Source organism: Myodes glareolus, chromosome 25 (genome assembly GCF_982192425.1).
Source record: "Myodes glareolus chromosome 25, mMyoGla1.1, whole genome shotgun sequence".
Classification (NCBI taxonomy): domain Eukaryota; kingdom Metazoa; phylum Chordata; class Mammalia; order Rodentia; family Cricetidae; genus Myodes; species Myodes glareolus.
The window spans coordinates 24,089,250-24,161,338 of record NC_142050.1 but is presented as its reverse complement, the minus strand read 5'-3'; positions in this window follow the sequence as shown (position 1 = coordinate 24,161,338).

Sequence of the window (72,089 nt, the reverse complement as noted above, 5' to 3'; positions counted from 1 at the left end):
GTAGGCTATGGAAAGAGAAAAGTGAACACCAACACAGTCACAAAACCCTCCATCTATCATTTGTCCTGCCTACAAGATGATCTGGGACAATGGTGGCACAACATAGGAGGCACAATGTTTGGTAACTTGAGGCCCACACCAAGGGAGGAAAACCATGCACTATATAACCCCTGAACAGAATGGATGGTCAGGAAATAGAGAGTGGATTTTCCAGAGACTTAGGATAGAACCAAATATGACTGGTCAAATAAAAAAGTGCGTTTCCTCAGTGCATGTAAGTGTAGGTGTTATGTTGTGGACAGAGGAATAAGCAACTTCAAAGCGGCCAGGGCCAATGGAATAAAAAAAGAACCCCTTCCGTTCTAGTGAAGGGATGACACATTTTCTACTCTGGAAGGTTAGGACTCTGAATGCTAGAGACTGAGTGACTTGGCAAAGTGGCCAGCCAGGTACCCAGACCTTCAGCCTCTGACTTAGCATTACAACCTTTTTTCTCTGTTTCTGAGTCTTTTGTCCCTGGTTTACTGCCATTGGTTCTTCTATTCTCTGGATACTCTCTAAATATTCTCTGTCTTTGGTTTTCAGCAACGTACATGTGATGTGCTTAGAAGTACTTCATCTGACCTCACCTATTAATTCACCCATGATATCCCATACTAGAGATACTCAGTCCATCAAAAGAAAATTTTCATTTAAAAATAATTCTGGCACATATTTCTGAAGCTCTAATCTGAACCTGTTCAGCAAAGAGATGAACAATAAAACAGAACACATAGATTCAGGAAAAAGGATGTAAATGTGGCAGCAGATAAGAACAAAGCTTTCCAAACAGAATTAACATAGAAGAAACAACCATCAGTCAACCTGAATAAGGATAAGCAAAAATAATTCTAACTAAAATGTCAAGAGGGATCTAAAAATAAATCAGATGATTGAAATATGTGTGTTATGACAAAAATCAAATACTCTGACTTAAACATGATAATCCTAGAGGAACAGGAAAGGAGCAGAAAATATATACATGCTTTACAAAATGTATGCATGCAAACAGTCACAATGAACTCTTGACGTGTTTACCTTTTCCGAAAACATGATGTTTATTAAGCTTGTCATGACCATGATCTTGGGTTTTCTCAGTATTCATTCCCACAGATATTTTTTTTAACTCATTTGCCTATTTTCTTTTTGTAGTTCATTTATACTTCTGACATTCTCGTTCACCGATAAAGAAATATACAACTGTAGTCAAACTTGATTTGTAAGCACCTTGTTGAAATCATTTAACATTGTTCTTAAAGTCATGCTTTATATTTTTGGCAATAGTTCTGTACATTATCCTTCCCATATCTGGCCACAATCACTGCAGACCTGACTGCTATAGAGGATGATTTTCAACAGTCCAGACTTATTATATAGGAAATGTGGGTTAAAGCAATATTTCTGGCAGTGAACTGTGATTATCTGTGGATTGTCTGTTTGAAAGCATGAGATAGATTTTTCTCAGCTTTTTCTATTACACCACATAAGACCAAGGTTTCCATCTCAGATATCTGAAGTATAGAACTGCTACTGATCACATTACTCAGAAGGAAAAAGGAAATATTTTCTCCTTTCAAGCCAAAATGTTATTAAAGCCATATACATGAGTACATAAGATTGCTTTTCTGCTTTTTTCTAAGACACTAAGCCAGAGAAGAACTTTCTTAATAACTGTATCATGCATTCAAACCCAAGGGTTTTTGTTTACGTGTTTAATTTTGTTTCAATGACATCCGCTCTGTGTACATCAGGCTAAAGATTTATAATATGTATCTTTTAGAATGAACTCAGAAATTGGTGAAGAACTAAAGTCAAATTACTATGTATATAAAGATTTGCTCAAAGAGGGTAAAAAGAACACTGCAGATAGCAAATAATTTTGTATGACCAAACTCATTGAAAATTTATTTGCATTTTGAAACTTAACGAAAAAAAAGGCCTAATTTGTAAATTTATTTTCAAGGGCTTACACAGGATTTTATACTCATAGAAGCACTAAAAAAAACATTTCTATAGGGGTATGTTCCCATAGTCACAATATTTAGAATGTAGAGCAAGAAGAACAGTTCATGGCCAGCTTCAGCTACATACTAGTTTAAGGGCATCTTGGCCTACATGAGACTCTGTATTGTTTCTATCTCAGAAACAATAAGAATAAAGTAAATAATAAAATAGTAGCATTTAACTTGGGACTATTTAATACTATGTAGAATTAGGTGTATATGTAATAAAAGTTACGCTGTCTGATCATAAATTATATACCAAGTTTTTCAGACATACAGATACTTGTAGTTACATGCCTCAACTATTTATGATACAACTCAGTCAGTTTATGGAGAAAACAATATTAAAGCATCTACCTGAATATAATATTTACAGATTTCTCTTAAATTTTCTCACAATATTAAATTAAGCATATTTTTATTTTGTAACTATGTTAAATATTTATAATGCATATACTTCCATTTATATAACTTAATTGTTCAGTAATGATTTTATGTTGTGAATGTAGGTGGACAAGAATACAAATGAGAAATGATGCCATGAGCAGGCTTAGGTTCTTCTGGATGAGATGGAATACACAATTTAAAAGTCAATAAAATCTATTCATGGGGCAGCCCCAGAGAATTTGTCGTTCTATCAAATACCCCTACTATGATTAATCACAGTAATTCTATATTTAAATTTTTGAATTTGAGGCCTAAATACTAATGAAGAGAAACTGTCCTCTAGTCAAAACAGATTAGTTTTTAGGTTATGACTTAGTCACCTGTTGCCACAATTATCATGTGTACTGAATCCTTTCAAATTTATGTAACTTTAAACATCAGACAGCTTCCAAGCTTAGGCATGGGATGGGATTAGAGATTTAGTTCAGACTACAGGTCACCTTTGCATTATGGTTTCAACACAGGCTCTAAATATAGTATTATCTAATGCAACCAACATCTAATTGAGGTTACATTCACAGAAGAAGTAGACACTGAGGAAATTCTTAAAGCCATTGCTAAATTACCAGTGCAACTTCTTCCCCTTTCCCATTGGCAAAATGGAAAAGTGCTGTTCTCCTGTCAGACAGGCAACACACAATGATTTAAGGAGACGGAAGTAAAACTATGGTTGCCAAATGCAATGCTTACCTTTAAAGTTATTGTTAAAAGCCCAGTGCATAGCTAAATGATCCTTTGGGGAAAAATGTATTTTGCTAGTTGGAAGTGTAATTTTAGAGAAAATATTATCTTGACTATTGTACTTTATAAGGACATATCTGAATGCCATCTAGAGCATTTGTTTGTTATAAGATACTCTAGAATGTAGATTGTTGGAAAATAGCAGTAAAACACCGCCCCCCCGTGTGTGTGTGTGTGTGTGTGTGTCCCTCACACACACACACACACACACACACACACACACACACAGAGACATGTGCCTTGGGGGCTTCTATAATATTTGCATCAGCAAAAAGTGAAAAATGGAAGATAAAAAAGTTAAATGATAAAATTCTGTACATAAATTCCCAGTAAGCTTCAAACATATCTCCTGTAGTCATCAGCATTATCCACAGACAACTCATTCTGTACATGTTCTCAATCTTCAAGAAATTTCTTTGAAGAAATTTGCACTTAGGTGGTATATCTAAAGCAAAGGCAAACTCATTATAACAAGAACTTTTGTGATTAAATCAATCTGAACACCAGGAAAAATACAGAAGAAAAAAGTACAACATAAAATTAAACAGTACATGTATGATACTTGTGTTTTGAACTCTCAGAGGATTTTGTACACCAAGAAACATTATGTTTTTTGAATAGAAATGTAAAGTTTTTTGAGGAAGAAATATCTCTTTTGTGGTTCCTGGTAATGAAAAACATTACAATAGAAGGACAGAGGCCATGCAGATGACTTATATTAACGCAGCAGTACAGTATTGCAGCGGGCTGAGCTAGTTCGTAGGGTATATTCAAAACATGATTGTTCTGAAAGTCTAATGTTAAAAATGACAATAAGTTAGGTGATAAATAACGCTGATGTTTATCCAATTGCATGCTTCACATGGGAGAGAGCAGTTTCAAGAAAAGGAAGAACTCTGTCTTATTGCATTAACCTTTATCTCTCCATTTCAGAACCACTTGTCAACACATGCCCCATGGTGAAATTTGACATTTGAAGACCTGACATAGTATCTCTACCTTTGTTAAAATAATTCTTACTTTAGATCATAGACAATAAGCTTACTCAAACGACTTTACACAGTCAGGTATGATTTGAATGCCCTAGAGAATGTCTATTTCAACTGAATACTAAAGATGTTCTTTTTTTCTGAAGTTAAATTAGAGATGGCAACACAAATAAAAAAATTTACAGCTTTGACCACTGAGTCAGTGTAAAATACTCACTAAAGGGAAGTGTCACTCTTTTGGAAGCTAAAAAATAATGTGCTTAAAATGAATGAATAATACAAAATTACCATACCCTCCCTGTGGGACATTTTATACATTTTGCTGAATTATGCTCAGGTGTTTAAAAAAATTGCTGCTTATATCATCTCTTGGTGTTCATTCACTTCTTGCTTTTCCAGCCTGCACATATAAATTTCATATGTGAAGAAGAAGGCTCTTTCTTTTTAATTCACTCAATAATAGTTATTTATTAAACTCTTGGATGCAATAAATAAAACACATAATCACCACCTAGGTTTATGTTGTTATAGACTTATCAGCAGTGGCATGCATGCTTTAACACATTTAATTTTATCCCTATAATAAGCCAGTGAGATGTTTTTATTATGTTGTTTACGGAAGTTATATAGAGTAAACATGACCAAAGGACAAGGATATGAAATTGCCATAACGGAATTCATAGTTTTGTATTTCAAATAATAAAATAATTAATAAAAAGATCACAGAAAGCTTGACTGAGAATGGTTCATAGAATCTGTGATATTTTTTTTTCTTCAAGCAAATTAGTTTGGTTTCATTTTTACTGGTTGGGATTTTGCTAAATCATACAGGTGCATTAAATGAGTTAAGGAATATCATATACCCACTAATATTCAAGATGAGGCATTTTTACTGAATTATTTCATTTGGTGTGTGTGTGTAGAATAAGTGAGACTTACATATATTTTATGCTAATCATTTTATGCTGACTGTGTGATTTTTGACTTCAGTCTCTTGAGTGAAACGGTTCACTCAAGCATTGATTGAAGCTGTATAAATCTGCATGATGACTTTGCACAACCAGAATTACTAGAATTGGTTTCAACCTAGTGCAAGGTTCTACAATTACCTGTACTGTTTCCAAAGAATCCCTGAGAATTTATTGCCTTTAGAACGAGCTCAAACCAGGTTTGAAAGGGAAACAAAAAAAGAAAGATGGATGAACTAGCATTCACATAGTCCACCATGCACCAATAGGGGGGAGAGTCTGGGAGGGAAGCAGAAAAAAAATATAGAGCTCAATAAAAGCCAAAACAAAATCAAGAGAGAATACAAATGCTAGAATTGGAAAGATGATTAACTCCTGTGTTTACTTTGCTAAATATCTCACCTCCTGAAAGTCCCTGTGGTGTTTGTTAATATTTTCATCATACCCCATCTTACAAGTACTGACAGTATGGACATTCTGAATCCAAGAGTATTTTTTTAATCTTTTATCCCTCAAGAAATTGTCTTCAGCTGTAGGTTTAGAAAGCATTTCCTTGAATTTTACTTACAACAGATGTGTCAAAGGTAGCTTCTTGACATACATGTGCATTTCCTTGTGATTGTTCTTAAATGAGTGAGGGCATAATTCATGCATGCTTCTACCATGTTAACAGTGAAGAGGCTACGTACTTAATATACTCCAAAGTGTTATTTTATTGTAATGCCTCCTTAGTTATTCAACTAATTTGTGAACATTTGTTGTAAGGGAAAAAAGATACATGGCTTTAGAAACTTTCTGCATTTTTAGAGTAATATATTCATTACAGTGGATATTAACAAGTATCTACATTCAATTTCATATTTACAAAGAGATTTTAGACTTGTAAACAGTCTTTGAGTGAATATATATGTTCAAATTTTCTGTATACTCTTTTCATCTTTCTTTCTAAGATTTTCTTTTCATTTCACAATATTCCTGTTTTTAAAATAAAACAACAAAGATATAAGAAAATAGCTTTAAGTTCAAAGTGACTATATCAAGTAGATTGGGAGTATATAGTATAATACATGCTCAAAAAAGTTAGTCTCTTTGATTTTAGTTTTTATTTAAAGTAATGTGGAGAGATGAGTGATTTTGTTAAAAAATTGCTTGCAGAAAAATAACAGTACAGAAAGTGTTACTCGCATATGTGTATGCAGAATTTATTATAAATATGCACACAAGAAGTCAATATACATAACAATATAGAGAAATGTGTCTGTGTGATCAAAGCTAGAATAGTGCTAATATTTTTTGTTTCAATTTAATCTTACATTATTTGGGGTTTTTTTGTATGTTTGTTTTAATTTTTTTATTTTAGAAAATTTTATTTAGCCTAGACTGTTGTGAAACTTCTTGGGCTGAAAAGGATTACCTTCAATTTTTGATTGTCTTGCCTTTACTTCCAAATGACAAGGACTGCAGGATGAAGCCCTGCACCTGATATACAGGATACTTAACATTTTTTTTTACTTCTTTTTTTTTTCAAAATTTATTAAATTATGAAAGTTTCCATTTCCGCCCCTCCTCCCAACACCCTCCCACTCCCCCCTCCCCCTCCTCCTCCCTCTCCATCCCTAAAAGCAGTCGGGGCTTCCTGCCCTGTGGGAAGTTCAAGTTTCTCCCCCCTCCCTCCAGGTTCAGGAAGGTGAGCATCCAAACAGACTGGATCCCAAAAATCCAGTATATGCAGAGGAAACAAGTCCCAGTGTCATTGTCAATGGTTTTTCACTGACTGGGAGAAGATCTTCACCAACCACTCATCAGATAAAGGCCTGCTCTCCAAAATATACAAAGAACTCAAGAAACTAGACAATAAAACTCTAATTAACCCAATTAAAAAATGGGGTGCTGATCTGAACAGAGAATTCTCAACAGAAGAACTCCGAATGGCCAAAAGATACTTAAGGTCATGCTCAACATCCTTAGCGATCAGGGAAATGCAAATCAGGATACTTAACATTTTAACACAGCACACTAAGCAACTATGCTCTGCAACTGACCTGCATTTCCTCATTAAATTTGTTTCACAATTTATTCTTAAAATATATAACTAATATTTTTAGAACTTTCCAAAAGAGAACTTGGTACTTAAACTCAGATCTGATATGTTTTTTCAAAATATTATTGTTTTATTGGTCAAAAACATGATTTATATAAATTACTCTTTATGTTTTAAATGAGCAAGTATTAAAAATTCCTATAGTTTAATTTTACATATCTATAAGATGAAGTTAAAGGTAACTGTTTTATAGAATCATGTTAAGACTAAATGTGATGTCAATACTTTAGAACAGGTTCAGCCACACTGATAACTGCTTATGAGGTATCTATTATTAAATTACTTATGTTTAAATTCTCTACATTTTAACTATTGTAGATTTTTGCTTAGTTCACAGAACTTTTTTTAATAATTAGTGTATTAAACTACTAATATCACAGTATACCCTGGTATATATTACAGACATTGGTTGACATTTCATTATCTTAGGATTTCAATAGTAAAATCCAAATCAGGATGGCCTAGAAAAGATAAATATTTCTGTTATAACTCTAAGAACTAGAAGACTGAATCAAGATGATAACAATGTTATTCAAATCATAATCATTTTCTATTGCCAGTAGCTTCACAGGGTCTTTTTGTATTTGTCTAATTATCCCCTAATCCACCAAAATCCATCTCCTGTTCCTGCTGCTTCAAGAGAAATTGAAATTGATGGATTTAAAAAACAAATAAGTTCATGGTAGGGAAATCCACAGACATGGGGACCTGATCTAGCAGGAGCTCATGAACTCTGGACTGATAACTTGTAAGTCTGCGTGGGTCCAAACTAGGTCCCCTGCATATGGGTGACAGCTGTGTGGTGTGGTGTTTGAGCGGAGCCCCTGGCAGTGGGACCAGGATTTATCCTGGCATTTTGGAGCTCATTCCCTATGGTAGGATACCATGCTCGGTCTTGATACAGAGGGGAGAGGCTTGTTCCTGCCTCAGTTTGATATGCCAAGCTTTGTTGACTCCATATGGGAGGAATTATACTCTTCATGGAGTGGATGGGGGATGTAGGGAGTTAAGGAGGAGGGGAAGGAAGGGTAAATGTGGTTGGTATAAAAATGAATTTTAAAAAATTAAAAAAAATAAGAACAAAATTTGGATGTGTAGGAAAGTTGGTTTGATGTTAGAGGAGTAGCAGATGGGGTGAATATGTTAACAATAAATTGTCCCAAACTCTCAAAGAATGAATATAATCTGAAAAATCAAAATCTCTTGTAATGTATTTATGTTAACTTAGTTTCTATTAAATAATATCACTTTGCAAATGCAGTCACATTCTGGCATACCAAGACTTAGAATTATTTTAAAAATGTAAAATATAATAACGTGGTAAATATATACAATGGAATTTTATTCAGGTCCAAAGAAAAAGTCCATTATGGAATTTTTGGAAAAATTGATGAAACTGCAAAATAGCATACTAAGGGGGGTGCCATAGGCCCAGAAAGATATTGCTGTGTGCATTTGTGAATCACAGCTTTGTATATTTAGATTTATGTGCTTAATTTTGAGTGTCTATAGAAGGTAAGAAGGAGCTGTAAAAGGAAGAAGGAAAAATATTTAAGGGGTTAAGGGTTGTAGAAGATATTTGAATGGAAAGTAGTATAGGTGCTCTAGGGTTTAAAGTCTTATTCAGGGATTGTAGGAGAAAAAACTAAAGATGTTTGTAAGAATTATTGCTTAGGGAGATGGAGATCCCTAAAAACTTCTGCAAACTTCACAGGCCCTTGGCACTGTTTTTGATTGGCATTCAGAACTAGATGGTAAAACCCTGTAGCTGAAGACACCACACTAATTTCAAGACATGTAAAAATCAACTGACAGGAACAAGTCCTCCATTCTGGCTAGTTTCCACAGTTCCAGAAGTTTCTACCACAGGTCATTGAGGGAGAAAAATTACCAAAGTTTATAATCCATTGGTCAACCCTGCATCATATACCACCAACCTGCTCAGCAAGATGTATATACTAATGCAATAATGACAAAACAATTATGTAGCTACCTCACCAATGTAGCACAATTAATAAAAACCCAGACACAGATATTAGGGTTCAATCTGAAGCTCAGAAAAGTAAAACAGCTAGGCACTGGCTCTTTCCTCTACCTCAATTGGAAATGGCAATCCTGCCTTCAGGAATCCTCAGCCTGAGACTGTGTTTGAGTGCTCACTCCTCCCATTTTATATTCCTCTCTAGTGCTAGGATTAAAGACATGCACCACTACCACACGTTTTCTATGGCAAACTAGTTTGTCTACTGGGATTAAAGATGTGGACCACCACTGCCTGGTCTGTAAGGCTGACTAGTGGGACTGTTTTATTCTCTGATCTTCAGGCAAGCCTTATTTATTAAAACACAAATGAATAATCATTGAAAAACATTTTTAATTGAACTTGAGGCCTGCTTCATAGCAGAGAATTCATTTTTTGAATCTTTATCATCTCTTTATTAAAGTGCTAAACTTAAAAATGTTAAATCATCAAGGATGCTCATTGCCCTCAATTTGATTGTCTTTATTGCTTGTAGGAGGACCTGTCTTTCAAATTAGCATTTGCAAGAAAAGCTGACCTGACAAAGCATATACTGTGTGACTTACCATGACTCCCAAATGTCACCGGGAAGAATGAAGAGGTGTTGAGAAGTGGGAAAGATGGAGGAACAAAGAAGTTTTTTTGTTTGTTTGGCTTGAGTTGGTATTGTTTGTATTTTTTTGTTTACTTACTTGCATGCTTGCTTGCTTGTTTTGGTTCGGTTTGGATATTTTCTAGCTTTTTCCTGGGGTTGCACTGCTGGATGAGGGAAGAATATGTAGGAACTTGAAAGTTAGCAGAATTAGAGTAAATGATGTGAAATCTTCATGAAGATTTAATAAAGAAATTATGTTACATAAATAAATAAATATTTAAAATCATACATATAATTTTTTAAAAAAATAGAGTGTATCCTAAAAAACAGGTTGTAAGAAATATATCGGATATTTTTTTTTCACTGTGAGGACATACTTAGATAAATATAGATGGTGTATGCCAATCATTTGATTACATCTAAGGGTAATAAATGCAAGAGCTTCGTTGCTGCCTGTGTCCCAACTAATACTGTTTAATGGTGAAGTTTTATATATATACATACATACATACACACGTGGGTGTGTGTAGCTTTTGTTGGCCTGTTGTTGTTGCCTGTGTGCAGTCCCCATTTTCCAGGGGGCAGAGGGCAGGAAAAGATACAAAGTCAATGGCACAGACTCCAGGAGATTCCAATAGAGGCGTTCTTTATTATGAACAGGTTGGGGGATTTTTATGGGGTTAGGGAAATTAAGCTACCATAGGAACCTTTCTGGTTGGTCCTTTGGACACTGGTGGTCACTGCTGATGAGTTGTGATTGGCTAGGAGCCTGCGTCATTAGTTACAGTGCTTTTGGTCTGCTGACAGGTTGTCCTGGCCAATTTTGCTTATTCGTTGTGAGTTTGTATGTGCTTGCTTGTGCTTGCACTATTGCTCTGCCTTATTCACCATTTTAATTTATTTTTGTTTTTATCCGAGTACCAAGTGGAAGTTATGGATTTTCATAACACTATCTTCGAGACTCCCTAGCATTTTGGGCTGTGTCTGCCTTAGGTTGGCCTGCTGGAGAGGCTCGTACCCATCTTTGACTCGTACTTGAAGGGTTGAGTCCCAGGAAGGTCACAAGAAGTCAGAAACAAAGAGAGAATTTTAGGAGAACTGGGGCATTAAATGTTCTCCTGTATTTGTGTTAGCCAAGCATGGACCATCTGCATTGGAGGTTTTGCTCCAGCATGCTCCATACCCATTAAAGCCTGGCAAGTTGCCTTGTTCATCTGCTGTTATCAGGATCTCGGCTGTAGGAGACTCTTAAGCAAAAATATTAGAGCTACACCACCTCTCCCATAAGACACCATGTAACAAGTTTAGAGGGGTCTAGCAGGGATTTTATGTGATCCCATACTTGGTGCTATAGTTATTCCAAAGTTTCTCTTTATTCTAGTTGGGCTCATAAGCTCTACCCTGTGATAATGGGTAACATTGGCAACAGGTACCCATAAGAATGCAGGAATATGTACCAGGACTGCATAAGAGGCTTCTTTAGGATTCAATCAGGCTCCCAGCATGCAGAGACTTGTGTAGTTTACTTCTGCTATACTAGTCTTGGTTAGTAAAAGGAAGACTGGGGGACTTGACAAAGATGGGTGTGCCTTTGAAACTAAAATTCTATTTTGGTGTTGTTTGGACAGAGTCCTCACATGATTTATTGCCCTTAAAGGTTCTATTATGCAGAAAATTTTGTTAAGACTTATCGAATTATTAGCCCAAGGTGTTCTCAGTCAAATGAATAAATTTCTTTTTCCCCTAACAACAAACAACCCACTGTTTCTAAGCAGGCTTAAGGCCCGCTTCATCAAAGACCAAGAATTTTTTTTTTTGAAGAGGAGGAGGACCTCCACCAAGACTTGGTGAGGATCCTCTTTATGTTCTGAGAAGACCTTGACCAATCTTGACCAATTCTCCTTTTAGGAAACAGTTTTTACAATAGCTTGACGTTGGGCATTATTGAGAATCCCTGTTGAGTGTTTGATTTTCCAGCTCTGTAAGAAGGACTTAAATTTTGAGAGGCATACTATAATGGTCTGACCTGTCTCTTTAAGAGACAAGCCACACCCACTCCCTCCCCTTTGTACCAGTGGATGCCTTCTAGCCTGAGTTCCTCTCTTTTCCATCTCTCTCAGAGATGCAGCTTCCATTTCTCCCTTCTCTCTGTCTCTCTCTCTGTCTCTCTCTGTCTCTCTCTCTCTCTCTCCCTCCCTCCCTCCCCCTCTGTCTCTCCTCTTCTCCCCTTCTCTCCTTCCCTTCCATAATCAACTAAATAAATATCCAACCTCACTCTGCATGGTGTGTCTGTGTCTATTCCTCTGTCTCTCGCCAACAGAGCTCCCTGTCCGGGACCAGCTGTCTTTGGAGACTTGTGGTGTGGTCTCGTGGTGTGCCCATCTGTCTGTCTGTCCTCTTGGCCTGCTGCAGTCACTTGGGGAACTGAGCCATCCCTGCCTAGGAATGGCTGCTCTTGGGACCCACTGTTGACTGCCACCACTCGGGGACCTACAGCGTTTCAGCAGCTGCAGCCACTCAGGAACCTGCAGCATTTTATTTTTACCATTACAAACAGTACAGACTCTGGAAGATTCCAATACATTAGTTTCCATGCTTTTGGTTTGCTAACAGGTTGTGTTGGGCAATTTTGCTTACTCATTGTGAGTATGCATGTGCTTGCTTGAGCTTGCTCTATTGATCTGCCATATATATAATGTGTGTGTATGTACGTATGCATGCATGCATGTATGTATGTATGTGTGTATGTATGTATGTATTATGTATGTATGTGTGGTATATGTGTACATGCATACATAGATGCAAGAGTGCACTTTAAAATAGTGGTTAAGGTTTTAATAGTAATGCATAACCTGAATATAGCCCACTTATCATCATTATTAGGGATCACATACTATTTATAATTCTATGTACTTTCTGGTATCTAGAGGTGCAGCAGCTTTGCACTGAGTTGTTGTAATGACCAGGTTACAAAAACTGTCCATATCCTTTTCAGTCTTCTGGGACAAAAGGCATATGTCTGTCTGCTATTGAAAGAAAAACAGTTATGCACCATGAGCATATTTCTCAAAAGATTGTATTTTCTTTTTCACAACATAAAAATTATAAAGAGGAATCAATGCTTTCAGTCCTGAAGTGTCTAAGAGGAGGAGAAAGTTCAGGACTAGACCAAACTGCTCATCCTGATTCCAAACAACAATGAAATAACTACCTTGGTATTGCCTAGGAATAAGACAGTAGCTCCTATAGAAAAATGATTATTTATATATATATATATATGTGTGTGTGTATATATATATATATGTTATCATATATCATGTTATTGAATTTATTTCCACTTCAACAAAAATTTACCTTTGCTTTGGGGGTTTGTTTTGTTTTTTGTTGTTGATACTGTTGATATTACTGCTGTTTAAGTCAGATCAGTCCTGAAATCGTGATGTATTTAAAATTGTCTTCTAAGACATTATTCCTTTACCTCTGCCTAAACCTTTTTTAGTCTGGAAATATCAGGTTTCTACCAACAACCCTAGCTTGCCTATCTTTTCAAACATCTTAGATATACAATATAAAAGAAAACACAAATATTTGATAACCAACTAATTACTTTTAAAAAGGAAAATAGTGTCACTTAATTTTTAGTAATCTTAGCTTTATCATCTTTTAAAATGTATTAATTAATTGAGAATTTATTGTTTTTCTAAGGCATTCTAACATTATAACCCAACAAAGACCTACCAATTTCTTCTTCTTCCTTTTTTTTTTTTTTTGGTTGTAATGAACTTAAATTTTATATTGTGAGATAGAGATATGTTTCATTTTTTGAATAAGTCAAATCAATTAAATAATGTCCTCCAAATTCAATGAATATGTGATCTCTTAGAAGTTCTATTTCTTTCGAGAGTCTTAGAGAACCTGAAGACAGGCAGAGAGCAAATGTTCTTATCTATACTTTGCAGGTAAGTCAAGGGCACTATTTAGAGTTGCATGAAAAGCCTAGAGTAACAGAAAGAACATCTCAAATCCTCTATGCCTTTAGAATTAAAATGAAGGGTTTTTTGCCCCTTTTCTTCCCTTATGGCAGTAAAAAATTCTTTTCTTTGCCAAATTGCTTCCAGGTGCAGTGCACTATGGATTGGTATCAAAGAAGCTTAATGCAACAGCCCGAGTTCCAGGAGGAATTTAAAAACTACCATGGTTTGTGTTTGAACATCACCAGCCCTAGGCTGCAGAAACTTTTACTATCTCTATGGGCACCATGCCACCAGAATTTGCTGAGGCAACTGATTTTAAAGTGGCATTTTATAATTTTTTAGGATCCTTTCAAAATTGCATAAGTATATTAGTAAAATATTTAAAATGTGCTAGTGTAAGTGTCATGCTATCATTGGAACAGATTAAGAAAGTATCAAAACCAGAGCTTCACGGAAGTCAACTTTAAATGAGTGGAATGAATTACCTGGTAGGCATTTGCTTGAAAACATTGCCCAAGAATCTAGCTAAAAACAAGAAGCAAAGTATTTAAAGAAATTTTTTATATAACCATGTCTTAAAATTCCATCCCACTTGCTCTGCACATTGATATCACACTGCCTTTCGCTTTCCCTATAGTGAATCATGATTTCTGAAGCAACATTATTGATAAATTTTTAAGATAATTGAGGTACAAGGAAGTAAAGGATAGAGATATGTTATTAATAATCAGAGTTATTCTGATAGGTCCTTCATACTGAATGTCAAACAGCTTATAAAAGTTGTGTCAAAATATGGCACATTCCATTCAGCAATTAAAATAGCAACCTTTATAAACAATAATAAAGGCACAAGAACGGTAAATCTAGTAAAAGGGAGTAGCAATACAAATATAATAAAATATTCTCATTTTTGTATGTAACCTTGTTGGTTCACATTGTCCTACAAAATTAGCTTATAATAACTTTATTGTTTATTTATTTATTTTACTTCCAATGTGGATATCTATTTGTATTATTGAACTTTGGCACTGTTCACTCTTTGATAGTGACCCTTTGCTGAAATAAGTCTTGAGCAAAATAACTTAATAATCAAATGTAGAGTCAGGAGCAATGTGAACACTGAAAATCAAATGGGCTGTACCAAAGGATCACAGATTTCTAGAAAACTAAGCTTTCATAATAACTATTGTCCATCAGTAGACCTTAGGAGAGAGTATTTAAATATCCCCAAACCAATGTTATAAAATAGCTACAGCTTTTAAGTATTAAGTTTTAGGTTAATGAGATCATAAATGTTCATCTTCTACATTACTCACTAGCATAAATTGTTAGTTTAAATGAACTGTTTAAAGTCATTGCTGGGTCTACTAAATATTTATATCTACAGCAGACTGACTTCATCAATTAGTACACATTTAAATCTAAGAACACTATTTTCGTTTTAGTCAAAACCATCTTGCATACCTCCATATTTGACGTGATAACTACAAAGTCTAAAGAAAAAATGTTGACTAAATGCAGTGAATAGTCAAATAAGCCAAAATACTAATATTTTCACATATCTGATAAATGTCATAGAACAAGGAGCTGCCTGAACTCATCAGGAAGATGGATACCATGAAGAAGATGAGACACAAATTGATCTGATGAGGCTGAGAACAAGATGGGACAAAGTTATGTTACTTGTGGCTACCATGACGACCAATGTGTCAAGTGAAGAAATTTTCATCTATCTTCAAACAGTCTTATCAGCCTGGTCTCTGCTGTGTTATGAAGACCGTTGGTATGACTATAGATCTTGGATGGACTGTTTAGTTCCTTTAATTTGCAATCTTTTAAATGTGGGGATTCTGTACAGGCCTGCATTAACTTATATGTTTTTTCTTCAGTTCTAGCAAGACTATTATCGAACTTGTCTTGATCATTCCTCATCATCTTTGTTATTTTGCTCTGGCATTTCAATCTCATGGTTTCTAATTGTGTTCATATTTTCCTGTGGTTCTTTATATGTTAATGCACCCCATCTAACTTTTCTAATCAAGTATTTTCCACATTCTTTGCATAATAAACTCTGATATTTCAATATATAGTTGAAGAGTAAAAATTATTACATTGTTTTAAATTTTTTATTTTTGATATTTTGTTATTTATTTATTTAATTTTTTAAAATTTTATTTACCTTCCCTTCTCCTTTCTCGCACCTCTTCTCATTCTGTCCTACTGTCCAATCTTCAGGGAGTCAACCCTGCAGTTTTGTTTTCTAATATCTCATATTTGTAGATCATCTAGGAAAGTAGACTGAGGTAAGAATATTCATTTAAGAGCATGGTTTGTTTCTCCTATGGTTGAGGGCTGCTGCGGATGTCTCACTGAATGCAGTTAGAAGTAAATCTCAATGTGCTTTGCTTTTGGGTTGAGCTATTCTCAGTGTGCCAGAGGCTTTACATTCCCCCAGGCAGTTAACAAATATGCTTATTTAGCTTTAAGCCTTTGCTTTGCTCTCATATCTGAAAAGAGGTCTTCTTATTTACCCTTTTCCACTTATATTAATTAGACTGACACTGTCTTACCCAGTGCTCTAAACTTTTGTGGAGCGTGCATTCTCTTCTTATAATTTATTTTCATTATTAAGACAGTTTTATATGCTTGGGTCTAAAGAATTATGCTTTCTTAATGTTTGCTCCTTTCTATATCACAGGAATTCTTACAGTATGGATCAGGATTTTAAAAAATTTATAGCGGTATAAAGAGGATCTTAATCCTTTACTGTTTCATTAAGTCACTGTAAATCCGGTATGCACCTTCAGGATAAGACACCTTTCTGCCTGCCCATATGGATAGGGAATGAATGTGAGTGAATATGGGCCTCTGCAGTGCTGGCAGCTTCCTATAACAAGAACGTATAAAAAAGAGAACCTTTGTACACTGACAGTGGGATTGTCCAAGAGTCCACTGTGAAAACCACTATGGAAGACCTTCAAAAAACTGAAAAAGTAACATCTTTCATAAGATAAATCTGTACCACTCCTGGGTTTACCTGACAAATTAAAAGCGAACATATCATCAAACTCCGTAATCAGTGTTTATTGTAGCACATTCCACAACTGGGTTATAGCAACAATCATAAGCACAGGGGCGGATAAGGAAAATACGATTTATATGCGTAGGACCCAGAAGCCAGATTTCTGGGAGCCAGCTGTGTGTTAGAATGTGATAAAGGATTACCCAAACTAACGTTCCCACAAAATGCATTTTTCATGATTTCTGACACAAAGCCACACACAAAAAATATCTGATCCCTTGTGAACTCAGTCTTGTGTAGACCCAATGCAGTCATCTGCAGCTGTGAGCTAAGGATCACAATGGCTGCATTTCGCCCAGATGAGAATATTTCAAAGCCCTTTCCTCCTGCCCCCTTACGTTCTGTTCCCCTTCTGTAATTGCCCTGGGGCCATAGAATCCTACCATCATTGTTATACCATTTGTGGTAAGTTCTGGGACTGGGGAAAATTGTGGGCTCCGGTGACTCCACCAGGCCTCGGTGGATATCTCTAGTTCAGTAGTCTCAGAAGTATCCCTTCTTCAACTGAGTCAAGAGACAGATTCAAAAGTTTTGAATCTGAGGAGGTTAACAGTAGGGTCCGGTGCAAGTGTTAGTAGGGATGGTATATAAATAGGATGCCGTAAAGAAAAGAGTATTAAGGATATATTGTTCACTTACAAACATTGTAAAAATTAATAATAATAAAAACAGAGAGTGCTGTTAAAAATTCTTTGTACAGCCTAGTGAAATAAGTGTGTAAGTTTTTAATGTTAAAATTGGAACCCAAAGATGGTTTTAGAAAGTCAATTTAATGACTCTATTAAGATATAATTAAATATTTTTTGCTAAACTATTTGTGATTATACAAAAGAGCAACTGTATAAAAATATTGGAAATGGAAATTTAAATAATTAAGTAAATCTGAAATGAAAAAAATTTAAAAAGTTCCTTTATACAAGACAATTGTTTGGTGTATATGAGTGATGTGATGGAGATATAACATATTCAGCATTAGAGTCTTCAGAAAAATAAATGGGGTTGGATTCGTTCATTCTCACTATCATCAAAAACACATCTGACGTGTCTGGGTAAATGTAGATCTACCAATAAGGAATAGGGTGATCAGTTCCATCAGGATTATAGGAGTCAATTATCTAGTCAGCTGTTGTACCTGTAATATAATTCTAAACCTTTATAATTAATTTATAGTATTTTAAATGTGACAATTAAAAATAAAATCTCAAAATATTTCTGTCATTTTTAGCCTGGCACTCTATCAATAATATTTATCTATTGATAAACATTTTAATGCATTTGGATAAATATAATTTTAGGCCTCTATAAAATTCCAAAATTTTTCAAGGCACACTTTTATATTCATGCACCATTCGTTTTTCTCTCATTAGTTTTTAACCTCGGACTTTCTATGTAATTCACAAAAATGCTACTGAACAAGCTGATCATATGCCTCATCCCCAGTGTTCTCACAAATGGCTTCCATCCTTCATCTTCCACCAGCCTCCATTGTCCTTCCCAACCTTGCCACACTGACTGACAAACACATGGCTTAACCCTTGCTGTTCTTAGAGTCCTTGTTCTAAATGTTTGTTTCAGATAGAATACAGTAAATATCTCCAGACATTTGTTCAGCTTCAACTAAGCTTTCTGTTTCTGAGTTACATTGACCCTGGCAGGCTATTTTAAATGCATTCTTAGTCCAGGAACCTCTTATGCTTAATTCTTTGTTTTACTTTACATCTTAGACTGTACTTTTCACCAACCAAATTACCACAAAACTTCGATAAAATACATAATATCTATTGTACAGTTTCTAGCCCCCATCCCAATATCATACGCCAGAATATATTATTCAAAGGCAAATATCTTTCTTCTTTTCTCTTTCTTTCTTTCTTTCTTTTTTTTTGTTATTTGAGACATGGTTTCTCTGTAGCTTTGGTGTGTGTCCTGGAACTCATTCTATAGACAAAGCTGGCCTTGAACTCACTGAGATTCACCTGCCTCTGCTTCATGAGTGCTGGGATTACCAAACTCATAATGGTCTCCGTGTACTGCCTCCCAAGTGTTGGAATTAAACATGTGAGCCACCACCACCAAGCTAGAGGGCAACTATCTTTGCCTGTTGTGGAACTCGTGCTGAGATTTTCGTCAAATCATTTTGTATGAGATTAAATCATTATGTGGGTGACGTATGAATGAATATGTGCATGACTGCGCATGCTCATATGTGCAACTCTGGAGCTCATAGGTCATACCTAACACATTCCTCTATTTTTTTTATTTGAAAAAGGGTCTCTACTGAACCTGAAGCCACTCAAATGATGAAATTGGCAGTCTACTGAACTCCAGGGCTCCTCCTGTCTCCACTTCTCAGCACCAAGGTTAGTGTTACACCTTGCCATACTTGGCTTTCATTTGAGGTTCTAAAGATTTGGATTTAGTTGCTAATGTTTAAACAACAAGCCCTTTCCCACAGATTTTTTCCCCAGCCTGAACACTTTAATAAAATAAGAATTAGCATAAAATCAAGCCTGTAGATCCTTGTCCATAAAATGACAATCATAGTTCTCACAATTCATTGACTTTAAGAATTCAGTTCTCTATAAACACTTAACTGTAAGCAGAGCCCTGACAGATATATCAGATCTTATAAAAATTATAATGAGTTAATATATTCTTTATCAAAATGAAACTGCTGATAACATTCTACTGGGTTTTCCATTCTGAATAAATGTATTTAAATTGTTATAATTTCAGCCATCTCATGATGTGACAACTTGTATTGAGTATATCTTTATTTTTTTCTTTATGTGAAGCATTTTTGCTATGATAAAATTGTAGGGATTCAGCTCCATACTTGAACATTGAGAGCAACACCAAAATAAAAACAGAATAATCTTCCTTCCTAACATTAGAGTTAAATGATATGAAAAACACTCTTCTCTAGATAGTAGACATGGTACATTGATTTATGCTAATGAAGCTACTGCAAAGTATTATATTAAAATGAAAGATAGGACTCAGCTATCTCTTCCATGAATAGACATCATCATAAATTATGAAAGATTTTCTTCATAGAAAATATGAGTCTATTTTAAACCATTTACTTTCAATTATTTTAGTAGCTTCTTTCTGTCAATAATCTCATTTTATGACATAATCTTATCAATATGACTCTATGTTTCACATTACACAAGATTCCTCTGCTTATTATGGCCTAGAGAACCCCTTATGGACAGACACAGAATCTTCTCTTACTCTGACTCAACATCACGGAATCCAGTACATTTATTGTACATTAAAACAGAAGCATTTTCAATCCTTTAATTTCTGTCATCACCTGTAGCCATTTAGCACTGAGAGTTTAGATTAGCAATTATTTTCTGAAATTTTCGGTGTACTGTTAAAGAATGACTGCTATGCAGACTAGTGCACTTCTAGTTTATAAATCAAAATATTAAACATGCAAGTATCTGCTTAATTTCACAGATGTGTAACACTGGGGTAAAACCATTTCCAAGGATTACTTTGTGATATTAGAGGGATGAATATGGAAAGGCAATACTTATCACTTGATACATAAAATTAATTGGGATGATTGCATATCAATTCTGAGACTCTCATGATTTTTTTGTGTACAGAGCACAGATTCTACAGAGAACAAATAAAAACAGCAACAAGACTTGAATAAATAGGGCTTAATCCTGAGCAGAAAGAGGAGAGGATGGTGAGTGATGGTGAACACTTTGAGTTTGGTTTCCCTTGTAAGGAATGGATAACACTAAATAAGTAGTTGAATTGACGACTGAGTACTATTTTAAGCATCTGTAAGGAATGGAGACTCTGCCTAGATGGTTAGTATCTGATCCTAGGGTGATGAGGGAAGTTAGAGAGTTGTGCATAGTGTTAAAAAGTAGTAGAGTGGAAAATAAGTTGGGAATCATTCTCTAATTATGATTCTGACATCTACATCTTGTCTTCTTAACCCGTCAAGTAAAAGGTATTAACGGCATTCTTAGACAAACTGAATTCATGTGGCTTGCCTCTCTGACAGTTATTTTCATTGTATTTCTCACCTTCAGTGATAAAACAGAAGGGTATATTTTCATTTCTATTGATATGACTTTTCCCTATTTCATAAAAGTTGAAATACATCAAAGGAAATGCTGCTCAGTCCAATGATGTCATAAAGTACTGAAGGAAAATGAAACAAAAATATCTTATAGATCTTTGCAATCCTTTTAAAATAAGAATATAAAATATATTATACACACATATGAATATGTATATATATATTTATGTATAAATAAATGTTCCATATATATAATTGTTGCTGGGACCAAACATCTCTGGGGGAGGGGGTGAGAAGGAAAGGAATCAACAGAACAGACTCCAAGAATCTGTTAAAGGTAAACAGACAAACAGCAGACTCATTTATTTAGCAATGGGAAGAGCATTATATACGCTCCTGCAAGCATCCAGGCTGCCTCCTGATCCAGGAAAATTGTGTGGTTGGTTGTTCCTCGTTGGCTGGACATGATCAGGACCTCTGACTGCATCTGCTGCTAGGCCCTCAGACAGACTCCAGGTTGGCTCATCTCTCAGCCTCTTAGGTCTTATCTTCCAACATACCTACCCTTTTTATTTATTACATGGGCACTCAGCAGGAACCAGACTTCTTTGCTCAGGTCTTGTTGACTCCGCCTCAGAAGGGCACAGTAACTGGAGTGTTTCTGTCTTAGAAAGCCTGTTGAGCAAGTTCTTGCCTGTCATTGAGGACTAATCTTCAAAGAACATTCATTCCTGGAAAGTAGTCATGGTGGGAGGAATAGATAATAATCTATTGAATTTCAGGTCCTTTGGAGGACTTGGGGAGGATACCCAAGAGCCATTACCAGGTGTAGAGTTGCCTTAGTTGATGCCTGCTGCCGTGGATTATGCTGAAGGAGACATTTAAAAAAAAATAAGGATTAACAATATCACCCCACCAATTAAGGCATGTGTGAGCATCCTGGAAGGATCAAATAGCCTTTTTAATATTATTCCAAACCTTTCAAAAAACTGAAGAGAAAAAGGTCATAACCTCTGCCCTTGCCTGATTTAATTCAACTATGAGGGTGGGCATCCAGGGCTGGTTAGTGACATTTTGTCCCAGGCTGTCAGGAAAGGCTTCTGTCAGTCTTTGACGCCTGAGATAGGCGAGCCTGCAGTGACTGGGGATTATAATGTAGTGTAAGGAAATCCTTCAGGAATAGGTGGATGCCCCGCGCTTCCGTCTCGCCTGCAAGAACCACGCGGGACACAGGATCCTTCTGCAGAAAAGCTTTATGTCTCTTGGGAGCTAGAGCATAAGCCACATGGCGGAGACCCAGATAAGATGGAACCCATCCCTTATAAAGGAAACAGACCCTGCTTCGGACGTGTCATTCTTGGATTGGTCAACTGCTCCCAGTCCCAGGTGATACCTTGGGAGTAGTGGAAAAATACCAACACGTGTGAGCTTTCTAGCTCACCTGGCGGTGCAGCGCCATCTATGGTGGAGAGTGTGGTTGCAGCCTTCTACAGGTGGACACTGAGGCACTTCACCCCAAGGGTACCTGAATGGAGGCATACCCTCCCACAGTAAGAGTGGAGCTAACTGGGAAGCAGCACGTGTAGTCTCAACTGTGGCAGCACTCTCCTCAATAGACTTTGCAGGGCCTCAGCTGTCTGCCGCCTCCTCCTCATTGGATGTCATAGAGAGATTAGACATGGAAGGGGTGGAGGTGATGGAATTACTACTCATTTTGTAAAGGGAGGTAGAAAGCAAGCAGCAGTCAGAGAGAAGATGGCAGTCAACATGAGTAGAAAATTGTGCCAGACTTTTATGTTTCATTCTTAGTGGAGGAATTCCATGGCGTTTTAGGCCAAAGTCATATGCCCACGTGGTGTCTCCAGATGAGGGATAGCATTCAAGAGCCAAGCCTTGGTTCTGCCTCCTAGAAGTTCAGCCCTTATGTGGAGGTACCTGGCCACCGAAACAGAAAAAAAAATGTACCTTCCTAATATGAAAGACTGACAAACATGGCAGACAACACAAAAGAAAGAAAAGAAAGAGAGAGAGAGAGAGAGAGAGAGAGAGAGAGAGAGAGAGAGATCCCAATGCTTATCTCTTAAAGGGTTGAAAGTACACAACATTGAGGGTCCTTCTCACCAAATACAATGTCCTGGGGGTGCTGTCAGTACCACGAGTGAGAAGAAGGAGAAGACTATAACTAACACAGGGACATCAAAAGTAACTACTCAAAACATGAACAGTGACAACAAAATCATCAAAAATTGAAACCCAAAAGTTATAGCCACAGTGAAAAAAGGACCCTGACCAGGCAAACTCAAAACTCATGCCAGAGGTCCCTGTTCAAGTACCAGATGTTGCTGGGTTCTAAGGGCTCTCTCAAGAGAAAGGGTGAGAAGGCACAGAATCAACAACATAGACGCAGGTAAAAGGAGTAAGGTAAAAGGCAAAGAGCAGACTCGTTTATTCAGCAATGAGAAGATCCTTTTCTTCTTTCCTTACAGCACCCAGTCTGTGTCCCAATCAGATGTCATTGTGTGGTTGCCCCTCATTGACTAGGCATGATCAGAAACTCTGACAGAAACTGTTGCTTGTTGCTAGGCCCTCGGGAAGACTTCAGATAAGCTCATTTCTTAGCATCATAGGCCTATCATCCTAAAAATAAATAGTGTACTGCTAGTTTTTAGGTCAACCTGACATGAAGTATAATTATCTGAGAAGTAACCCCAGTTGAAGGGGGGAACATTTTCTGAGGATCAGCTTGTAAATTGGCAGGCCTATAGGAGATTTTCTTAATTAGTGATTATTTGGGGAACCTAATTCCATCATGAGTGGTGATATTCTTGAGCTGGTGGTCCTGGCTCTATAACAAAGCAACCTGAGCAAGCCAGTAAGCAGCACTCCTCCACGCTTTCTCCAACAGTTCCTGCCTCGAGGTTCTTTCCCTGACCTTCTTTGATAATCAATTGTGTTACAGAAATATAAATAAAATATACCCTTTCCTCTCTGAGATGAATCAAATATTCATTTTTATTCTAAATTTACTTTTTAAAAGTGAATAATGATGTAAAGAATGAAGGATGTTAACATGTTGTGGACAATTTGTCAAATTTAGATATTTTGACAAGGGAATGTCTAAAAATTCATTGATTACAAACAGGGAAGAATTATTACTATTGTTTTAGATGCAAATTTGCTTTTATCTTTAATAAATATTAAAATTGTGTCTATAAAAAAGAAAATCCACTTAAAACAGCTGCAAACCTCACCCAATAGATTATTCTATGACTTTTGTCTTGACTGAATGCCATTTTTATTTATTTATTTTTCTTTTTTTATTGTTTTCATTGAGCTATATATTTTTCTTCACTCCTCTCCATTTCTTTCCCCTCTCTTTCTGCCCTCTCCCGAAATCCCCATGCTACCAATTTACTCAGGAGATCTTGTCTTTTTCTGCTTCCCATGTAGATTAGATCTAATTATGTCTCTCTTAGTGTCTTTGTTGTCTAGGTTCTCTGGGATTGTGAACTGCAGACTGGTTTTTCTTTGCTTTACATCTAAAACCCACTTATGAGTAAGTACATATGATATTTGACTTTCTGGGTCTGGGTTACCTCACTCAATGTGATGTTTTCTAGATCCATTTGCCTACAAATTTCATTATGTCATTATTTTTTTATGCTGTGTAGTACTCCATTGTGCAAATGTTCCACATTTTCCTTATCCTTTCTTAGGTCAAGGGGCATTTAGGTAGTTTCCAGGTTCCGGCTATGACAAATAATGCTCCTATGAACATAGTTGAACACATGCCTTTGTAGTATGATTGAACATCCTTTGGTTCGATAGCCTAAACTGGTATTGCTGGGTCTTGAGGAAGGTGTTTCCTAATTTTCTGAGAAATCGCCATACTGATATCTAAATGCATACTGTACAAGCTTGCATTCCCAACAGCAATGCAGAAGGGTTCCTTTTATGCCACATCCTCTCCAGCACAAACTGTCATCAGTGTTTTTGATCTTAGCCATTCTTACAGGTGTAAGATGGAATCTCAGAGTTGTTTTGTTTTGCATTTCTCTGATAGATAAGGATGTTGAGCATTTCCTTAAGTGGTTTTCGGCCATTTTACTATTGAGAGTTCTCTGTTTAGGTCTGTACCCATTTTTTTATTAAATTATTTGTTCTTTTGATTACCTACTTCTTGAGTTCTTTGTATATTTTGGAGATCTGGCCTCTGTCTTATGTGGGGTGGGTGAAGATCTTTTCCCATTCTGTATGCTGCTGTTTTGTTTTGTTGACCCTTTCTTTAGCTTTACAGAAGCTTTTCGGTTTCAATTTATTAATTGTTTCTCTGAGTGACTGTGCTACTAGGATTATATTTAGGCAATGGTCTCCTGTGCCAATACAGTAAAGTGTACTCTCTACTTTCTCTTCTATGAGGTTAAGTGTGGCTGGCTTTATGTTGAGGTCTTTGATCCATTTGGACTTGAGTTTTGTGCATGGTGATAAATGTGGATCTATTATCATTCTTCTACATGTTGATATCAAATTATGCCAGCACCATTTATTAAATATGCTTTTTTTCCATTTGATATTTTTTGCCTGTTTGTCAAAAATCATGTGTCCAAATGTTTGAGTATTAATATCCGGGTCTTCAATTCAGTTCCATTGGTCCTCTTGTCTGATTTTATGCCAATATCAGGCTGTTTTTAGTACTGTAGCTCTTTAGTAGAATTTGAAGTCAAGGATTTTGATGCCTCTAGAAGTTCTTTCATTGTACAAGATTATTTTGGTTATTAAGGGTTTTTTGCTTTTCCATGTGAAGTTGAGTACCACCCTTTCAAGGTCAGTGAAGAATTTTACTGGAATTTTGATGGGCATTGCATTGAATCTATAGATTGTTTTTGGTGAGATTACCATTTTGCAAGAATTATTTTTAAGAGATACGATGGTATAATCTTTGTGTGTGTGTGTGTGTATGTGTGTACAGTTTGTGTGTTTGTACCTGTGGTGTGTGTTTTTGTGTATGTGTGTATGTCCATATGTCTGTCTGTTTATTGAATGTACGGGTGCCTACATATGCGCATATTTTGTAGATTTCAAAATATCTCACCAGTTAATTACATTATAAAGGTATCAATAATCTGAGCCAGCTGAACTATCATAAAAGCTATTTCTAATTTTCCTATTACTTTCAAACATGCTATCTTAGGAAATATACTTGTTTTTAAATTTGTTAGTATAGCAAATTGTTTGGAATACATATCTAATATTTTCTCTATTGAATAATGTGATACCTCAATATCCAAGCAAAGGTGTAAAAAGTAAAGGGATATAAGATATGGAGGTATTAGAGATACTGAAAGATATTTGTGATTATTTTTTGAAAATTTAGTGTTGATTTTGTTCATTGAAATTAGTTGCAATAAAAAGGCATTGGACAAATAGGATATTTTCTAGAAAGGGTGACCAAATAGGTTATGAAAATTATAATTTCTGAAGAAAGTCATTATTTGATGCCATAATGACTAAGTGAGAGAACTTTTACATATCAAAACATGAAACTACAAGAAGAAAGAGTAATTGTTAAGCAAATTTTGGAATACTATAATTTTAGTTTGCGGAATAGCCCACATGTCAGTGTGCGTTTGTATGCAGTACCAAATTTAAATCACCTTTGTTCATGCAACTGCTTCAGAATCCACCCAGCCTCTCGAATAAGTTGAAATATTCAAACATGAGTACAGATACAGGTAGTACTTATTTCTTTGTATTCATGTTCATTTTTTTGAAAGTGACAAATTAATTTTCCAATTCACATTGCTTTCAGTGGAAACAAAGAAGTATGAAAGAAAATTAAGAAGCCTTTCACCATTTGTCGGTAGAAAACTTTGACTGCTCATCATTTTTCTCCTTTTTTTTTATAGAAAAGGAACGATTTGGAGGTATGCCCAGGAGTGGTATAACTGGGTCCTAAGTTAGATCTACTCTAATGCTCGAAGTATGCTCAGATTGCTCTTCATAGGGTTGTACTTCTCTTTTACTCTCATCAAATATAAATGAGAGTTTCCCCTTTCCCCATATCCATGACAATATATTATTTGCCATTTGTATTCTTGTTTATGGTCACTCTGTTGGGAATATAATAGAATATTAAAATAATTTTGAGTTCCATTCCATCTTATAGCTAGAGATGATGAACATATTTTTAAGGGTATACTATCAAGTTTGTTTCCTCTTTCGAGAATTCTCTGTGCTGTTCTATAACCCATTTAATTTCATTGTACATTATTAAAATATTTAATGTTTTGAGCTAGTTGTATATATAAACAGCAATCCACTGAAATGTGAATAGCCAGATTCTGTATCCTACTACAGTAATACCTGAATATATATATATACAACTTAGAATCTTTAGGTGTGTGATTTCAACACGAAGTGCATACAGTGGTCAAGAAACTAAAATGGGGTCATTTGTAGAACAGGTAGAAAGAAAGTCAGGTGAGAATGTTTTAAACAGGAATGGAGGGAAGCATTGGGGAAAATGAGGCACCAGGCAAGGAGAGGGTTAAACTAAACAAAGCATATATGAAAAGTTGTATGGAGATCCACTATTCCACAACCCAATTAAATAAAGAGTTAAAAATAAGGTATCTTGTATAGCTAGTTGATGCTTATTCTAGAAGTCAGGTTTAGCAATCTAAACCCAAATATTAAGTGTGGGATACCACTGTGAAGTTTAACGTTGGCTATTCCATGGTGCTACCCATTAGAACTAGATGACAAGACTACATTTCTTAAGACAATAAAAATATTGGTTAAAATATAAGCCAAGCTCAGGGAATTCTGCAGAATAAAGGGAGGAAGGATTGTAGGAGCCAGAGAGATTATGGATATTACAACAAACCCCACAGGAACAACCTACCTGACTCAGCGAAACTCAGACTCTGAACCAACAACCAGGGAGCTTGCATGAGACCCAACTTGGCCCTCCCTATATATATGACAGTTGCGTGGATTGATCCTCTTGTTGCACTCCTCACAATGGGATCAAGGATTATTCCTAATGTTTTGTTGCTTTTGGGAACCTAGTCCTCATCCTGAGTCATATTGGCCCTATATAATATTGCAAGGTACTTAATCTTACTTGAATTTTATCTGCCATGCATTGCTGATACCCATGGGAGACCTGCCCTTTCCTAAACAGAAGCAGAAGAAGAGTGGATTGGGAGTGAAAGGGGAATGAAAGGAGAGAAGAGTGGAGAAAATGTGGTCAGAATATAAAGTATAAATAAATAAATGGAAAGAGAAAACAGAAATGAGGCTAGTAATTATTTGAAATCTCTCCCTGCTGTTTAGTTTTCATAATGCTGGATCTGCCTATTCAGGCTGCTGTGGGAGAAAAGGTAGCAACAGTCTTACCTAGGTGTGAGCCCTACAAGTTTCAATACCTGTTGTTGGATATTTGCTCAAACTGTGAAATCCAATACTTTGCTAATAAAAGAAGCCTTTGGCTCAAGACATGGGACTAGCAACTAGTTTACAGTAATTAACTATAAAGAATATGGAGGACCCAAGAAGGCACTCAGAAAAATCCTCAGAAGAGAGTATGGAGGGGCTTGAAATTTTGAGGGTTTTTTTTTTTTTTTTGGTTTAGAACAGCTGAAGAGACTTTCTCTTGATGGGTCTTTGGTCAAAATGAAGGATCACCTTGTTCCTTCTTGGTTTCTCTGAGCTAGTAGGTTTTCACCTCAACATTGGACTCCCAAGTCTCTATGGGTAAAATAGAATAATAGCGACTTAGTTAAAAACTAAATTCGGTGGCAGTGGCAAAGCCAGTGCCAGTGGGACCTGAAATCTTGTTCAGGGGTTACTAACTTCAGAGTTGTGGGCCTACAAAGGAACTTAAAATATCAGGAGATTTAGGTGCAGCCACCAAGCCTACAGAAAAACATCAAGTACCAGCTTGTCAGATAAAATGCGCTCACTAATACAATCAGTGCAGTGTGTGGATTCGAGTCATCTAAACAAGCAGAAACCAGTACCTGGTGCTTTAAACCCAGTATAATACATTTGGCCTTAGGGGCAGACTTTCTAGTGTTGTACAGTTTAACTGACATACCTCAAACTGTCTTCAAAAATATCCATAGAAAATTTACTTCCAGTCTTAAACAAGAAAAGTCTTTCTTCTCAGTGAATAGTGAGAAAATGGCTATTAACGTTGATGAGAATAAGCGATGGTTGACTGCTTACCTCTGGAAAAAAATACATGTACATTATCACTTTTGGAATCAGAGAATGTCAGAGAGGGGAGAAAAGATGTTAGAGCCAGAGGATTGGTAGAAGAGCTGCGTGAGTCTGCCTGAAGAGAAAAAAGACAAAACAAAACAAAAATAACAATGGAAGTTTGAACTCACTTCAGTGCTTGTTTCATTGACCTTGAGTTGATTTTCATGCATGATAAAGAATAAGATTCAATATCATATTTTAAGGTCCAATTTTATCATTATGTATATTGCTAAGATTATATCTCCTTATCCTCCTTGTCTGTCCTCTTTACCGATAAGATCCAATATCATATTTTAAGGTCCAATTTTATCATTATGTATATTGCTAAGATTATATCTCCTTATCTTCCTTGTCTGTCCTTTTTACCTCTGTTGAAGATTAGCTAACTTTATGTGTCTACTTTTAAGTTCCAAGCTAATTTGCACCAATTGTTTGTATACAACCTTATATAAGTGATGAAACAGGATAAGCTTCAATAACCTTAGCAACAAAGTAAGGTCGGCATCCTGGGACTGGGCCGCTATCTATTCCATCCACCCTGGTGTCGGTGTCTTCTTAGTTTAATTTGTTACAGGTGTGCATGTTGAAATAAGGAAAACTGACACTTCTAGCCTTCTGATTTCTTAAGATTTCTTTAGATATTTTGTTTCATTTGTGATCTGGTATACATTTTAGTCTTTGCTTTTTGATATCTCTGACAGTGTCATTGGTATTGCTGATTTTCACAGAAGCATTAGCTACAGAACCTATTGCTGGCATCCAAAGCTAAATCCATTACTGTCCCATGCTTCATATATTGCTGGAGGTTCATCTCTTACATTTATTACCAACAATAGAGCAATTAAACAACTAGAAAGTTAAAATAAATGAAATTGGCTGTTATGAGAGAGAAATTGAAGAGACTCAAAAGTGATTTATTCTCTGACCAGCACCTTTTAAACCAGAAGAAAATATACAGAGGTATACTTCTTCTCCTTGAATTATCAAAATAAATAAATAACTCCCAAAACAGAAGCAAAAAGCAAATTAAAAAACAAAAAAGTATTTGCAATTTCTTCTTTATTTTGCATGTTTATTTAATGTATTTAATAATTATATTAGTATCAGTTTGTGAGTGTTAATTGTATAATTTGAGTTATACTGTAATATTTCTTCATGTGTTGCCAGAATATCTGCATCTTAGGCCTTTGGGGGTTCTCCTGAGCAAGTTTAATAATTCTTTGACATTATTATTATTTCAGGTGACTGTCTTTTATTATAATTATTTCTGTTATAAGTACATTTATTTTATTTTGTTTCTTTCAGTACTAGAAATTTGACCCAGAAATTTCTGCTTTTCAATAAGGTGCTATATCACTGACATATAAGTACACATATCTTTTCACTTTTCAATTTTTGCTTTCAGAAAGGATATTCCTCAATTACCCAGGCTTAACCCAAAATACACTCAGTAGCAAATATTTGGCCTTGAACTTGGAAGCCTTCACCCTACCTTCCCAAGTGGCTAGTATTACAACACTTCCCAGAGAGGTCCAGCCAGTTTTCCTTACTGGTTTTGTTAATGCTTTCTTAATTAAAAGCTAAAATTGACAGAGAAGCTAAAAGAATTACTAAGTATATGACAATCAATGTTATATCAAGCAACAAAGCATAACTTAAAGGTTTTTTATATATATTAGTATCACTTTGAAATACATTGTGCAATAATACATAGTGCAATCTGTGTCATACAAAATATTACTTATACATATATAACTATTGTCAATGTTTCTTAGGTCATATAGATAAAAGTAACAGTAAGAATGGAAAGTTTAGAAACATGTTTGAACACTGAGACTCTACTATACAATATGCTTTTCCACTGCACGAATATTACTAAATAATCATAAAATATTTCATCCAGAAATGAATAAACTTTGAGTGCTGTTCTGTTAGTAACTACTAACTTGTTTCCTTTCTGATATCTCTCCTCCTTCCTTCCTTTCCTCCCTCCCTCCATCCTTCCCTCCCTTTTTCTCTTTTTCATTCTTGCTCCCACACTCTCTCTTTCTCCGCATGTGCACACAACAAAAATAACAACAACAACAACAACACACACACACATGCTTTTAAGACTCTCACTTTTTTTTCCCCTAGGGACATCCCTCAAATTGATTCAGAAAACAAATATTTAAAATAATTTTAAGAGAGGAAATATCATTTAAAGGATCCAAAATAAGAAAAAATTCTTCCTTTCTTTTTTTACTTCAAGATACTTGTATTATTTACCCTGGAAATATTATACCCAGAATACACTCTAAGGAAAAAAATGTTTAGATTGTAATGCTAAGCTCTATGATAGGAGTAGTACAGTTATCAAAATTCTCTAAATTTTCTTGATTATTCATTGGAGTTATTCAGAACTCAGCTGTGATCTTGGTAATTCCCCTAGAGCATTGCCCGAGGCATCACAACATCTCTGAAAACATCCTCACAATCACACATCAAATCTACTGCTGTTTGAAAGTACTAATGGTTTCCTTTGGAAAACGCTAGTGATTTTAAAATTGCCTCCACTAGAAATGAAGTAGTTGGTAAAAATCGCCCAAGGACATGTCTGAAAAATAGTGACATCACTAATAATAGGGGATTTCATTAGAATACCAGCAAACATTCTATTCATAGAAATGAGATGCAACTGACATATTATCTTAATGTATGCTGATGAAAACATACATGATAAAGAAACCCAATGCACAAGAAATTTTCTCAAAATAGAAAATGCTTCAATATTTCCCGAATGTGACTTTAGAATAGACATTTAGACTTCCAAGACCTTTAGAGAAAGGTTATATTAGAGAAGTTGCTGATGGACTCATTTCGTTTGGATCTCTATGAAAACTATTTCCAGAGAAACAATTTTAACCAACGAAATTAATGAAAAATGCCTGAACATTTGGAGTTCGGGAAAGTGAAACAGCACAATAAATTGACAGGGTTGCCTAAAAACAACAAGAATAACCAACAAATAAACAAAAAAACCCTACTAAGTCATGTTAAGAACAAGAAATGAATATGGGATTTCAGCTGCGACCTACCCATCATTCATTGCTTTCATAATGACAGGAATTCCAGAACATCTAATTTGATTTATCCAACAGTATATGGCTTTCTAAGCTCCTAATCTAGGGATATTCAATGAAGGACATCCTGAAATAATTTGAAGGTTTATGACTATATATGATACCATATCCAGGCAAGAGCACCTAGAGATTATGGGGCTGTTTCTTCTGCACAGTTTGCACAAGCAATGTGGATAAAAGTAGTCTCAAGAAACAAGTTTAAAGACAGAAAAGTAAAATAAATTTGCTACCAACATCTGGCAGAGAGATTTCAATCTATAAAAAAAAAGGACTGAAATTACAGAGCATGCAAGGCAGAGTGTAAACAGAGATTCCACTTTCATTTCCTGGTCACCCAGACCTGAATAATCACACAAAACTGTATTAATTACACCACTGTTTGGTCAATGGCTCAGAAATATTCTTAGCTAGCTCTTACATCTTAAACAAACTCATTTCTATTAATCTGTGTATCACCACAAAGTTGTGACCTACCAGTAAGGTTCTGGAGTCCTTCTCTCTGGCCCTACCTTTTTTTCCTTCTCTATCTCTGCTTGAATTTCCCAGCTTGCTATTTTCTCCTCTGACATATGCCAAAGCAGATTCTTTATTAACCAATGGAAATAAAACATGTTCATAGCATACAGAGAGGCATCCCACTTCAAGAGAAGATAAAGACACTTTGGATTTCTAAGGTGTAGGACTGAGAGTAAAAAAAGTGCACATGGACATTTGCACATACACATATACTCACTCACTCACCAGAATAAAATTCTACACTTGGGAACAATTTTTCAAAACCAACAACAACAACAAAAAAATTCCATACCCCAATTTTCAAATAGCAGATATGTGCCCTAGCCCTACAATGGAATACCTTGATGTATTATCAGAAAGAAGGAAACTGACTGCTGGTTCCAGATGAATTTGGGATTTATGCACATGAACAAAGACCACTGAGAAAGTTAGTATGAATGTATGTGGTGGAAATCAACTCTCTAAAGAGAATAATAAGATTTTGACCCATAACAATTATGGTAAGTTACTTGCTGATGGCAGCAAGCATGATTGTGGATCAACTGGTAGATGAAGTGAGACTTCAAAATGTTACTAAACATTACACACCTAAGGTCAGGATAGTCCTCAAATATGAGCCTCAAGCATACCCTGAAACAGTTCCTAAATTTATTGTCTAGAGCCTGTTTGAAAATAGCTGTACAAACTGCTGATAACAACTGGGTATAAATATAATAAGGGCAGGCAACAAGAAATATAACAGGGAAGACAAATAAGGAAGCAGGCAATTGTATCTAAGATTAATGAATCCTCATCTCTAGGGTGAGGCTGACGAAGAACGCTATGTGTGATCACTGCTTAATCCTCTGTAGAGCTGTTAAGTTGAAGCAGTCAAGTCAGCACACCTAAAAGCAGACAACATAGATTTGGAGGTGAAACGAAAATAAATCTCCAAAGTTTCTTCACTATGCTCCCCAGCATTTCCATATTTCAGCCAAAAAAAAATGTGTGGAATTCAATAAAGCCATGAAAATGTCTCACGCACTGTTGGAGGCCATGGGTATTGCTGCAGGTGACAGCTAATGTTCAAATGTCAACTAGCAGAGCAATGATTATCTGGTGGAGGAAAATCCTATCCGGAAAAGGTCTTTGGGACCACCGATTCTGGAAACTGTTGCTTCTGTATTTAATTTCACATGTACAAAAGCAGTGATAGTGTCTCCCCAATACCTGTATTGCATTGTAATCTCATGAGATATGTATATGTAATGACTGAATCTCAATCTTTTGTCCATGTGTGGCCACGAAGATGACTGCTCATTAAGATGTATAATTTTGGCAGATAAAAATATATATTAGAATATGCTTCATAACTAGATCTAGTGTCCCATGAAGACTGTAAGACACTTAATTCCTGCTTTGTTTATTTTACTAACACAAGACTAACACAAGAAAACAAGTTTCTCTCCAGTCTAAGACAAACTACACACAATTAGCTCATTTTTACCTCAGAGAAAATTCAAACTAGACTGAATGTTTTTGCAAGTGGATCATAAGTTAAAACTTTATAGATATGCACAAGGACACAGTTGCAGATGTTTAACAAATGTTATTAATACAAAGCAATCTAAAACATCATGCCAATTCTTTGCTTGCCAAGGTTGGGTAATAAGGCCTTCTTCTCAGTGCAAATCTCTCTGCAGCTTGTCTCATCAGGCACCATACCCCAGCTTCTGGTCACAGTCTTACACCTGGAACCGTGAAATCTTGCATTGCCATGGTAAATGACTCAGTTCCTTATAGTTTACTCAAGGAGTGTGCTATGACCAATGAGATGTAACTATTGCAACTTTTTCTTATTGTCTCAAGCATTTAGTAATATATATATATATATATATATATATATATATATATATATATATGCCAATATGCCAAGTGAACAAAGAAGTAAGGGCGAATTGAAACAGACAACTGAAACTAAAGAGAACTAGAAAGAATTAGCATTTAAAAGAAATTAGAGGACAGAAAAAAAACAGATAAATAAAGAACATTACCTGAACAGCATGTGTATGAATTTATTCTGCAACCCTCAGAGAGAAAAACTTTAAGTTCAGTTTTTCTATGCTGTGCAGCTTTTTTTCAAACCCTGGGAGTGCCTTGAGAGTTGATTTTTTATGGCTACCAATAACACACATGGATGAAAAGTCAGACAAAGAAATCTCCTTAAGGAAACCTAATTACTAACTAGGAGATGCATGTGAAAGAAGGAGATGAAAGTAAATGATAAACACAAGATTATGTAAAGGACTGGGAATACAGCCATTCTTACTTAATACAGCCATTGTAATCATTAACCTACAGAAGCTGTATCTGACTATACTGTTCCTATATAACACAGTCTGTTGGAATCTTCTTTTACCTATGAATCATTGCCTGTTGAAATAGTCCAGGAGAGGTGCAAACCAAGAGTCTTTAGTTGTGTACACACTCCTGAGCTTTCTGGGTTCCAAAATATAGAAAAAAATTAATGTTCACACAGAGAGCTCTTGTTAATCCTAATGATTCACAACACAAAACTGATTGTCATGAATGTGAGCGAGAGATTTCTAGGGAGGAGGATGTGGTGATGGGGATGTGAGGGGGCATGTGGACTGGGAACAGTTTATATGGGTATGCATTTGTATGGGTATGCACTTTGAAATTTTCAGAAGAAAATTAATTTTCTAAAAAATTGTCAAAAATGATATTGCAAACATATATTAAATAAATCAAAACATGCTTTAAAAATGAAGGTATGGAAAATTTAACGTACTGATTGAAGTGACATTTCATTTGCATTTTTAATAAATAAAGCTTGCCTGAGAGTCAGAGAATAAATTATCCACTTTGGTCAGTTTTATGGACCAGGCAATGGTGACACACACCTTGAATCCCAGTAGCCACACTAGTTTCGCCATAGAAACTTGGCAGTAGTTGTGCACACTATTAATCCTGGCACTAGAGAGGAATATGAATTGTGAACAGACAATTCTCAGGCACAGTCTCATTCTGAGGATTCCTGGAGGCAGGATTGGCATTTCAGACTGAGGCTGAGGTCGGAGTCACTGTCTGACTACTTTGCTTTTCTGACCTTCATGTTGAACACCGATACTGTCTCTGGGTTTTTATTATTTATGCAAAATTAATATCAAATATCAATACCAGAATGGAATTAAAGATTAAAACTAACTGAACCCCTGACATTAAAAAGAACAATCATCTCAAAAGGAAAAGTTTGCATGAGGATCTGCAGAGCAAAGAATTGGTACTTGTGAAATCGGTTCAATGCAGATGAGTTAATCTAGAGAACGGTAAGGAGGATTAAAAAAAAATGGTATAGGTAGAGAAAATCAAACAAACTAATAATGTAGAAGAAAATAAAGCAAACAGAATAATTTAAAATATATGATAAATTGCAAAATTGCATAAGAAAACCAGTTGTTTTTGAACCCAAGAAGTTTAGTAAACTCCATAAAAGAAAGAGACAAGGAGAATCAAGCCCTGACACATGAAGACAATGTAGAAGAGCAACCAGGATAATAAAAATCATGGTAGCAAGGAAGGAAAACTAAATCAACCAATTAAACCATAACAAGGAAGGAAAGCTGTATCAGCCAACCAAACAACAACAACAAGATCCATATAATTAAAGTCTGAATTCACTTCAGATCAAAAGAAGGAAACTCAGAAGTCTAGGTAGACACATCCAAAATACTGAAAGCTTTTGTGACCAAAAATAATTGTACTCAAAAATTCTTTTTCAAAATTTAAGGTTAAATATAGGAATTTCTGATAAACAGTTAAGTTATATAATTTTCATCCTCAAGTCCACTGTGAACAAAAATTCCGAAAATAAGCAAAGTGTAGAGTTTAACCTTCTGCAAGGCTTATTGATTGATTAGTTTATCAATGATTGTGGAGTGATTGGATTGTGACAAGTCAAAAGTCTAATTACAATTTTTCTTGAGGTACCTTTTGCTGCCTTACAGCTGTTTTACTCATTCCTCTTTGTTCGAAATAATATCTTTGTGACTAGCATCTTGGATATTTGGAAATTATTAAGATAAAAGCCCCCTACCTTCCATTATCCCAGGCCTAAGATTGTCTTCAGATAACACTTAAGGCCATCATAGAGACTTCCCTACTTTGCTGTAACATACATACCTGATAGTCCTACAAATGTTTTTAAAGAATGTTGATTTATGATTCTGTTTATTCTTTTCCTATAATATATTCATTGAATTACCAACATGTTGGAATGTGGAATTTGAGGAGACCAGAGTCTGTTCCTAGGTGATTTTCATTCACATTTTGCCTGAGAATAAACAATCTCTTATCCACTGTGGAGTGAGAGATGTGTTTTGTGTGTGCAGTAGTGACAAAGTAGCATTGTAAATACTGCATTTCTTTGGTAAAAAGTACAAGATAGCATAGTAAAATATAAACAATATAAACACACACCTGAACCCAGAACAACAATCGCTTTAGATTCCCTTTTCTGCTATAAAAATTCCCCACAGCCTAGCTTGAATTGATATAAATGTATTAATGTCTGAGTATCAGCATTACAGAGACAAGAGTTTCATGAGTTAGCCTTTGCTACATTGAGAGTTTCAGGCTAGCCTGGAATTCACAGATGTCTTTTTCAAAAACAATCTAGATCCTAAAGAAAGCTGTTCTATAAAACTTTTGCAATACTTTGCACAGTAGCATTTTAATATCTGAATTTTTAGTGAAATATTCCATGCAGAACTTAAATTCAGGGCAGAAAAGATGGTCCAGTGGTTAAAAGCACTGGCTGCTCTTCCAGAGGACCCTGGTTCAATTTCCAGCATTCACACGGCAACTCACAAGTTTCTGCAGCTCCAGGTCTAGGGCATCTGACACATTCACATCAATGCACAAAGGACAAAGTTAATTATTTTAAAAACAAACTCAAATTCATGTGTTTGTGTGGGAAGTCATAATACACTAATGAAGTTATAATATATCCAAGACAGATATGAAAGTACGATGTCGTGCTTGGGTATTGGACCCTCCTCCATAATGCCAGTTGAGAGGGTAAGACAGGCAGAAAGCTTGAGGGTGGAACCAGTTATATAGACACTACCTAAAAATGTATAGTTATGAAAAGGAAAATCAGGATTTTCAATGTGAGTTTCTAGAGTAGAAAAACGGTGCATTTTGGCAATGATCATATAAAAGTAACAATTACACAGTATTCATACTGATAATGTAGTTTCAGAAAAGCTGTTTTCTTATTGTTTCTGAAAAAGCAATCAGTTACTGAAAGAGTTCAAGCTATTAAAATAAAATGTGGCGAAAATTTCAAAACAACTAAACAGAACAAGGCATTAATATTATTAACATATGTTCAATGCAAAAATAAATAAAATACATCAATATTTTTACATGTAAACTTATTCTGGCAGTAACCCTGGACTTCTTATTTCCGAATTTCTTTAAAATTTTACCACGAGCACTGAAACAATGACTTTCATTAATCTTTTGAATTTTAATAGTAAATATTAGCCTTGTTAAACTTGAGGTGTTTTTGATACTTTTATAAGATATGAGATTAATTTGTTTTTCCAAGCATTTAAAGATCAATAAGATAAATACTACTGGCTTTCTATTTATTGATTGAATAAACTCTAAATTTGGAAAAATAACTGTAATTTTAAGACCAGAGGTGTTGTAACTAGATAAATTTTCAAAAATGTTTAATCCTGGAAAAGACAATGCAAAGGCTGGAAGTCAGTGAATTAAATGACAAGATGTTGCATATCCCTGGAATGGTAAGTTTACCAATAGCCAGGCTGATTTTTCTTATTCTTCTTAATCACCATTCTTCTGTACTGATGGGCAATAAATTTCCCATCCTGTGATCTCTTATCTGCAGCATTAAAAACCTATCTGACTCTCACTTATTTTTTATCATTTCTGCAGTCATGCAAAAACCAACCAAAGTCAATTTCTATTTAATCTGCCCTGCTGTAAATACAAACTCTTGCTTGACAAGCTACCTAGACTTTGTTATCTTTTTCAGACACTGTAAAATCCCCATGTATAACAGCTTGCGGGGATCAGAATAGAAATAGCATATGGAAGATTGCATATGTGCAAGAAGATGTGGTTCAATTACAATAAATATAATGTCTACTACCTAAAAGAGAGACTATAAACAAAAAATTATGGCTCCAGGGAATAGTGTCTCTGACCAATATATAACAACTGCCATAAAACAACAAGAATTACTATGAAAAAGAACAAAGGAAATCTCTTGAATTAAGGTTCATTTAACACTATAAAATAAAACTAGTAAGTTCTGACTTAAATTCTACACAAAGGGGCTTCCTTAGCAATACTTAGGCAAATATTACATCAATATATTTAATAATAATGGTTGACAAACAACTTAGTTTTCTATATCTACATCCATAAACTTCACTTTCAGCTAACATATTATGATTGCTTATTTATATAATTAATAATGAATAACTTTTTCTGATGAGAGCAATAGACATATCCTAATTGATAAACTTTGAAAATCTAAATTTTTATCTTTCTATTTTAATAACCAAGCTTAGTTCATTTTTGGAAAGTTGTTTATACATCAATGGAACATATATAGAACCCAGTAAGACCTCAGAGTGGAAGCTAACAAATAAAACAGTTGTTCTAAAATCAAACTTCGAATTGTTTCAAAGCATTCACTTAAACGTTCTGCCAGACCTTGGACACCAGTCCTAAAGACACTGTTAGTAACACTCTACCTACATTTTTATAAATCTCAGGGACTCCAACACCTGAATGAAGAACTTTATCAAAAAAATCAATCATGCAGTACAAGATCTGCTAGTAAGAGAGTGAAATATATGTGCATTAAATTAATTTCCCAAATTAATTTAAAATGTTCAAGATCTATTGAGGTTAACTCATTCATAATTTATTCATTGTCAACATATTTAAAATATGACAGCTGATGCTCTTGTCTTTATCTACATTATAATTAAAAAGTCTTTTTCTTATGATAGATATATCTTCTGCAGAAAGACGGTATAATATAATAAAACAGAAATTCTTATTCTTTGTAATATTTTCATTGACTAAAATATAGCTTCGAGAAAAGTGGACAGGCCTTGGATAGACTTAATCGCTGGATACAATTTAATGTGGTAGAAAGAGTCTTTTTCGTGGAATTAGCAATTTGAACGCTCTAACGATTTAAGGAGCATCAGTTTCTCTCTATTTAATCTTTGAAGATTACTTTTCCTTTTAAAAGTAAACCTTATTTCCACGAGCTAATTCACTTTTAACCACTCTGGAAGATCTAAAGTCAGCTATTTCCTACACAGGCTTAGGTAGGCCTATGTGTGCCCCTGTGGAATAGATGAGAAAAAAAATACAGAAGAGAAGCTGGGACAGGGGAGACTTCGCGTCAGTTATTGCTCTTTTCTTTCAGTCACCTAAAATGACAGCATGAGAAGCAGCTTAAAATTGTGTGCTAGTACCCACAAATAATCAATGATGAAGACCTGGCATTTAGTGTTCATGATGTCACCACTAGAATCACAATATTCATTTAACACATAGAACTCAGTCCTCTCAGGCATCAGCATTACTGAAAGTGGTACTGCCTGCTCTGGAATGCAGTAGATCTATCTTTTGAGCTCTCGTGCTTGCTGCTCCTTGGACTCATCCTCTTCTTCTCCAATTCATCACCTCTACTTTTGTTTGATCACAGATGATGCTCTTGGCTGAGGGGTCACTAACAAGTTAGAACGTCCCTGACAATAGTATTCAGCCTGCTTGCATTTGCCACCTTCTCATTCACTGTTTATCTGATTCGTGTTTGCTCATAACCCATCCGTGGTAGAGTCAATGCGACCTCCCTCCCACTCTTTGTCCTTTAGAACAGGAGAGGGAAATTTCATGAAGCCATGTGTTATGGGCTCTCACTATGGTTTAGCACGGTCCTACAAGCTTCTTAATGCTGAAACATTATAATACAGTTCCTGATGTGGTGACCCACCCACAAAATTGCTTTTGTTGCTATTTCATAACTACAATTTTGCTACTGTTCTGACTTGCTGTGTACATATTTGTGATTTCCCAAGGTCTTAGCTGACCTCTGAGAAACGATCTTTCGGCTCCCAAGGGGGTTGTGACCCACAGGTTGAGAAGTACTGATTTAGCCTATTCCATTCTTCTTCACTAAATTACTGAATTTTAAAATGAATAAAATTCACATTTTTTAATCTGAGCTTTTCATTAAATGACTACTGTCATGCACACAGAATTCACTACAATAGCTGTATTTCCTTAAACTTTAATGCCCTTATGTGAACTGTAGTCCAGTCTTTCCTTACTCACATCAGTGCATTGAGTCTTCTGTTTTCCTTGTACTGTGATGCCACACATACAACGTTCTGCAAGATCTTGTCTTGTGTTTTTTTTAATGAAACCATATTCCTTCTATATTAATAACATCAAAATCAATTGTTGCCAGCTATCATTTGGTATTTACTGTATATCAAATTATTTGGTAACTTTTTTTCCTCTTTGTACCTCCTCTGGTGATTGTATATATGTTAGGTATGAGAGAATACATAGTATATTTGAAATTCTAAGAAAGTAGTAATTTGATTTCCCATACTGCTTGATCACTTATCTCTTGTGCTTGAGATCATTAGTCACTGTAATTTTCATCCAATGATACACTTTGATCCTTAAAAAGTCAGTCTTACAACGTCAAATGTGTTTTTAAACATTCAAAGATATTGTATACAGGGTCAAACAGAAAAAAAATCAATAAATTTATTGATCCTTTCCCATTTTTTCTCTGCCATTACATCTTGATCAATAAACCTATTTTCTCCATGTTTATTCAGAAACCTTTACTGAAGACAGCATGTGCCTTTTGGCATATTTTCAGTAAGCAGTTAATTTTAGAATTCTTCTAAATTTTTCCACTTTCTTCAGGAGTTGATGAGTTTGAATATCATTTAGAATGCTACCAAAATGGATAATATTACACTGGATTCAAGAATATTGCTTCAAGAAAACAGCCACTGTGGTGTAGTACTGACTAATTACACTGTTATTAGACTCATATTTGTGTAACTCTTTGTTACATAATAACTAAGTGGATATCCTAAGTCTACAGGTTTGCTGATAAAGCAATACACCAGTATTTCTTATACTGCCAAAGTAGCCCTTAACTTCTTCACTGCTAGCTACAAATATTACCATATTTCTAAACTGTTTCTAAACTACTTATTCCCTTATAAACAACCAAGGACTCACTTTGTACCAGATGTTTAAAACTATTATGGGGAGATTTCTTTATTATTAAATATCCTTTAACTTTTAAAAGGGGATTTGTTTTCTTCATGAGAACACTACTTTTTCCTGACAAATACCTCAATTGTTCCATCAGAATAAACTGCTTTTCTGTAAACTTTATAAAATATCAGAACTACTATTCAGTGTTCATGCTCTCAAATAGTTTATTTAAGTATCTGAGTAACAAGAAAGTAAAGATAATTGTATTGAAAGAAAAAGCAGCATGCAAATATCCAATATTGCTAGTATTATAGACAACTTTTGTTGTTCACAAGAGAGATTACTAAGTGACTCAGAAAAATTAGAATGAGGTTTGAATAACTCTAGGAGATCAGCAGGGTAAAAGTTCCCCTTCTAAGTGTTAAAGACAAAGTAGATGATTAGATTTGGAGGGTATTTGCATTTTGCAGGAGGATGGAATGCTCACTACAGGAATATGAGGGAAAGTGTAACAAGTTGCACTTTACTTAGCAGGTAGTGCACAGACCAGTCTAATTAGAGTAGATGATTTCTATTACAAGAGTCTTGGAGAAAAAAAAATTAGAGCGATGTATTCATCTGCCATATTTTAGATCTTCATTGATTCATATCTCACCCCATCATCAGTCTTCATTTTATGATCATTGCTCTTAATTCTATTGCAAGTGTGAACTTTCTGAACAACACAAGGGACACCATTCTGCTCTCTTCGTCTGTGGTGATGGCTTTTATTTTCTTTTATTGAAAATAGATATTTTTCATACACTACATTCTAATTATGGTTTCCACTCCCCAATGTCCCTTGTTATCCCCACATCTCCTCCCATCCATATTCACAATCTTCCTCTCTCTTCATTTAGAAAACAAGCAGGCATCTAATGGATAATAATACAATAAGACAAGACAAAACCAAACTAACTAGAATATGACAAAAAAGGAGAAGACAGACAAAGAGGAAAAGAAAAACTACAGAAAACAAATATAGAGATAACGACACGTGTTAGTACACACAGAATCCCATAAAAAATACAAACCTTAAGACATATTCTATACATAAAGGATCTGTAAAGTTACAATAAAATTTTCTGACAAAACATTAAACAATGTAGCTACAGAAGCTGAATTGGGTTAATTCTGTGTTGATCATTTACTCCTAGGCATGGAAGTGGGTTTTTTTTGTTGTTGTTTTTTGGGTTTTTTTTGAGACCAGTGAGACTTTGTTAGCGAAAAACATTTCTCATTCGCAAGTGGTTATGAATTAGAGACTGCTTATGGGTTAGGGATATGAGCTTCTGTCCACCTCTCCTCTCAGTTTTGGGATACAGTCTAAGGTAGACCCCACAGGCCCTGTGCATACTGCTTTAGTTTCTGTGAATATATATATATATATATATATATATATATATATATATATATATGACCCCACAGGCCCTGTGCATACTGCTTTAGTTTCTGTGAATATATATATATATATATATATATATATATATATATATATATATATATATATATATATGACCCCACAGGCCCTGTGCATACTGCTTTAGTTTCTGTGAATGTGTGTGTGTATATATATATATACTCATATATATATATGAGTAGGTCCTGTTGTGTTTATGAGACCTTGTTTCCTTCGTGATCCAGATCCCCTCTGGCTCTTAATTATTTTTCTTTCTCCTCTTCAACAGTGTTCCACGAACTTTGTGGAGAAGAATTTTATGGAGACATTTCCTATGGGACTGGATAATTCAGTATCTCTGAATCTTCCAAACTTTAACCAGCTATGGGCCTCCATATTTGTTTCAATCTCCTGCAGGAGAAAGTTTCTCTGATCATGGATTAGAAATGCACTGCGTAAAACATAGTTTCATTTAGAGCATTTGAGTTTTCCACTGTATGCCTGAGTGAGATATGGGCCCCTCATGCTGGACTGATTCCAGGACTTCTGACAGGCACCCAGATTTGAAAATTTTCAAATACCTTATGTAACATATTTCAGATTGCTGACAAAATCCTTGTGTGCATTTGAAATAATCTGTAATTAGTTATAGATCATGGGTAAATATAAACAGTTGTTACAAAATGTTATTATAGAATGAAGACATGAAAATTCCTGTCAACAGAGGTATAAGATCATAGCTCAATTTCAAAATGATTTTTCGGAGCTAGGGTTTTATGATCAAGATGCCTAAAACATGCTACAACATTGGAAAGAAAAATATGTTTGTATATATTTGACACAGAATATAATACTAAATATTATTAGTTTCTGGTTGTTTGAATGATTGTATTGCTGTAAAGGAAATAGATATGGAAGGTTTAATACATATATACTTCTACCATTATACTATAAATAATAATTTTTTATAATCTTATGTTTTATATATGCATACTTCAATCCTAAATACATCATTGTAAAGAAGGAATAATGTCAACATTGCAGAGCAGCTTTGTGTGTGATTACAGTTTCTATGCTGTATATGTAACTTGACTCAAGGTTACAAGTTATGATACATGTATTAGGAGGAAATATGTGATGTATCTGGCTTTATATGGGGATTGGAGATGTAGAAAGAGTACTTTAAATTAAAACTTATAGTCTTAGAAGAGTGAGATATGTTTGTGAAAACCAAGAATATAATGTCACAAACACAAAGTTTGTTTTCTTTTTAGTTTCATAGTTACATAAAACATGTAGTTTGGAACTTTAAATATATAAATGATACTAAAAGAAAATATTATAAATACAGAAAGATAGGGATAAGAAAATAAAATTATGCACAAATGATTATTGTATTATATATAAATTAAATTGAAGGACAAAACATTTATTTTAGCTTGGTTGGTAGAAAAGGCCAACAGAAAAAAAAATAGACGGTAACATTCAAGTAAGGGATAGAAAATACAGTTTGTTAAAAAAGAAGCTGTTGAATTTTTTCTGAAGATTCTGTGGCTAAAGTGCAAAGAATAAAAGACTGTGGCATACCTATTTCCAAAAGGGACACATATCTAAAACATGATCCATACACTAAAAAACCTCGCAGAAGAGGGGGAAGAAGAATTTTAAGGGCCAGAAGACTGAGGATATTGGTAGGAAATAGCATCTTCCAGACATGACACAGATGTTGCCCACATGAACTCTCATCAACCTTAGATGTCTGCATAAGACTCTTGCAGGACTGTACTTGTCATCAGGACTGAGGGAGGGTAAGTTTATTTCAGAGACAAGCTGCCTCCTAAGTTCCCTATGTCTCAGAAGTCAGCCCTAAACCCATACACATATGGAAAAGACTAATTGTCACAGTAGTCTACACAGAGAGAGAGAGAGAGAGAGCAGGGGGGAGGGAGAGGGAGAGGGAGAGAGAGAGAGAGAGAAAATTACATGAATTTAATAAGGGGATTGGCAGGACATCTCAGGAGTTGGAGAAGAAAGGGAAGGGTATATAGGAACAAGGTACAGTGTGTTAATGTATAAAATCTAAAGATCAAATAAAGAAATGTGGCAATATATGCTTTGAAACCAGAAACTCAAATTGAGGCACCTAAGATACTAGTGACATGTGATTTGTTGTGACATACTTGGTCCTGTCAGTTCAACTGTATTAAATTTCAAAGCATATATTTCCTCAGATAGTTTTGTTTAACCTTATTCACGAGTATAGATAGCCTTTCCCTCAATATTAGAAAGTGAACATTTTTTTATAAAATCTATTCAAAATATTTAAAATTTTTTCATATTTCCAAATCCTCCCTTGAAGGTTATCTTAGAAAAGATAAACACAATAGAACAGTTTTTAAAAAGTTATTTTGCAGTTTTGAGAGATTCATAATAGCATTGATAACGCAAAGTGCATTTGTACCTATTATCTCCATGTCATCTATCTATCTGTCTGTCTATCTATCTATCTATCTATCTATCTATCTATCTATCTATCTATCATCTATCTATCAATTATCTATCTGTCTGTCTGTCTGTCTGTCTGTCTGTCTGTCTGTCATCCCCCTACTTGCCTGCATACATATCTAAGACCCGGCAACTGCATTGAGACAGAAATAAGCATGGTAAGACCAGAATTTCCAGTAATTTTCTGATTGAAAGTCTAAAAGTATGTTTATACTACTCAGTAGAAGATATTTGATCTTAATTAATAGAGTTTTAAATTGTGGATAAAACTTTTAATATTCCTGCTTTCTTTGTAGTCTTTAGGGAGTAGAGAAGTTTATTTTCTAAAAAATTTAATGACTTAAGCTTGGTTTATTCAAATAATAGACTGGACAACCAGTGTTGGACCAGTTATTCATAGTTTTCTGTTGAGTTTCCACAATCAAAAACTAAAGGTGAAAATAGTAAGTTCTCTGTGGTTTTATAAAAAATATATTAAATAATGTAGTGTATATAAAGGATTAATATTTAGTGGTTAATTAATATCAGTTATATTGCCAACAATAAATATTGTCAAATGCTGAGTATTGTTTTTCTAGGTGTATTTAAAATTACCAATTCTTATTTTAATCAAAATTTACTATGCCATTGAATATTGTGATCTTATATTAAATAGTTCTAAAATACCTCCCATCCTTCTCATTTATTTGCTGCCCTTGGGTGACCTGTGATCCCATGCCTGTATGAAAGTAGCCTCATAACTCTAACATGAAATTTTCCCAACCTAATGCTCTGTTATATGCATCTCTTTCCTTTCCCTAAAATGATATGAAGGTACCATTATTTTCATTCCGTTGTATGACATGACACTGCACAATTCAGAGAAGTAAACATTAAAAAGAGCGATAGATACACTCTAACCTCCTTGTACATAAAATTGTTTGATTCTTTTTTCAAAGAAAATGCCATATCTTTGTTCTGGAATAAAAGCACCTCATACTGAAATTCTGACTTTTAGATTTTTATTCCAAAGCATAAGCAAAGATTCTTGTGAAATAAAGATGTAAAATAAACAGCTATAAAAGAGGAATACCAGAGCAACTTAGGCAAGCTTTTATACTCCAGTTGTTAGCATCACACCACTCTCCAGTGAATGAATGTCCTCGTTTTCATCATTTCCACTACAATACCACTTATGTGAGAGTCCTTTGCTGAAATACACAGTATTTTCCTGTGTCCCCAATTTTATCCCTGCCCTACGCTTCAATTTATCATAATTTTTTTACATGGAACATTGTCCCTATAATTAAATGTTAAAATTTTTAAATAAGACAAATGGTAGATAAATTCAGTTTTTGCCTTTTGCATAATACTTGAAAAACTGTATGTGTCTGACAAAATGAAAATGGAATTGGCAGACTTTTCAACTCTGTGAAAGATCTGTCCCTCATTGAATGAATAATATGTGTCAGCGTTTATGTGTATAGTTTTAAAAAAATCCATACTTAATAAGTTAAATTTTAAAACTTAAATCCACAACAAAATTAGAAACTATTTTCTGTGAGTTCTCCCTATGTTAAGGATAACCAATCATTTTGACTCTTAAATTCCTGGTTAGTCACATTCTTATATTAAAAAAGAAAAGATAAAACCCCCTACATGTTATTGGTAATTCACTGGTATGCAAGTGAAGAGACTGACAAGTGCATGTCACCAATGTGTGCATGCTTACAGCTGAGGTTGAACCAACCCATTCTCCAGTCTTTAGTTTTAGCTGCAACCTGTAAAGATTTTTTTTCCAGTCTACGGAGTATACTGTTTTGTACATTTTTCTGTGAGTTTGTATTTGTGATTTCTTTCTTCAAATGTGGTCCCTGATCACAGTGTTGAAATACTATCCTGTTTTCATTTACTTTGAAAATTATGCTATTCTGCACAAATAAAAATTCATGTTTTTAAAGCTTTGCTTAGGAATGCATAGTTGTGTTGCAATCAACTGTGAGACCCATGGTATTAATAACATGTAATGAGTAAGTGATCATGAAACAGAGATGTGTATCTATTGATCAAGGCAATGTGTTGATAGTTCAGGAGAAAAGAACCACCTAGGAAAAAACGCCTAACACTCACTAATTCAAAATTGACTATAGGAGAAGCAATTATAAGTAATGACAAATCACAGAAATTTGAAAGGATGGCCCAAGATTTTACAAAGAAAAAGAGAGAGAGAGAGATAAAGGACTGATAAATGGAACTAAAGGATACTTTGCGTATAGCTTCTTGATTCTGACATTAACAGATGAGGAATAATGAGCTTTTACTGTATGACATAGATTTAAAAACATAGGTTTATCTCAGGGGAAAGCAGAAGAAGCATCTAGACCTAAGTTATATAATTCATCATAGCAGAGTAACTGGTAATGTGTTCCTTTTGTGTTGAAAGAAATTCAGTCATTGTATAAATGAGTCAAGGGCAGATGGGCTGTATCTTCTTAGGCCTACCATCTTTGAGAAGAGTAGAAACTTTACTGTCATCTTCAGATAACTAAATGCTAAATAGAAATTCCAGATTTGGCACTGAGGAAGCTGATTATGGCTAGGAGATTTCAAAAGAAGGCCTGATAATTTCAACATCTGTGAATATGAGATTTGCTTTCGGTTTTCTCTGTTGACAAAAGATTTTCAATTTGTTTTTATTTTTTGGCCCTTTTACTTGTTTTGTAATCTTGGTTTTTGTGCCTGAATTTGAAATTAAGGAATAGTAGATATTGAACTAAATGATATTGGCCTTAGGAAAGTGACTTCTCTACTGCTCAGAAGATTTAATAAGCATTTGATAGTGATCAGTTTTTCTAGGTTCTTGATTTCGGTTCTCACTTGACGAGCTTCCCCACTCGTGATTTTGCAGAAGAGGAGGGCATCCCTAGTTCCCCTTGATGGTAGCCTAAAATCTGAATGCTAGTGAGTCTCCACCAGTTCTTTTGTCATTCACAGTGTCCTAAGGGTATGACAAATCTCTTCAATTCCCTAGGTCAAAAGTAGAGTGTCCATAACTCTCCAGTCCTTCATCAAAGAGTCCATATGCTCAACTATATTCATAGAAGCATTATTTGTCATAGCTAGAACCTGGAAACAACTAAACGCCCCTTGACTGAAGAATAGATAAAGAAGATGTGGTACACTTACACAATGGAGTACTACACAGTGGAAAAAAAATAATGATACCTTGAGATTTGCACGCAAATGAATGGATCTAGAAAACATCATATTGCGTGAGGTAACCCAGACTCATAAAGACAAATATCAATTGTACTCACTCGTAAGTGACTTTTAGACATAAAGCAAAGAAAAACCAGCTATATTTCACAATCCCAGAGAACCAACAACAAATAGGACTCGAAGAGAGATTTACATGGGTCTAATCTACAAAGCAAGAAGAAAAAGACAAGATCTTCTGAGTAAATTTGGAGTGTGGGGATCATGGGAAAGGGTAGATGAAGGGGGGCAGAAAAAAATATATAACTCAATAAGAACTATTTAAAGAAATTCTAAAGTGGGTTGAATTTACAAAAAATAAAACTGAGTGGAGTGAAGCAAAGGACATAAAGGTTTTTATTACCTACCAATGAGGATTAACCAAAAATATAAATAATATTTATTTTTTATTTTTATTTTTTTTGAGTTTTTTTTTTATTTTTGTTTTTTTTTTTAGTAAATTTTATTAAATTATAAAAGTTTCCATTTCCACCCCGCCTCCCAACACCCTCCCACTCCCCCTACTCCCCCTCCTCCTCCCTCTTCGTCCCCCAGGGCAGTCAGGGTTTCCTGCCCTGTGGGAAGTTCCAGTTCCTTCCCCCTCCTTCCAGGTCCAGGAAGGTGAGTGTCCAAACAGACTGGATCCCCAAAATCCATTATATGTAGAGGAAACAGGTCCCAGTGTCATAGTCAATGGCTTTTCAGAAAGACTTCGGGTCAGCCACAGTCAGAGAATCCGGCCAAATTCCGAGAATCTGGTTAGATCACGTCCTCTTTCAGTCCCAGTCCAACTGGCCTTGGTAAACTCTCATCAGATCCGTTCCCTTGTATCAGTGGGTGATAGCATCCCTCGCAGTACTGATTTCGTTTTTCATGTTCTTCCTCCTTCTGCTCCTCATTTGGACCTCGGGGGGCTCAGTCCGGTGCTGCAATATGGGTCACCGACTGTATCGCCGTCCTTCGTCAGATGCAGGATCTATGGTGATAAGCAAAATATACATCAGTATGGACATGGGCCACGGCCGATTCAGGCACCCACTCCTCTGTCCAGAGAGCAATCTGGGGGATCTCTCCTTGGACCTGGGATCCCATATATAATCAAGTCTCCTGTAAACCCTAAAATGGGTCCCTTAGTTGAAATATAATCTTCCCTGATCCCATATTCATCCTTCCTCCCTCCCCCCCCCCCATCCCAGGCCACCAAGCTTTCCCCTTTCTTCCCCTACTCCCTTCTCTCTAACCTTCTCCCCTTCCATCGACCCTCCCTCCCCCCCATGCACCCGAGGTTACCTGGGACTCTTGTCTATTTCCTACCTCCTGGTGGATAGCTAAATAATCTTCATCAGGTTCATCTTCTTATTTAGCTTCTCTAGGATCACGAATAATAGGCTCAAAAACCTTTAATTATGGTTAGAGTCCACTTATGAGTGAATACATACCGTGTTCCTCTTTTTGGGTCTGGCTTACCTCACTCAGTAAAGCGTTTTCTATGTCCATCCATTTGCATGCAAAATTCAAGATGTCATTGTTTTTTACCGCTGAGTAAAACTCTAATGTGTATATGTTCCACACCTTTTTTAACCATTCTTCTATTGAGGGGCACCTAGGCTGTTTCCACGTTCTGGCTATTACAAATAGTGCTGCTATGAACATAGTAGAACAAATGCTTTTGTAGTATGATCGGGAATCTTTAGGGTATATTCCCAAGAGTGGAATTGCTGGGTCCTGAGGGAGGTTGACTCCCAGTTTCCTGAGAAACCGCCACACTGATTTCCACAGTGGCTGCACGAGTTTGCATTCCCACCAACAATGGATGAGTGTTCCCCTCACCCCACATCCTCTCCAGCATAGGATATCATTGGTGTTTTTGACTTTAGCTATTCTGACAGGTGTAAGATGGTATCTCAAAGTGGTTTTGATTTGCATTTCCCTGATCGCTAAGGAGGTTGAGCATGACCTTAAGTGTCTTTTGGCCTTTCGAAGTTCATCTGTTGTGAATTCTCTGTTAAGTTCAGTGCCCCATTTTTTAATTGGGTTAATTAGAGTTTTAGTGCCTAGTTTCTTGAGTTCTTTGTATATTTTGGAGATCAGACCTTTGTCTGATGAGGGGTTGGTGAAGATCTTCTCCCAGTCAGAAGGCAGCCTTTTTGTCCTACTGACAGTGTCCTTTGCTTTACAGAAGCTTCCCAGTTTCAGTAGATCCCATTTATTCATTGTTTCTCTTATTGTCTGTGCTGCTGGGGTCCTGCTTAGGAAGAGGCCTCCTGTGCCTAAATCTTGTAGACTACTTCCCACTTTCTCTTCTATCAGGTTCAAAGTGGACGGATTAATGTTGATGTCTTTAATCCATTTGGACTTGATTTTTGTGCATGGTGATAGATATGGATCTACTTTCATTTTTTTACAGGTTGACATCCAGTTATGCCAGCACCATTTGTTAAAGATGCTTTCCTTCTTCCATTGTATACCTTTAGCTCCCTTGTCGAAAATTAGGTGTTCATAAGTTTGTGGGTTAATATCTGGGTCTTCTATTTGATTCCATAGGTCGACTTCTCTGTTCTTATGCCAATACCAAGCTGTTTTCAATACTGTAGCTCTGTAATAGAGTTTGAAGTCAGGGATGGTAATGCCTCCAGAAGTTCTTTTATTATATAAGATTGTTTTGGCTATCCTGGGTTTTTTGTTTTGCCATATAAACTTGATTATTGTTCTCTCAAGGTCTGTGAAGAAGTTTGATGGGATTTTGATGGGGATTGCATTGAATCTATAGATTGCTTTTGGTAGAATTGCCATTTTTACTATGTTGATTCTCCCAATCCAAGAGCAGGGGAGGTCTTTCCATTTTCTGGTATCCTCCTCAATTTCTTTCTTCAAAGACTTAAAGTTTTTGTCAAATAGGTCTTTCACTTCCTTGGTTAGAGTAACCCCAAGATATTTTATGCTATTTGTGGCTATCATGAAAGGTGATGCTTCTCTGATTTCCCTCTCTGCTTCTTTATCCTTTGTGTATAGGAGGGCCACTGATTTTTTGGAGTTGATCTTGTATCCTGCCACGTTACTAAAGGTGTTTATCAGCTGTAGGAGTTCTTTGGTAGAGTTTTTGGGGTCACTTATGTAAACTATCATATCGTCAGCAAATAATGAAAGTTTAACTTCATCCTTTCCAATTCGAATCCCCTTGATCTCCTTATGTTGTCTTATTGCTATTGCTAGAACTTCAAGCACTATATTGAAGAGGTATGGAGAGAGTGGACAGCCTTGTCGCGTTCCTGATTTTAGTGGAAAGGCTTTGAGTTTCTCTCCATTCAGTTTGATGTTAGCTGTCGGCTTGCTGTATATTGCTTTTATTATATTTAGGTATGATCCTTGTATCCCCAGTCTCTCCAACACCTTTATCATAAATGGGTGTTGAATTTTGTCAAATGCTTTTTCAGCATCTAGTGAGATGATCATATGGTTTTTTTCTTTCAGTTTATTTATATGATGGATTACATTGATAGATTTGCATATGTTGAACCAGACCTGCATCTCTGGAATGAAGCCGACTTGATCATAATGGATAATTTTTCTAATGTGCTCTTGGATTCGGTTTGCCAGTATTTTATTGAGAATTTTCGCGTCGATGTTCATGAGTGAGATTGGCCTGTAATTCTCTTTCTTGGTTGTGTCTTTGTGTGGTTTTGGTATTAGGGTAACTGTAGCTTCATAAAAGGAGTTAGGCAATGACTCTTCTGTTTCTTTTTTTTTTTTTTTTTTTTTTTTTTTTTTTTTGTACATTTTATTAAATTATAAAAGTTTCCATTTCCGCCCCCCCTCCCAACACCCTCCCACTCCCCCTACTCCCCCTCCTCCTCCCTCTTCGTCCCCCAGGGCAGTCAGGGTTTCCTGCCCTGTGGGAAGTTCCAGTTCCTTCCCCCTCCCTCCAGGTCCAGGAAGGTGAGTGTCCAAACAAACTGGATCCCCAAAATCCATTATATGTAGAGGAAACAGGTCCCAATGTCATAGTCAATGGCTTTTCAAAAAGACTTCGGGTCAGCCACAGTCAGAGAATCCGGCCAAATTCGGAGAGTCTGGTTAGATCACGTCCTCGTTCAGTCCCGGTCCAACTGGCCTTGGTAAACTCTCATCAGATCCGTTCCCTTGTATCAGTGGGTGATAGCATCCCTCGCAGTACTGATTTCGTTTTTCATGTTCTTCCTCCATCTGCTCCTCATTTGGACCTCGGGGGGCTCAGTCCGGTGTTGCAATGTGGATCTCCGACTGTATCGCCGTCCTTCGTCAGATGAAGGATCTATGGTGATAAGCAAAATATACATCAGTATGGTCATGGGCCACGGCCGATTCAGGCACCCTCTCCTCTGTCCAGAGAGCAATCTGGGGGATCTCTCCTTGGACCTGGGATCCCATATATAATCAAGTCTCCTGTAAACCCTAAGATGGCTCCCTTAGTTAAAATATAATCTTCCCTGATCCCATATTCATCCTTCCTCCCTCCCCCCCCCCCATCCCAGGCCACCAAGCTTTCCCCTTTCTTCCCCTACTCCCTTCTCTCTAACCTTCTCCCCTTCCATCGACCCTCCCTCCCCCCCATGCACCCGAGGTTACCTGGGACTCTTGTCTATTTCCTACCTCCTGGTGGATAGCTAAATAATCTTCATCAGGTTCATCTTCTTAATTAGCTTCTCTAGGATCACGAATAATAGGCTCAAAGACCTTTAATTATGGTTAGAATCCACTTATGAGTGAATACATACCGTGTTCCTCTTTTTGGTTCTGGCTTACCTCACTCAGTAAAGCGTTTTCTATTTCCATCCATTTGCATGCAAAATTCAAGATGTCATTGTTTTTTACCGCTGAGTAAAACTCTAATGTGTATATGTTCCACACCTTTTTTAACCATTCTTCTATTGAGGGGCACCTAGGCTGTTTCCAGGTTCTGGCTATTACAAATAGTGCTGCTATGAACATAGTAGAACAAATGCTTTTGTAGTATGTTCGGGAATCTTTAGGGTATATTCCCAAGAGTGGAATTGCTGGGTCCTGAGGGAGGTTGACTCCCAGTTTCCTGAGAAACCGCCACACTGATTTCCACAGTGGCTGCACGAGTTTGCATTCCCACCAACAATGGATGAGTGTTCCCCTCACCCCACAACCTCTCCAGCATAGGCTATCATTGGTGTTTTTGACTTTAGCTATTCTGACAGGTATGAGATGGTATCTCAAAGTGGTTTTGATTTGCATTTCCCTGATCGCTAAGGAGGTTGAGCATGACCTTAAGTGTCTTCTGGCCATTCGAAGTTCATCTGTTGTGAATTCTCTGTTAAGTTCAGTACCCCATTTTTTAATTGGGTTAATTAGAGTTTTAGTGCCTAGTTTCTTGAGTTCTTTGTATATTTTGGAGATCAGACCTTTGTCTGAAGAGGGGTTGGTGAAGATCTTCTCCCAGTCAGAAGGCAGCCTTTTTGTCCTACTGACAGTGTCCTTTGCTTTACAGAAGCTTCCCAGTTTCAGTAGATCCCATTTATTCATTGTTTCTCTTATTGTCTGTGCTGCTGGGGTCCTACTTAGGAAGAGGCCTCCTGTGCCTAAATCTTGTAGACTACTTCCCACTTTCTCTTCTATCAGGTTCAAAGTGGACGGATTAATGTTGATGTCTTTAATCCATTTGGACTTGATTTTTGTGCATGGTGATAGATATGGATCTACTTTCATTTTTTTACAGGTTGACATCCAGTTATGCCAGCACCATTTGTTAAAGATGCTTTCCTTCTTCCATTGTATACCTTTAGCTCCCTTGTCGAAAATTAGGTGTTCATAAGTTTGTGGGTTAATATCTGGGTCTTCTATTCGATTCCATAGGTCGACTTCTCTGTTCTTATGCCAATACCAAGCTGTTTTCAATACTGTAGCTCTATAATAGAGTTTGAAGTCAGGGATGGTAATGCCTCCAGAAGTTCTTTTATTGTATAAGATTGTTTTGGCTATCCTGGGTTTTTTGTTTTGCCATATAAACTTGATTATTGTTCTCTCAAGGTCTGTGAAGAAGTTTGATGGGATTTTGATGGGGATTGCATTGAATCTATAGATTGCTTTTGGTAGAATTGCCATTTTTACTATGTTGATTCTCCCAATCCAAGAGCAGGGGAGGTCTTTCCATTTTCTGGTATCCTCCTCAATTTCTTTCTTCAAAGACTTAAAGTTTTTGTCAAATAGGTCTTTCACTTCCTTGGTTAGAGTAACCCCAAGATATTTTATGCTATTTGTGGCTATCATGAAAGGTGATGTTTCTCTGATTTCCCTCTCTGCTTCTTTATCCTTTGTGTATAGGAGGGCCACTGATTTTTTGGAGTTGATCTTGTATCCTGCCACGTTACTAAAGGTGTTTATCAGCTGTAGGAGTTCTTTGGTAGAGTTTTTGGGGTCACTTATGTAAACTATCATATCGTCAGCAAATAACGAAAGTTTAACTTCATCCTTTCCAATTCGAATCCCCTTGATCTCCTTATGTTGTCTTATTGCTATTGCTAGAACTTCAAGCACTATATTGAAGAGGTATGGAGAGAGTGGACAGCCTTGTCGCGTTCCTGATTTTAGTGGAAAGGCTTTGAGTTTCTCTCCATTCAGTTTGATGTTAGCTGTCGGCTTGCTGTATATTGCTTTTATTATATTTAGGTATGATCCTTGTATCCCGAGTCTCTCCAACACCTTTATCATAAATGGGTGTTGAATTTTGTCAAATGCTTTTTCAGCATCTAGTGAGATGATCATATGGTTTTTTTCTTTCAGTTTATTTATATGATGGATTACATTGATAGATTTGCGTATGTTGAACCAGCCCTGCATCTCTGGAATGAAGCCGACTTGATCATAATGGATAATTTTTCTCATGTGCTCTTGGATTCGGTTTGCCAGTATTTTATTGAGAATTTTCGCGTCGATGTTCATGAGTGAGATTGGCCTGTAATTCTCTTTCTTGGTTGTGTCTTTGTGTGGTTTTGGTATTAGGGTAACTGTAGCTTCATAAAAGGAGTTAGGCAATGACTCTTCTGTTTCTATATTGTGGAATACGTTAAGGAGTATAGGTATTAGCTCTTCCTGGAAGTTCTGGTAGAATTCTGCATTGAAACCATCTGGTCCTGGGCTTTTTTTGGTAGGGAGATTTTTGATAACAGCTTCTAATTCTTCGCGACTAACAGGTCTATTTAGATTGTTCACCTGTTCTTGGTTCAACTTTGGTATATGGTACTTATCTAAAAAAATGTCCATTTCTTTTACATTTTCCAACTTTGTGGCATATAAACTTTCATAGTAAGATCTAATGATTCTCTGAATTTCCTCTGTGTCTGTGGTTATGTCCCCCTTTTCATTTCTGATCTTATTAATTTGCATGTTCTCTCTCTGCCGTTTGATTAACATGGCTAGGGGTTTGTCAATCTTGTTGATTTTCTCCAAGAACCAGCTTTTTGATTCATTGATTCTTTGGATTGTTTTCTCTGTTTCTATTTTGTTGATTTCAGCCCTCAGTTTGATTATTTCCAGTCTTCTATACCTCCTGGGTGAATCAGCTTCTTTTTTTTCTAGATCTTTCAATTGTGCTGTTAATTCTCCAATGTGTGCTTTCTCCGCTTTCTTTAATTGGGCACTTAGTGCTATGAACTTTCCTCTTAGCACTGCTTTCATAGTGTCCCATAGGTTTGAGTATGTTGTGTCTTTGTTTTCATTAAATTCAAGGAAGAGTTTAATTTCTTTCTTTATTTCTTCCTTGACCCAGGGGTGATTTAGTAGTTGTCTGTTCAGTTTCCATGAGTTTGTTGGCTTCCTGGGGGGAGCATTGTTGTTGAATTCTAATTTTAGTCCATGGTGATCTGACAAGACACAGGTAGTTACTAATATTTTTTTGTATCTGTGGAAGTTTACTTTGTTACCGAGTATGTGGTCAATTTTCGAGAAGGTTCCATGAGCTGCAGAGAAAAAGGTATATTCTTTCCTATTTGGGTGGAGTGTTCTATAGATGTCTGTTAAGTCCATTTGATTCAATACCTCCAATAGGTCTCTCAATTCTCTGTTTGGTTTCTGTCTGATTGACCTGTCCATTGGTGAGAGAGGAGTGTTGAAGTCTCCTACTATTAGTGTGTGTGGTTTGATGACCGCCTTGAGTTCTAGAAGAGTTTCTTTTACATATGTGGGTGCCTTTATATTAGGAGCATAGATATTCAGGATTGAGACTTCCTCCTGATGAATTGTTCCAGTTATGAGTATGAAATGTCCATCTCCATTTCTTCTGATTGATTTTAGTTTGAAGTCGATTTTGTTAGATATTAGAATGGCCACGCCCGCTTGTTTCTTAGGTCCATTTGCTTGGAAAACCTTTTCCCAACCCTTTACTCTGAGTAGGTGTCTGTCTTTGTGGTTGAGGTGTGTTTCTTGTAAACAGCAGAATGTTGGATCCTGTTTTCGTATCCAATCTCTAAGTCTGTGCCTCTTTATAGGTGAATTGAGTCCATTGATATTAAGTGATATTAATGACCAGTGGTTGTTGACTCCGGTCATTTTTTTTTGTTGTTAGGTAGTAGAGTATATGTGTTTTTCTTCTTTAATTTGTGCTTGTGAATGGACGCTAGATGTTCGAGTTATTGTAGGCCGTGTTGGGAATGTTGGATTCCTTCGGTAGTGATTTTCCTTCTAATATTCTCTGTAAGGCTGGATTAGTAGCTACGTATTGTTTAAATTTGTTTTTATCCTGGAATATTTTGTTTTCTCCGTTGATAGTGAACAGTAGCTTGGCAGGGTATATTAGTCTGGGTTTGCATCCATGGTCTCTTAGTTTCTGCAGTACCTCTATCCAGGATCTTCTGGCTTTCATGGTTTCCATAGAGAAATCCGGTGTAAGCCTGATAGGTTTACCTTTATAAGTTACTTGACCTTTTTCCTTTGCAGCTCTTAAAATTTTTTCTTTAATATTTATGTTTTGTGTTTTGATTATTATATGATGCGGGGATGTTTTTTTCTGATCCAATCTATTCAGTGTTCTGTATGCTTCTTGAACCTTCATAGGAATATCGCTCTTTAGGTTGGGAAAGTTTTCTTCTATAATTTTGTTGAATATATTTTCTGGGCCTTTGATCTGCAGTTCTTCTCCTTCTTCAATCCCTATTATTCTTAGATTTGGTTTTTTTATTGTGTCCCAGATTTCCTGAATGTTTTGTGAAGAGAATTTGTTGGATTTGCCGTTTTCTCTGACCAGAGCATTTATTTTCTCTATGGTATCTTCAGAATCGGAGATTCGTTCTTCTATCTCTTGTATTCTATTGGTTATGCTTGATTCTGTAGTCTCCGCTCGTTTACCTAGGTTTTCCATATCCAGCCGGTTCTCGTTTTGTGTTTTCTTCATTGCCTCCATTTCAGTTTTCAATTCTTGGACTGTTTCCTTTACTTGTTTGATTGTTTTTTCTTGGTTTCTCAGGGTATCACTCACGGATTTACTTATTTCTTCAAACTTTTTGTTATATTTCTCATCCATTTCTATACTCATTTCTTCAAACTTTTTGTTATACTTCTCGACCAGTTCCTTAAGGGAGTTATTCATATCCTGTTTAAGGGACTCTATTGCTTTCATAATGGCACTTTTTTCCACTTCATCAGGCTTAGAGTGCTCAAATCCTTCTGTTGTAGGGTCGTTGGGATCTGATATTTTCATGTTGTTTTTCAGATTGTTGGAGGAGGTCTTGCCTTGGCGTCTGCCCATCTCTTCGATCCAATGCTCTCTATTGGAACTTCTGGTATCGGGTCAGGTTCCCTTGTTGGGCAGGGAGTTCACTGACAGAATGCCTACCTTTCCCCAGGCAGGGTATTGAAGCACAGGCACTCCCTCTTTCCGGGATGCCCCTACAGAGCAGGCCCAGTGTGCAAGGCAGCTGAACTGGGGAAATTTTATGGCCTCAGTGGGAGGGGAGAAATATAGAAATTTGTACCTGGATGGAAGCTGGGATGGCAGGCGGGAGAGCCTAGCAGTGTGGACACAGCACTGCAGGCTGACCTGGGAGTCTATGGGGTCGGGGAAAGTCCTAGCTCCTCCTCGCTGGGCCCCTGCCGCGGGCCCGAATCAACTCACCACTCCGAAGGCCCTCTGGATGGAAGCTGGGATGGCTGGCGGGAAGCTAGCAGGGTGGAGCAGGTAGAGCAGGCTGACCTGGGGGTCTATGGGGTCGGGGAAAGTCCTAGCTCCCCCTCGCCGGGCCCCTGCCGTGGCCCGAATCAACTCACCACTCGGAAGGCCCTCTGGATGGAAGCTGGGATGGCTGGCGGGAAGCTAGCAGGGTGGAGCCAGCAGGGCAGGCTGACCTGGGAGTCTATGGGGTCGGGGAAAGTCCTAGCTTCCCCTCGCCGGGGCCCCTGCCGTGGCCCGAATCAACTCACCACTCGGGAAGGCCCTCTGGATGGAAGCTGGGATGGCTCAATATTTATTTTTTAAAAATGAAAATATATTAATTCTAAAAAAGGGGGGTGTATTATTTGCAGCAACTCTGTCCCAGTCACATTTTGCTGTGACATTGGGCAGTACTATGCAGTTGTTTAATAGTATTATCTTCTTTCTCAGCCTTTGATAACTGAAATCCCAAAATGCCTAGAAAAAAAAGAGTTCTTCCAGGTCTCAATATTTTTTTTTCTCAGGAAGAGCCTGGGGATAGTGGAAAGAGGATTCACAATGCATTTTCTTTCATTTCTTGTATCCTTTATTGTTGCGAAGGAAAGAAAATCTTAAATATTTATAAAAATCCACATGCCTTCGGAATATTGATCTGGGATATCTTTTGCTGTTCCCTTTGACATAGGCCCACCCCAAACATGTAAAGATCCATGAGAAATACATCACTGATGGAGTGTAGATGTGTTCTAACAGAAGAACACTTCTATGCCCTACTGATATGTAAACACATGGAGGACTTTAAAGGTATGACAGATATGTCAGCTCATTTCTACATCCCCTTAATCCACACAAGAAAACGTTCTTTTAAATTTCATTAAACCAAATAGCCTTGTCTTTTCATGATAATATTATACCTTTCTGGATTTGGGACATTTAAGGATATTTGTGATCTCAATGAACCTATATTTCTCCATGCGTATTGTAGTTATCCTTTATTACAACCACTTGAAAAGCATGTATCTCTCTCTGTAAGTTTATTTTCCAACATGGAACAAATTTGTTCTTTGCTTTAAAGAACAAGATAATTATAATGGGGTTGATTATGCAAAATTCTTCAGACTCTACAAAAAAAGACCTGTATCTATTCCTTCACAGTTTTTCCAATGAATTTGTTCTAAAGGTTACTTTTTCCTGTTATTTATTTTTCCGTCAATATAGATTTCCAGTTCTCTGAATTGCTTCTTTTGGATTCTTGACTCGAAACTGGACTTTTGACAGACATAACCTCCAAGATTTCCTTCGGTTTTTAAATGGGTAATCTGTCATCTGAAAGACCCATGGCAGCTCCTTGAACATTATTTGCTCAGGTTCAGAACCTGTGATGAAAGCTTATAGCTGACTCTGCTTCCTATATGCAACAAAAAGACATGGGGTTCTGTGGTTCCAACATTAGAGATCACTGTGACAGTTTCCTCCTTCACCATTTTGCGTGTTTCCTCTAGCTATAAGGAATGAAGTCTTTGAGGAAAGAAATTGGAGAAGATATCAAAAGATGGAAAGAGCTTCCGTGCTCATAGATCAGCAGAATTAACATCGTAAAAATGGCCATTTTAATAAAAGCAATCTATAGATTCAGCACAATTTTCCATTAAAATCCTAAAACAATTCTTTATATACCATGATAGAACAATGCTCAACTTCATATGGAAAAACAAAATGAAACATAAAACCAAGGATATTAAAAACAATCCTGTACAGTCAAAGAACATCCAGAGGTATCACCAACCCCTGATTTCAAGCACTACTATAGAGCTATAGCAATAAAACACAGACGATATTGGCATAAAAAGAGACAAGTGAATCAATGGAATTGAATCAAAGACCCGCATGTAAACCTACACACCTACAGATAAACTTGATTTGACAAATAAATCAAAACTATATAGTGGAAAAAAGAAAGCATCTTGAACATATGACACTGTCTAAGAGATTTCAGCATGTAGAAGAATGCAAATAGATTCATATCCATCACCCTGCACAAAACTCAAGCCCAAGTGGATGAATGACCTCAATGAATCCAGATACACTGAACACAATAGAAGAGAAAGTGGGAAATAGCCTTGAACACATTGGCACAAAAGACAGCTTCCTGAACAGAACACAGAGAGCCCATACACTAATATAAACATGTAATAAGTGGGACCTCATGTAAATGAAAAGTTTCTCTTAGACAAAGAACAATACCAATAGGTCAATATCACAACCTAAACAATGAGAAAAAATCAATTATCAACACCAAGTCTGACAGAGGGTTGATTTCCAAAATATTTAAAGAACCCAAGAAACTAGATATCAATAATCCAAATAATGTAATGAAAGATGAGATGCAGATCTAAATAGAGGACTCTCAACAAAAGAATCTCAAATGACTGAGAAACACTTAATGAGAAATTCAACATCCTCAGCCATCGCAGAAGTATAAATCCAAACAACTCTGAGATTCCAGCTTACAGTTGTCCAAATGGCTAAGATCAAATATGCACAAAAGTAAGAGTTCATGCTGGAGAGGACTTTTAGCAAGGGGAAAACCCTTCCATTGCTGGCGCAAGTGCAGGCTTGTACTGTCATTTTGGTAATTAGTGTAGCAGATTTTCAGAAAACTGGAAATCAACCTACCACAATACCAAGTATATATTATTGGGTATACCAAGATTATTGGGTATATATCCTAAGGATTCTCAATCATACTTGCAAGGACCCTTCTTCAACTATGTTCATAGCAACTTTATTTGCAATAACCAGAAGCTAGAAACAACCTAGATGTCCCTCAACTGAGGTATGAATAAAGAAAATGAGGTACATTAGCACAACTGAGTGTTACTCAGCTGTTAAAAGCAAGGAAGCTATGAAATCTGAGGGCAAATTGAGGAATTAAAAACAAATAATCATCAGAGAGATAACTCAGATCCAGAAATACAGACATGGTATGTATTAGCTCATCTGTGGGTATTAGCTGTAAAATAAAGGAGAACAGTGCTACAATCCACAGATCCAAGAAGACTAGATAACAAAGAAGGTTCATGGAGGATGCTTAAATCTCCTTGTGAAGGGGAAAGGAAATAGTAGGGGTTTCATGAGTTAACTGTGGGTGGGTGATGATGGGGACATGAAAGATCTGGTTTGGGGGGTAGAGGGAGAGAGTACTGAAAGCGACCACTGGAGAGGGTGAGAATTACAGGGTCAAGTGAAAACCTAGCACAAGGGAATATTCCTGGAATCTAAAAGGACTATCCCTGCTAAGATGCCTAGTAAAAGCAGATATGTAGCATGAACTTGCCATCTCCTGTGACTTCAAATGGAAGGAATGGTAAAACAATCCAGACACATACTCTTTGACCTACAGTCTGTCCTCCCTACAGGATGTGCTGGAGTTAGAGAGGTCTAGAGATGAAGGTAGTGGCCAACCAGTGACTGATATTGCCTAAAATCCATGCCAGGAGACTAAGCCCACCCCTGACATTGCCTGGAGCACCAGGACAGTATGGATAACTCAGGGACATAGGGTGGGACCAAATATGGCAGGAGGAAAAACTGTCAATGTAATGATGCTTGATAATATTTTGCTATGAATATAGATTGGTGCCTAGCCAAGATTCTATGAAGGAGTTTTTCTTGATTTTAAATGTGCTGATGTGAAGTCAACAATTGTGCATTGTCTCCTCTTCCTACTTTCTATGAATATAGATTGGTGCCTAACCCCTAAGAGAGGGCTTATCTAGAAACTGATGCAAACAGACCCACATTCTAATATTAGGCAGAGCTCAGAGAGTCCTACAGAAAAAGGAGAGAAAAGATTGTACGAGTCAGAGTGATCAAGGACACCACACAGGAAAACTCAGAGAATCAACTAATTTAGGGTCACAGGGTCTCGTAGAGACTGAACCAACAATCAGGGAGTCTGCGTGGGACTGCCCTAGGCATTCTGCATACATGTTACACTTGTGTAGGTTTGTCCTCTTATAAGATGCCTAACAGAAGAAACGGGCTGTCTCTGACCCCTTTTCTATATTTTTGGACACTAGTCCTTATTCGAAGTGGCCTTGCCCATCCTTAATACATGGAAAAGTGATTAGTCTTACTGCAACTTCTTATCCCATGCTTTATTGAGACTCATGAAAGATCTGCCCTTTCTAAACAGAAATGTAGATGTTGGGGGATGGGAAAATAGGGATGGAAAAGAGGAGATAGATTGGGAGCAGAGGAGGGAGGGGAAACTGGGAAATGAATTTAAAATAAATAAATTTTAAAATTTGCATGTTTCATCATACTAAATAACAAAAGTGATTCAAAGATAAAAAAGAAAAAGTATAAAAATTAGAAAAGTAAGTTGAACTTTGCAACTCAGGATTTTAATTTACTGGCAGCTAGCAATATAGAAATTCTATTGTGTTTTAAGACTCAGAAAACACACTGATACCTCAAGTCTCTTTCTGTCACATACATGTATGTATTAGGGAATGCTAACTCCTAGGTCTCTCCTGGAATGAGGATAAGGAATGCTTTCCTTTCCTTTCCTATATGTCCATTTGATGGATTATACCTTGGAATTCCAGCATCACTGAACCTGTAATAAGGTACAGCTGCATGGTATTCAGTGGGACCAATAAAGAATAAAATCTATAACATACTACACAAACTCATTTCCAATAAGCTGTTCTGAAAGTGTGGCAGCCCTCTGTATACATATAGAAACAACTCTGAAGAAGCAAAATTCTAGAAAGATCCTCTGAATATTCCAGCATTGGGATGTATTTCATGATTAAGATAAAAGGTGGCTTTTCCTCCTTGGTTTTTCATCTCTCTAATGCTTTCAGGAATATGAACATATAGGAATAACTTGTTGCAGTATATGTTTCTTTAACTTAATAAAATTTACTTAGACAGTTACTTGCAATGTACCTGACACTCCTCTGTAGAGTGTCACTCTGCAATTCTCGCATGGTGGTGTGACACTGGGCTCTGAATAGTAATTGCTTTATATTCCTTCATAACCACAAAGTTCTGTACTGTACCCACGTGGGACTTCACTCTCAGCTTACTTCTTAAGGCTTTTGGAATTGAGAAAAGAGGGCAACTGTTGACTTCACATAAGCACATTTAAAATAAACTCTTTGGAATGAGGCTGCTTGCCAGGGAAAGGCAACAGCAGACGGGATAGATAGACACTGTTGAACAATATAAGAAGACCAATGTCATTGGTTCCTCCAGACTCCCTATCACCATGTGCTCTTTGGCTAGGCTTTAGGGTTTTTCTAGTTATTTTCAAAAGCAATGATCTCCTTAAGGCCCACTGTGATCATATCACATGTTTATAACTGTATTTTTAAGGATCCCTTCTGCTTTCTGTCACCTTGCCCATACCCATTATACAAATTCTCAAAAGCTGTACTGTACACAGGTGATAACAAAATAAATACCCCCCCAAAAAAAACAAAAAAAGCCAAAAAACAAAAGGCAGGTGGCTAGAAGGACTGTATCAACTTTCCATATCATGATTTTAATACCATATTGTCAAATGCTCTGAAAGAATTAGCTATTCTGCTATCACAACTGATTTTTTCTTCTACTCTATAGCCATTTCATATACTGCTATGTAATGTTCTGTTTCACTTTTTTATGGTATATGACTCTACAGAGTGAAATCTCAAATTCCATCAGACATCCCATTAACATGGAAGCGCATACTAACAAACACCCAGTATTTGGTGTCAGTAAGTTATGTACCAAGTGGAAATTATCAAGGCTTTTACCAATGCTGTCTGAATGAGATATCTTACTGGAAGCTTCTTTGTTACATAGGTGAATAATTTCATGGTTGTAGCCACATGCAGTTCACTGAAAAGGTGTGCAAATGTCTATATCTATATAAACATATTTTATATAAAATTTTACTTTACAATTATTTTATCTTTCTTAGGTAGTCATGGATAAGGAAAGGCTCATGGGACTCTATTCCTGCCAGCTGAACAGTTATCTATTGATGGATGTTGTGGGAGTACAGTCAATATCCACAGACATGTTCAAACTGATTAGGCTAAGAGGCTACATTGGACAGCTCCACACCCAGTTATGCAGGTGACCTTGGTTATATTTACTGGGACACAGGCACAATAAAAGATGTGAACAGAGTAAAAGGGCCTGTGGGAATGGTGTCTTTGCAGGGAATAGAGGACACAGAGAAGAGGGAGAGTAATTAGAATACCTTAAATAAGTGTAGTCAAATGCTAAAGAAAAAATTAATTAAAATATAAAGGACATGAAAAATCTTTAAAACCACATTTAAGGCAAATTTATTTCCTATGGTAAAATGCATTGAAGAGAGAGGAAAAATATTCAGAAGGAAGATAGGCAAATAATAAATAAATAAATCAGAAATAATACTAGCTGGGTTGGAAAAGATAATACAAAAGTTTCCATAATACAGTCAAAAATCTCAATACAAAAATTAATATTTAAAGAAGAAAACTAATTGTTAATGCCTATAACACAGCCCTGGAAATAATGGAACATTTATTTTCAAAGTAAGAACTTTCCACTTGTAAAACTAAATGTCACTGCAGAAGAAAAAAGCAATATAGCTTAGGAATGAGGGCAAGAGAGGAGAGAGATCTTTAAAAAAAGAATCAATGAGACTAAACAAATGCTGCAGCCTGTCAGATTCATGCTATCCATTAAGAGATAAGTGCACAAAATGCTGCCTCTCATCCCCTGCATCCTCAGTCTGCTAACATTTAATAATTCAACCTGGAACACGGTGACACGTTGTAACAATTATTAAAGTTAAAAGCAAAACAGATGGAAGTATGTGTAGGGGAGTACTTTGAATACAACATGCAATTTTGTCATTTCTTAACTCTCTATATTTTTTAAAAGAAATTTTGGGGCATATGGTAATGGATAGTCAAATAGACTATTGAGCAGTTGAATCTGTCCTCTACCCATCCCCAGTGCCATGCTTCCCTCAAACACAGAGACAGTTTATCCCTTTGGCAATATAAGTAGCCAAGGTTTATTACTTTCAGCCAAGGTTTATTTTTTAAAGAACGCTATTCTTACCAAACATGTCTTCTAGTCTATACCAGTCATTACATCCACAGCAAAATAAAAATTCAATCTCCTGTCCTCATTCAGAACTCCAAAAGCTCCTTTCTTGGGTCCTACTTTGGTACCCTGCCATCATCATTGCCTACTTTACCTACAGTTCATATTTTGATTAAACTCACCAGTGCCTCCAATTCAGCAATTATGTGAGCTTCACTTTCTACACAGTAACCTTAGATCAATTGCAAGTTGTATTTGCAGCATGTGAGGGTTTATTTTAGCCCCAGTTGAATATCATAAATACACAAAATCATATATCTGCGACCTTTCTATGGTATCTCTTGAAACACAAATATCACACTGAAGAAAGCTAAGCAGAATGTGTGTCCCTGTAGTGACTTACCTCCAAGATTGTTAGCTCTGGATCAGCCCGAAACAGTTGTTCAGCTCTGTATTGTAGTCCTCCAAAACACAGTTACAGAGTCAGAAAGGGGATAATACAAATATCACAGAATCCCACTTCCCCAGCTCACTTGCAGTACAGTGGTGGGTGTGTTTTCGTGTATTAGCATTTTTCTTAAATATGCACCCGCAAAGCCCACATGCAAAAGCATGTTCAAGACAAACGCAGATATGTCTGCATCATTTCATGATCATTACATGTCACACAATTGAGAATAGTCACAATTAATTATGCACAGGTGTAGTCGCCTGCATTACGATGCTGAAAGCTCAGAGTCTCGAAAATATCTGAGTTTCTTCAGGTTATATCAATAGCAAAAAGAAAGGCTTGGTTTCAACTACTTTAAATTGGACAGTCAATCTCAATACATGATATTAGTGAATTAGTGAAAAAGTCATTTAGAAAATATTACTCTAATAAGAAAGCATATCACTAATTCACACAATGTAGCAGTTATAAATACACATCAAAATATATGAGATAAATATGCAAAGTAAGTATTATGATTTTTACTAGAACTTTATAGAATATGAAGCTTGAAAAATTGTTTTCTTTAGAAATGAGTAAACTGTTTTTGGGAAACATCTACCACTTCTGACCCTGTACTCTTTTTACCTCCTCTTACATATAGATCCCTGTGCCTTAAGGGGAGGGATTTGTTAAAGATTTCCCATTTACGGTTGATTGCTGTCTCTTAGTCTCTATACACTTTCCATTTGTGGATCTTTTTGCTAACTACCAGCCAAGGTGCGATGGTTAATTACTACCCACTTCCCGAATGAAGACTGAGTAATAATCAGCTCTATGGGTACAGAGTTATGTCTTTAGGATTAATCATACTGCTGTGTTCCTTTCTACAGTATCTTTTCCCTATGCCTATGACCTATCTTGTCTCAAGATTTTGGCCACTTTAGCGGTGTCAGGTGCTAGTGTTATTTGATAGAATGTGCCATAAATTAAATTTTAAGGTAGTTGTTTACTTCTGTAGCATTTGCAACACTAATGCACAGTATAACTTACAGGTGAATCTCTGTTTCAGAGTGGGGGATATACATAGTAGTTGAATAATACATCAAGTACAAAAATGTTGCAAGATGAAAGAATTCCAAATGCTGTGAAATCAGAACCTGAACAGAGAGCCACATGCCTTTGCTCAGGTAAGAGTAACCTGAATGGTTACTCAGAACCATTCCCCCAAATGACAGACACACAGACACTTAGACACACAAAATTGAAGAAATTGGCCTTCAATTTCTTCAATGTTTTGGAAATAGTGTCCTATCATTAGAGTAAATAGTTGAAAATTTAGAAGAACAATAGGTGTTAATTAAAGACAGTGAAAGGGACTTTGCTCCCTCCTGTTCTGTGGGAGGGAGTCTCCTCAGCATCATGGAGCACACTACTAACAGGATGAAATAGTGGCTATCAAAACAAAAGGTGTTTTCCTCAGCAAAGCAGAGCATAGAAGATAAAAACGCACAAATACACTTTATACAGCTAAGCTGACTTTGAATCTAGCAACTTAAAATTTGAGTGTATTTGTCAGAATTCCTGTCAGACCCTTTCTATGTCACAGTGCCTACAAATTTATTTCATAGTCACCAGGTGTTTAATCCAAGTGACTGGCAGACACTGCCACAGTGATGACTCAGGGAATCGTTCCTGACTCGACCTTTCTGTGTTATCTTCTTCTTGGTTTGAAGTCCATTGGCTTCAACTAACAGATGGGGAACAATGGTAGCATAAAAGATTCGTTCCATGTACAATCTGCCAAAATTAGAATTCATCTTTATTTTTACTCAAATTCCATGACATATATTAAAAGAAAAAAATCTGTAATAGGGAACACGATGCAGGTTTATGATCAGTAGGATGGAGAAAACATTTAATACAAATATGTCTAATTAGTATAAAGAAGGGTCAAAAAAGGTTTTTTCTAAATTATAATTCATATGAGATAAATAATGAATTTGAGAAATTAATTCCAAATGATACATTGAAAATCATATGTATTACAGTGTTTACTTGTTATAAATACATAATTCAGTGAAAATATGAAATTTTTGACTCTAGATATTTAGACCAATGGATTGTATATTAGATTTAATTATTATCTACCACTAGTACCTCTTACTGTTTGCACACAACAGGGGGTAACAAGTGAAATTTGAATATGCAAATTAAGTAAAATATTAATTGTGGTTTAGAGTGCTACATTATATGTTAGGATTAAGATAAGTGTCTGGAGAACTAGAGAGATTTATCAACATTTAAAACACTGGCTGCTCTTGCAGAGGACCACTGGTCCATTTCTAGCACGCACACCATTTCCTCCAGTCTCCATTATTCCAAATGATCTGATGCCCTCTTTGATCATCACAAATACCAGCTAAACACTGGACAAGCAGATATATGGGCAGGCAAAATATCCACACAATAAAAATAAACAAAAATATAAATTTTAAAAGAATTGTTTACCTTTTTCTAGTTGGTGTGCATATATTTTATATTCTCAGCAGTTTAAGTAAAGTCAAGTATAATTTTAGAAATGCATTTAAAGAATATGGTGTGGATAAAAATCATATTAATAATAATTTATAATATTTAATTCACATATGCATTAGACTAATTTTTTATTATCTACAACTGATTAAATAGTGTTAAAATAGGACTATATGTTTAACTATTTACATCCTACATAGTAATATCCATTGATTACTGTAGTAATACACTCAGGGAATCCCTTTTTTAAGAGAATGTTCTTAGCTATGGGAGTTATTTTTTTACTAAAGTAATCATGTTAAATGAGCAAATTGTAGTGATATACTATGCTTCATGTAATTAAAAATGGGTAATGATTTACTGTTTTTTTTAAAATCTCTTAAATGGCATTAAAGAGAAATAAAATATAAAAATCCAGGCATCTAGGAAAGATTTGGGTTTCATTTGTTTGTTTGGTTGTTGCTCCTAAAGATTATGCAATATTATTACAATGTCACACTTGCTTATTTTCTTTTTGTTTTTTTTTTAGAGCAAAATTCATTACTATCAACACTGTATTTTGTGGTATTGCTAAGCAATATAAAAAGATCAAAGCCAGGCTTAGATAGTGGGAACTGGGCTTTGTTCCATATGCATCGTATTTTCACTTGTGACAGTATTATATAGCATTACATTCATATGGGAGCTGTTTTGATTATTTTAATGTCAATTTGATATAAGATAGTCATCAGAGAGGAGGAAACCTCTATGGAGAGCTTGAGGAAACGGGATAGTCAAGTTTGGGGAAGGACAGAGAAGGAGAGCAAGGAAAGAGATATCTTGATTGATGGAGCCATTATGGGGCTAGCAAGAAAACTGGCACTAGAGAAATTCCCAGAGATCCACAAGGATGACCCCAGCTAAGACCCTAAGCAATATTGGTGAGGGTGCCCGAGCTGGCCTTGCCCTGTAGTCAGATTAACGACTATCCTAAATGTAACCATAGACCCTTTATCCAGCAACTGATGAAAGCAGAGGCAGAGAGCCACACGGGAGCACTGGGCTGAGCTTTTAAATTCCATTTGAAGAGTTGGAAGAGTGAGAATGTGAACAAAAAGATCAAGACCATGTTGGAAATAATTGCTGAAACAGCTTAGCTGAACTAATGGGAGCTCACCAACTTTGGCCTGACAGGGAAGAAACCAGTATAGGGCTAAACCAGGCCCTCTAAATGTGGCTAATGGTTATATGGCTGGGGAAGACTATGAGGCCACTAGCAGTGGCACCAAGATTTATCTCTACTGCTTGTATTGGCTTTTTGGAACCCATTTTCTTTGGAAGAATACCTTGCTAAGCCTCAATATAGTAGGGAAGGCCTTGGTCCTTCCTCAAAGCATGTGCCTTACACTCTCTGAGTGCTGGATTGGGGGTATTGTAGGGGGTAAGGTAGAGAGAATGGGAAGAAAGGAGGGAGGGAGTGAGAACAGGGATTGGAATGTAAAATAAGATTTAAAAAAAAGAAGAAAAGAAAAAGATAATGCTTCTATAAGGCCAGGCTGTAAGGCCTTGCAAATACCTGAGTCCAGGTAGGTGTCTGAGGGTCTTGCTGCAGCCAGGATCTTACAGATTTGAGTGACCTGTGTTGCCATAAGATGCCATGGTGACAATTGGCCCAGGCTGGATCTGAAAACCTTGTCTGGGTTCATGACCCTATTGTAGCCAGAGGTCTGTGTTGATGTCCTTGGCTTCTGATAGCACTGAAGGCTACGCCAATGTCTGGGATCTGGGCTGCCACCTAGGGCCATGTTGCTGTTCATAGGACATAGTGCCATGAGTGCTACACTGGTCCAAGTGGCTTGTGCTGACAGCCTGGACCACGGTGAGTTCTGGTCAAGTGCTGCCTCGGGCTAGGTTTGGATTTGTGGCCCTGGAGCAGTCAGGATCTGAGTTGATTTCCATGGAACCAGTTACCATCAAGGACTGAGCAGATGCTTGTGGTCTGCTAAGCCACCTGAGACCATATTGGTGTTCTACAGACAAGCTGACACCAGGGCCTTATTGATGTGGGGGATCTAATTTGCTTCTGGGGCAATGGTAACATCCAGGACAAACTGCTGCTGTTGGCCATGTCTGAGTCTGTGATTCTCTGTAACTGGGGTCTGTGTTGATGCCCATGGCCTTGTTTCCACAGGGAACCTTAAGAACCATTAAAATCTGGGTGTAAGGAATTTTCCTTTTCTTTTTCTTTCTTTCTTTCTTTCTATTTTGTTTTTTGTAAGGCATTTTCTTAATCAGTGATTTATTGGAAGGGCACAGTTCTTTGTGGGGGGGCTACCCACCCCAGGACTAGTAGTCCTTAGTTCTTTAAGAAAGGCAGCTTTGCAGACTATGGTGAGCAAGCCCATAAGCAGCACCCTTCCATGATCTCTGCATTAACTCCTGTCTCCAGGTTGCTGCCCTGTTTGAATTCCTGTCCTGACTTCCTTCAGTGATAAAAA